Source organism: Trichomycterus rosablanca, chromosome 19 (genome assembly GCF_030014385.1).
Source record: "Trichomycterus rosablanca isolate fTriRos1 chromosome 19, fTriRos1.hap1, whole genome shotgun sequence".
Classification (NCBI taxonomy): domain Eukaryota; kingdom Metazoa; phylum Chordata; class Actinopteri; order Siluriformes; family Trichomycteridae; genus Trichomycterus; species Trichomycterus rosablanca.
Genome location: NC_086006.1, coordinates 1658129 through 1728880, shown reverse-complemented (window position 1 = coordinate 1728880; position 70752 = coordinate 1658129). Strand labels below are relative to the sequence as shown.

The window sequence follows — 70752 nt, the reverse complement described above, 5'->3', positions numbered from 1 at the left end:
TACGTGTGCAGACATTCGCTACATGAGCAACACTGGTCGTAAACTTACTTTCCCTTATTTTTAGAGTTATTTTGAGTTGGATGCAAGTCAGTGCTGAAGCACACCAAGGTTTCCATGTTAAGTCAGGCTGAGCAACATGATTTCATTTCATGTTCAACAATCTCAGACATAGCCAATCATGTCTGTGTAGATCAAATCAAATCACTTTTATTAACACGTGTGAAATGGGAGTGAGAATCTTAAGTGCAAGGTCCCTCACAGTTGTAAATACACATGAAATACAAAATATACACATTTACTTACGTACACTAGCACCATTCGTTAAATATATACAGGTTAAGCTATTAATGTACAGATGTACAGAAATGACAGCATGCTGTACTGTGAGTTTGTGATTAGGAAAATGGAATGGGGAATTTAAATGTTTATAGCAGGGTAGCTAGGGAGTAGAATAATTATTGTATAGTCCAAAATGTACAGGTATTATACAAAATATAAATTATATGTTATGTATATATATATATATATGCAGGTGTGGTGGATCCATGTTCGGCTAATAGCACCATTGAGATTCAAACCTGGTGATGGGCTATCATGATAAACCACTGAGCAACATGGTGTAATACTATTGTTGTCATAAGCTGTGCATTAAATTGCATGCTATAACATTACAATAAGATGTCATTCATTCATTCATTTGTTTCAGTTGTTACAAGTAGTAATTGTGTCTCAGAATGTGTACAAGTTTACTGTGGAGGATGTGATCTCTCATTCTAGTTTAGAAGTATCAACAAAAACATTTTGGGGTGTCCAGACTTTTGCATACGATTGAAAACAGCTAAAAAAAAATCCATTATGAAACGGCTGCACTAGTCTTCGTGTACGACTATGCTATTTAATTTTTGTGCATAAATACACGCTGGCACGTTTGGTGCATAAAGAAGGAAGAAACAAAAGCGGGCAGAATGGGGTCAGAGAGCGGGTTATGTAAGCCCCGCTGGATGAGTCATTTTGCTCATCAGTGAGAAGCACTGCAGCCTGATTTCTCCCGCTTTTTGTCAAAGAGCCTGAAGTAATCACAGGTTGAAGGGGGGCTGCTGCATGTGACCTGTTTTTTAAAAGCTCCTCGAACACTCAGCTACGACCAGAGATGCAACCTCACCAAGTTTTAAAAATGAACAATAATACAAAGCAACCAATCCACGGCAGCGCATCACACACTCGTCCATTCACACACTTATTCACACCTAAAGCCAATTCAGAGCAGCCAAACTATTTCTGTATGTTTTTAAAGGTGGACAAAAGTGGAGTTACGAATAGAACCCAGATCCCCTTTAGGCTTATCACTCCACTTGCTTGATTTAACACTTCAGCTGCTCGACAGTCTGTTGTAACATGTACAGAATGTGGTACTGTATTGTAGAAACTAGCATGAATGTCCCAAAAAGGTCAACCTGAAGGAAACCTATCTTGCTTCAAAAGTGTACCTGTGTGTATGTACCCCGAGTTACTCATGAACTGGAACCAACACAGTCCATACCATGACAGAAGTTGGATTTGAGTTTTGTATGGGTAAAAATTGGGATGTTCTGTTCTTTCTTTGGCCCAGAGAACACGTCTGTTGTTTGGTATTTTCCAAAAACAATTTGAACCTTGCATCAGTGCATCTCAGGTTGGCAGCGAGAAGGTCCTGGGTTTGATTCCCAGGTGGAGTGCTCCCTTTCCTTTAGGCACTCCGGTTTCCCTCCACAGTACAAAGACGTGCAAGTGAGGTGAACTGGAGACACTAAATTAACTGTCCTATCATGAACGTAACCAAAGTGTGTAAAACATGACGATAAAATCCTAATAAATAAATAACATCTCAGAGGGGCTCGAGACCAGATGAGTCGGCAGCGTTTCTGGATGTTGTTGATGTTCGGCTTCCACTTTGAGTACTGAGTGTGGGGTTATTCAGTATTGGTTTTATATCTGAACAATTTATAAATCTTAAATAAAAGAACTATAAAGCATGTTGTATCTAATGTGGTGTCATTAATGTTATTATTTAATGAAGTTAGAGACGTTTTTCTCTGTGTAAAATCACACCAACGTGGAACAGCGGCACTGTGGCTTCCTTGCTGCTCTCGGACTGCTTTTTGCCACACCATTAACCCAGTTTTTGGCATAAAGCAAAACATGAGCACCGCGTACGGCACCCAGTGTCGAGTTTGGCCTCCCTACAACAGCCTCCAGCTCCAACAGATGGTAAATACTCGGCTCTGCTTATAATTCCATGTGTCTTTGTTTCACTCATGACCCACTAGTCTATATTCACAGATTGCTTACAAAGTTACAGTGTCTCTAAAGCGCAAAACGATTTTACATTGTAGGTGCCATTAGACATATTTCAAGAGCACAGTGCGTGTACGGGAGTGCCATCATGTAATGGTTATAACAATTATAGAGTTACTTTAGTTTGGTAAATTAAGTCAAGAAACAAATTATACAAAAAAGTCTTAATCATTGCAAAGACTTGAGTTCGAATCCTAGCAGTGAGGAAGGAATTTACAGCACCTCCTAAGCTCTTTGTATTTATTAACATATAGTCACCACATTTTAAGACTTTAGACTTAAATTTTAGACTTAAATTTGTAAATTATGAAGACATTCCTAACACAAGTGGGTGTCGCATAGCAGCATCAGTCATGACCATTTCTCCCACCATTCAATAACATGCAAGAGGTTGATTTGGTGAGTGTGTGTTGCCGTGTTGCTGTTGTATTGGTCCCCTGCTCACTGTGTGTTCTCATCTTCTGCTCATCCTTCAGAATGGCATCTTACACACCATAACTTTTGGATTTCTGTATTTTACAAAAGAAAAATCAAGTATCAATGCGTGTTTTTAGGTTTCTTTTCTCTGTTGCATTTCCAGCTGGTAATGTTGGAACCCAAGTGGTGTTATCTGAATCAGAGGATTGATTGATACCCCATCAGCATTAAGCAGCTTACAGCAAGAGTCATCACTGTAGTGAACATCTCCAGGAGTGAGGCAGGCAGGGATGAGAGAAATAGTGAGAGTGAGAAAGATGAGAGAGTGAGAGAGTAAAGAGAGAAAATAGGAGCGAGAGAGAAGACGACACTCGACAGCACCAGTCTGCAGTACAACATACGTAGTAATGACTGGTTCCACTAAGAAACACTTGGTGCAAGGCTGGAATTCTCCTGAATTCAGTCAGACACGACCAGTTATGTCTGTATAGATGCCCGGCTGGCTGGTAGCACCGCTGAGATTCAAACCCGGATCTCATCGGTGGTGCGCTTGGGTGATGGACCACTCTGTCATTTGAGCAGCAGGTGTATTGTGTGTGTGTGCATGTGTGTGTCAATTCCCCTCGTAACTATTTAGTCCAGGTGTCTGGGCCACCCCCACTGATAATAGGTGTATAAAACCATTTATATATATATATATATATATATATATATCAAGCCCAAATGGACCTTACAAATGCTCATTTGACTAAATGGGCACAAATTCCCACAGAAAGCTTAGTGAAAGCATTTTTTCCAACTTAATTTCAGTTAACTGTAATGTGTAAGTAATCATAAGAACCTCACACTGGTAAGAACCTAAAGCTCTTAAATGATAGTAAATGTTTAAAATATGATATTATACAACATTAATTTTGAACAGTTTACTCAATCATGTGGTATTAATTTAACCAAAGCCAGGGACCCCATCATTTTATGGAGACCAGTCATTGCAGCAGGGACGACCTAGTCTGGTCAGGATTCATTGGAGAATTGACCTCTTGGATTAAAAAAACAAAAACAGTACTGTCTACGAGAAAGCCTAAACTGGAGTGTTTATCCAGCGGCAAAACACCGGTCAGAAGTGTGACAAAGGAGAAGTTTAAAACTTAGAAACACTGAATCCTGATCTTAACTCCTAGAACCTCCTCTAGAGGCTGGCCAAAATCTGGCATCACACAATGGGTCGAAAGCACATATTACAAACATGGTGGAGCTGCTCGGGTGACGCAGTGGTCTATCACACAAGCTCACCACCTCTGAGATCCGGGGTTGGAATCTCAGCAGTGCTATCAGCCAGCCTGGTGTCTACACAGACATAACAGGAGTATTCCAGCCCTGCGCCCAGTGATTCTCGGTGGAACCAGGCCTATTGTGACCCTGATCAGGATAAAGCGGCTGATGAATTGTGAAAAGCAGAATTTTTTACTTGTTTTTGGTTGTGTGTGTACACAGACCGAGAAAATTAGGCCAAGAACACGATGTCCCGTACGCATCCTTTTGTGCGACGTGATTGGTGGAGTGGTGCAGCGCTGGAGAAGATCGGTCTCAGGATTGAACTTGTGTGGAAGAATAAGAGCGAGTGAGCAGCACGCCTGATACTGAAACACGGGGAACATTATGTAACGTCTTTAATCCACATGCCGGGATGTGTGACTGCCAAAAGCAGGGGGAAGATGGAGATGTGAGAGGAAACGCTGACGATCGTATCTGCGCCCTGTCACTCCACTTATTAAGGCTGCGCAGCTGAGCAACACTAATTTGTCTAACAAGCCTCATAATGACACACAGGAACGAGGCTTAGCTGATCTGCTGCTGCTGTCTGACTGGCTCAACCAATAAAGCTTTAAAAGAGAAACTCAGGAATGAACTGAAATACAAAATTATGATTAAAAAAATACTGTAACATCATTCTGTTTAAATAAACATTCAGTTCTCAGCATGTAAAATCAAAAGAAATGTGAATTAATAGAAAAGAGTGCATCCCTAAAACAAGGCACACAAAAGTTTACGCTGGTGTTAGAAAACCACAAAAGGGAATTAAAAATAATCAAACTGACTATACACTGATCAGCCATAACATTAAAACCACCTACATCTACACTTACTGTCCATTTTATCAGCTCCACTTACCATATAGAAGCACTTTGTAGTTCTACAATTACTGACTGTAGTCCATCTGTTTCTCTGCATGCTTTGTTAGCCCCTTTGACGCTGTTCTTTAATGGTCAGGACCCCCACAGGACCCCCACAGAGCAGGTATTATTTAGGTGGTGGATCATTCTCAGCACTGCAGTGACACTGACATGGTGGTGGATCATATGAGTGTATCAGACACAGCAGCGCCGCTGGAGTTTTTAAACACCGTGTCCACTCACTGTCCACTCTATTAGACGCTCCTACCTAGTCGGTCCACCTTGTAGATGTAAAGTCAGAGACGATCGCTCATCTATTGCTGCTGTTTGAGTCGCTCATCTTCTAGACCTTCATCAGTGGTCACAGGATGCTGCCCACGGGGCGCTGTTGGATGGATATTTTTGGTTGGTGGACTATTCTCAGTCCAGCAGTGACAGTGAGGTGTTTAAAAACTCAAGCAGCGCTGCTGTGTCTGATCCACTCATACCAGCACAACACACACTAACACACCACCACCATGTCAGTGTCACTGCAGTGCTGAGAATCATCCACCACCTAAATAATACCTGCTCTGTGGGGGTCCTGTGGGGGTCCTGACCATTAAAGAACAGCATAAAAGGGGGCTAACAAAGCCTTTTACCACAAAGTTGGAGGCGGAGAATTTATATTTATATGTTTAATCTAATGCTAATTCTTCACCATCAAAGAGGTCCCTGTTGAGTCTGCTTCCTCTTAAGGTTTCTTCCTTGTATTTTAAGGGAGTTTTTTCATGCCACCGTCGTCATCAGCTGATCAACAGGATTTTTTTTGGTGTTTGGCCCTGGAGTCTGTAAAATTCTGTAAATATTCTGTACTGTAAAAAGCACTATAGAAATAAATTTGACTTGACTTAATTTATGGATGGATGGGTGGCACGATGGTGCAGCAGGTAAAGTGGGTGCTGATGACCAGGGTTGAAGCTTGCCTCGAGATGTTTGTTTGTACATGTGAGCATATATGGGATCTCTATTCTCTTAAAAATACCCAAGCTCTATTGGCTTGACTGAGGGCATTTCCGGACTCACTGCCAAATCAGATTGTTCCTAAAAATAAAACAAAAAATCTGGCAGCACATTTATTGTTCTATAATAGATTTCAACATGTATGATGTGGAGCAGAGAGCTGTATATCTGGTGAAGTAAATAAGGATGACCAGTAGGCCAGGGCTTGGACGTGTTGAAGGCTCTCTGATGTTAAAACAAACCGACAGGTTCAGTTTCTGCTCTCATGTAGGTTGTGATGAGGATCGACCGCGTTCTCTTCTCCGCCCTCGCTGAGGTTGCGCCATCGCCAGCAGTCGGACTGACACATTGCATGAACCTCAGCTCAGGCCAGTTCTCCGTTATCAGGTCAGGTTTTGCACCTCGCCCGATTTTACACATCGAAAAGATCTCACGAGAACAGGAACCTTTTTGTTTCTGCATTTTTCTGAACTCTAGTGACCAGAACGTACTGCAGTAGTGACATAGTTATCAAAAGGGCATGCTAAACTGAACCCAGTGGGCATGAACATGCCAGCATGACTTAAATCTGCTTAAGGCCCACAGTCCTCTGTGTGTGTGTGTTTGCTTGCTTAAAGGGTCTAATTTAAATTCGCCTTCCCCTGAGGATGTACTGACATCCTGCTCAGAGAAGGAGGATGATCAAGAGGCATGAATGATGCTCAAATTATCTACAAGCAATTATGCAAATTTGGAGATTTTCATGCTGTGCACGATGCACCGAACATATAGAGCACAGATAGATCGAGTGGCTTTGGTAAACATGGTAGTGGAGGGATGGATAGACAGACGGACAGATGGACTGATAGAGGAAGGAAGGTAGATTGTGAGGCAGTTAAATGTAATGAATGGAAGGAAGGAGGGAAGGGGGAAAAAAATCACCAAATTCTTGAAGTTCATGTAAGCTACACAATATGGCCAAAAGTATATAGACGCCTGAACATGTGCTCGTAAAGCATCTGTTCTTTGGAGAGAAGGGGAGTGAGAGCAAGGATGGTGGTGAAAGTGGACGAGTTTAATTACCTGGACTGGAGTGTACAGAGTAATGGAGAGTGCGGAGGGTGGATTGTACAGAGTAATGGAGGGTAGAGAGATGAAGAAAGGGCAGGTAGGATGTTTTGGAGACAGAGTTAGGAAGGACAGATTGAGATGGTCTGAGCATGTGCAGAACAGGAATGAGAGTTTTATAGTGATGAGGGTGCTAAAGAGGAGAGGAGGACAAAAAAAGAGGTTTATGGCTGCAGTGATGGAGGAGAACATGCAGGTGGCTGGAGTGGACGAACCATCCACTGTGGCGACCACTGATGGCAGAGGTCAAGAAAAGAAAAAGAGGAGTGGAGGAGCTTCTTTATATTAAACCTGATTTTTAATCCTCTGTGGATGAAGCTGGTGCAAGTGCAACATAAATCTGCTGTGTTTGAGGTGTAATGCTATTGAGGTTCAGGGTTTTTTCAGGGTACATTAAGCAATTTTGAGTTCTAAAGTTTATTTATTTAGTCTTTAAAATTTGAACAGCACAAATTAATTTTATTAATTTAGTTATTAATAAATCTGCGGCTGATGTGGCGCAGTTATTATTAATACAGAAAGTGAGCTGGTGCTGCCCCCTGGTGGATGTTTATGGAAAGATTGGAATCAAGAACGTGTAAACGACTTACTGGTGCACATTATCATTTATATTAAATACATATTTATTTATTTATGCTTTCATTTTTGAGGGAACATTTTGGGAAGGTCGCTTCCTGTTGCGCGAAGACGCGGTTTGAATTCGGTGTAGAGGAACTTCAGTGGTCTGCACAGAGCAATTCAAACGGCCTTCTTGTCCAACATAAGTGCTTGACCTCACAAATGCTCCTTCGATATATATGATCCAATGTTGTGGACAGGGAGACAGGGAGAACATGCAAACTCACTCACTTTCTTAACCGCTTTTCAATGGGCGCAAGGCACACAGTAACACCTGGACGGGGTGTCAGTCTATCGCAGGGCAGACACACATACGCACACACATTCACCTATAGGGCAAATCAGTGTCTCCAATAAACCTGACTGCATGTTTTTAAACGGTGGGAGAAAACCGGAGCACCTGCAGGTGTGTTAGTGTGTGTTGTGCTGGTATGAGTGGATCAGACACCCAGTAAGAGAGCCACAAATAAGAAAAGACGTCACACTGTCGTCGTCAGTAATGAGACAGATTCCATTTTCCTCCCCATCAAGAACGACAAACACTCATGACATTTGTTAAAAGAACCTTTTATTTATTTTCTCAGGTTTAATGAATATAAAAGTGGCACTTGTAAGAAAAATAAAGCAGAACACGTAAATAGAGTTACATATAAACTAACTATAATAGTCTCACTATTTCTTTAGATAAAGAGCGAGGACGCAGCCCCTTTCACTCATGTAGGACAAACTTGTGTCTACCGTGATTCTGAAACATCCGGCTCAAACGGCCACGAACGTCAGGACGAGATGTCAGGTAAAATTCTTCAAACTGTTCTGGCAGTCAACTGACCTCTGACAGTTCCTCAGGAAAAAAAGATCAACTTTTTTTATTAGGGAAATAAAGTCAAGAAAATATAAGCATGCGAAATAACTAATGATATTAAATACAAAGTTAATCTGAAGTGAAGTTTAACTCAAGAGGAAAAAAGGAAAAGAAAAAACTGGTCATTCATCACGCACTGCGTAATGATGGTCATTTTATATCAAGAGAAAATTGAAACTAAGCAAATGAAAAACAGAAGAGCCGGAATTAAACCCTAAACATTAAAACTTTGCCGTGGTGGAAAAGTCGAGCTACAAGGCGAGTTCATCGAAACAGACTAAACTGAGTCAAATCCCACAATAATGTTAACCAGACTGTCTCAAAACACCGTCACTACCCTCCCACCCTGAGCAGGCCACATGCAGACACAGCAATTATGTTCCCAAGATACTCAGATACTCCAAAAGCAGCAGTTTCTGAAACGCACTGTTAAAATATCAGTGCATGCCTGCTCAGGTAACATCACACGAGGTCAGACAGAAGCTCAAGAACTCATTACGAGGCTTTCAATCTCTACATTTCCTCATGAAGTGTGATGGGGAAACGGTGGAAGTGTAAATGAGTAACTGGCAGGCGTTACCCAGGGGGGAGAACACAGATCCAGACCAAACACGATCTGTGCTGTAAATTAGAGACGGGTTATAAAGGCCTAACAGCCTGATCTAACAACGAAGCAGACACGTGCTGATAATTACAGGTCAGGGTTCTGTCCTGATCACGTGCTTTATTTGGATGTCTAGGCATGCAGGACACGACTCTTCTGAAGGCAGTTTGAGGATTTGTTTATGATTATTACGTCTACGCTTTCTTCCACTAACTATCTTTTTAATTCTAGATTATTTTTGTTGAAAATTCACAGTCACAGCGTTTATTACAGAATATGAGAGTAAATCCACCACCGAATCCAGACCTGTCATTGATGAGATGCAACTGAATGGTTCCACAATTCCACTAAAACCAGAGATGACCAAAGTCCGCTGGACCCACGATGCTATGCATCACCTACTCTACCGGTCACGCCACCCACAGGAAACGTAGTACCATAGTACAAGCCCTAAATCCTGATCGGTGTCATTTCTATTGTAAATACTTACATAATCGTACTCGTGTACAATTGAACTGGACAGGCTAGTTCACAACATGCAGATTAAAAGAGTTTATCTGCTCTGTATTACAGCGTTTAAAATACGGATGCCCTGGTGGCGCTGCAGTAAAATACTGTAGCTATCGGTGCTACGTGCCGGTCAGGCGTCCACACAGAAGTGACTGGCTATGTCTAGGGGATGCATTTCACTTGTCAGAGCACTTTCAGTGCAGGTCCCAAGCCCAGATCAAATAAAGAGGAAGGGCATCAGACGTAAAGGCTGTGCCAAATCAGGTATGCAGACCAGAATGATCTGCTGTTGCGAATCCTTAATACAGGAGCAGCCGAAAGACAAATAATTCAAAGTTCGACTGCCATAATAGCCATAAATGCAGATCCAGAATAAAAAATTCGAGCAAATGATTCCTTAACAGCCACTGCCTCTTTTTAAACCGCAGCTCGTGCAACATCATTAAATTAGAACTGGTGTCACACTAGCCGGGTTCCCAATCAGAATCCTTTAATATCAACAATCGTTTTGCAAAACATCCTAAAGACATAATTTGGTGCGGAAGGGGGTCGATACCCAATACACGATGCGCTGCACTGCACAGGCTTTACCATTGCGCTGCAGATTACAGAGTGGATAAAACAAAGGTAAACCTATATAATTATGCTCTCATGGACTCCAGACTGCAGATTGCTGCGAGGTCATCGTCCGAGATTAAACCTGCCATATCTTGATTTTTCTAACAAATACGTCTTTAAAATGCAACGCTGCCTAATCGTATGCAAAGACCTTCCGCAACCGTGATATGAAAGTAGACACAATATAAGACGAGTGCTGCATTCTCAGCACAGAGAGATCCAAAAGGGTTTTAATTCTAGATCTATTTATGTGGTTTTATGTGATGGCAGCGTTTAGGAAAACTACCAAGCTGTGAACTAATCACATTACAGCATTACAGCAACATCTCTCTAACTCCGTCCTGTAAAAGCGTTAGAAATCTGCGTCGAGACAGAAATATAACATATATAAGCCGCGTACGTATACTGCATGTAGACGCCTTTCCAGAGGCTGTGCTTTAAAGCTAGGTGCCTCTCGACACCTCTAAAGTCATTTATTTTGTTATAAAAATATATCGAGTACACTGTTCCAGCAGCAGGACTTTCTACGAGTGTTACTGATCTAAAAACGAACAGTATAAAGATAGTGTGTGTGTAATAGATACCAGCTATCTGAAGTACAAGTTTAAGCAGAGGATCGACGAAATAAAAAATCCAAGACACATAGTGTGTGTGTGTGTGTGTGTGTGTGTGTGTGTGTGTGTGTGTGTGTGTGTGTGTGTGTGTGTGTGTGTGTCTAGTGTGGGATTGTGTTATTAGAGCAGCCGAATGCATCCTCGGTCCAAAGCTGGGACGTGCAAGACAGTCACAGATACTGAAATTAACTTTTATATAAAATACAAAGAAACCCACATTGTTTGCTGCTCATGTGAATCATTAATGAACAAAAACAAGTAAAAAAATCTGATTGTGATCGGTCTGCTTTTGAAATACCATTTTAAAAAGCTCTGCTAGGGACCAAAACTCATAAATACAAGATTCATTTGGTATAAAGTTGGGCTGCCAGCGTTTCTGTTACCCTATAATCACAAAATCGGCTTTTTGCAATACTGATACCACATGCTACTTCTTGTTTTCGTCCCAAAATGCTTCTTGGCAAAATTATTCCAGTTTGTTCATACACCAACACCTCCTTGTTTCTACACTCACTGTCCATGTTATCAGCTCCACTTACCATATAGAAACACGTTGTAGTTCTACAATTACTAACTGTAGTCCATCTGTTTCTCTGCATGCTTTGTTACCCCCCTTTCATGCTGTTCTTCAATGGTCAGGACCCTCACAGGACCACCACAGAGCAGGTATTATTTAGGTGGTGGATGATTCCCAGCACTGCAGTGACACTGACACGGTGGTGGTGTGTTAGTGTGTGTTGTGCTGCTATGAGTGGATCAGAGTTTTTAAACACCTCACTGTCACTGCTGGACTGAGAATAGTCCACCAACCAAATATATCCAGCCAACAGTGCCTAGTGGGCAGCGTCCTGTGACCACTGATGAAGGTCTAGAAGATGACCGACTCAAACAGCAGCAATAGATGAGCGATCGTCTCTGACTTTACATCTACAAGGTGGACCGACTAGGTAGGAGTGTCTAATAGAGTGGACAGTGAGTGGACACGGTGTTTAAAAACTCCAGCAGCGCTGCTGTGTCTGATCCACTCATACCAGCACAACACACACTAACACACCACCACCATGTCAGTGTCACTGCAGTGCTGAGAATGATCCACCACCTAAATAATACCTGCTCTGTGGTGGTCCTGACCATTGAAGAACAGCATGAAAGGGGGTAACAAAGCATGCAGAGAAACATATGGACTACAGTCAGTAATTGTAGAACTACAAAGTGCTTCTATATGGTAAGTGGAGCTGATAAAATGGACAGTGAGTGTAGAAACAAGCAGGTGGTTTTAATGTTATGGCTGAAAGTGGCTTCGGCAGCCGTGCTTTATACAACTCAATGGAATCATCAGACTGACCAACACCTCGTGCTACACGTCACACAATCACTTTTGTTCACGGCCGCATCGTTGTTCGAATACAGAATTTTCTTTATGGTTTTTACCTTTCACACCAAGTCCTGTAACTCTGTGAGGCTTTAAGCCTGAATATAGTCTTACGGGAGTGTAAATGCATCAAATAAGATAAACTACAGATGAATTGCAGCCCTTCTGTTGGATCAGGCAGGTTTACAGCCTGTGATTCCACGCTATACGCCTGTCGTTCTCATGTATGTATTAATAAATGTGTGCAGCCCAAGTGCTCATCAACCACTTCATCCTAGTCAGGGTCGTGATGGGTCCAGTTCCATCGGGAAACATGTACATGCTATTTTTTATTTATATATTTTTTTTAGTTATGCATTTTCTCCCCCTTTTCTTCCTTCTAACTGCCCCATTGCGTCACGCTTCCTCTCCACCAATGCCGATCCCCGCTCCGATTGAGGAGAACGAAGCTAACCCACGCCCCCTCCGACACGTGGGCAGCATGCCGTATGCGTCTTATCACCTACACTTCGACGAGTGCAGTGCAGCTCAGCGTTGTGTACGGAGAGACGCACCCTGACAGCACTCTTTTCTCATCTCTGTGCAGGCGCCATCAATCAGCCACCAGTCATGAGAGAGAGAGTCCCGCCCATATCTGAACAACAGTCCAATCGTTGTTCATGTGGCCGCTCAGCCTTAGACGGCAGGCAGAGCTGAGATTCGATACGATGTATTCGAGATCCCAGCTCTGGTTCCAGCGTGTGTTTTTACCGCTGCGCCACCTGAGCGGCCATGTGATTCTATTATTAATACATACATGATTGTGGGAAAATGCAGGTCCCATTTTTAAATGACTTTTAAGGTTTCAGGGTTCCAGCTATCGACCGAGTGAACCATGTAAAATTTAAGCTGGTATTAAAGAGTGCGGGTGGCTTTTATTCATTTAGGTATGGGATTAGTTGTTGAAACACTGCAGGAGTACTCCAGTTCTCCTGTGCAGCCTGAACTTTGAACATTTTCCTTTGTGATTTTAAAACCTAAATACGTCGTAGCCAATTACAAGTAAACAATATCAATATCAAACCACTTCAAAATCTACTGAAATGCATCATCGATGAACGACGAGCAGCGAGACTGACCGCACTGTTACAAGACTTGGTGTGAAAGACCAACACAGGACAAACCAACCACGGTCGAGCGCGGTTCTTTGGATCTTCTCATGACGCCTTTATGAAGTGGATTCGGGACTCCTGGAGCCGCTTCCTTTGGCTTTGATCTGTAACCAGGTCTCACCCAGCGCCTGGGCGAAGTGATCGTCCACCGAGCCGGTGATGGACACGGAGTTCGACGCTGCCTCAGGCTCCTGGTAGATGTTTCCCAGGCTGCGGCGGAAATGCTCCTCTATCACAGGGTCACACGCAGCGTTGGCTAAGAGAAGAACAGGCATTCGAACATGAGGCTACGTTAATGCACATGTAATTAAAAACTAAAGCTAAACATTCAGTTATGATTCTGAATCTGAGAAATATCAACACATTTGTGGGTATTTTTGCATCTCCCACTCGCCCACGTCCACAGGAAACGCTGGTGTGAATGTTTAAACAATAGTATAGCACAGAAATATGCTCAGAACTGGGGCTCTGATATTTTCGGCGTATCCCTCGCCCCTATATGCAGCAGTGTACAGTCTTACCGTTCGCTTTGCTCTTCATGCTGGTCACCCCGGAGCTGAAGCCGTTCGGGGACATGTGGCAGTTGGAAAGGTTGCACGTGCGGTTGCTTGCAGGAGCACAAGTGATCACCGATGGACGATTCTGACAGAAATAGTACAAGAATTTAATGTCAGCACGGTTTAGTGATGTTTCTTCATTTGCTTTCAAGTGAAGCTCGTTTAGTGTCTGTGTTCGGCTGTGTTACGGCTCGTTTAGTGTCTGTGTTCGGCTGTGTTACGGCTCGTTTAGTGTCTGTGTTATGGCATGTTTAGTGTCTGTGTTCGGCTGTGTTGCAGCACATTTAGTGTCTGTGTTACGGCTCGTTTAGTGTCTGTGTTCGGCTGTGTTGCAGCACATTTAGTGTCTGTGTTATAGCACGTTTAGTGTCTGTGTTATGGCATGTTTAGTGTCTGTGTTCGGCTGTGTTGCAGCACATTTAGTGTCTGTGTTCGGCTGTGTTACGGCATGTTTAGTGTCTTTGTTCCGGCTCGTTTAGTGTCTGTGTTCGGGCTGTGTTACGGCACATTTAGTGTCTGTGTTCGGCTGTGTTACGGCACATTTAGTGTCTGTGTTCGGCTGTGTTACGGCATGTTTAGTGTCTGTGTTCGGCTGTGTTACGGCATGTTTAGTGTCTGTGTTCGGCTGTGTTACGGCACATTTAGTGTCTGTGTTCGGCTGTGTTCCGGCTCGTTTAGTGTCTGTGTTCCGGCTTGTTTAGTGCCTGTGTTCGGCTGTGTTACGGCATGTTTAGTGTCTGTGTTCGGCTGTGTTACGGCATGTTTAGTGTCTGTGTTCGGCTGTGTTACGGCACATTTAGTGTCTGTGTTCGGCTGTGTTCCGGCTCGTTTAGTGTCTGTGTTCCGGCTTGTTTAGTGCCTGTGTTCGGCTGTGTTACGGCATGTTTAGTGCCTGTGTTCGGCTGTGTTACGGCATGTTTAGTGCCTGTGTTCGGCTGTGTTACGGCATGTTTAGTGTCTGTGTTCGGCTGTGTTACGGCATGTTTAGTGTCTGTGTTCGGCTGTGTTATGGCACATTTAGTGTCTGTGTTCGGCTGTGTTACGGCTCGTTTAGTGTCTGTGTTCCGGCTTGTTTAGTGCCTGTGTTCGGCTGTGTTACGGCATGTTTAGTGTCTGTGTTCGGCTGTGTTACGGCTCGTTTAGTGTTGAGGAATTCTAAATGCCAGTTTAATGCAGTGAAAACCTTGTTTGCCTTCTCCTACACACCTGCTGCCGTTCTGCAGTCCCAAGCGAAGGGAGCGCGGGAGACCTGGTGGCGTCCATGCTGTTTTTGGTCAAGGCGAGCGGCTGCTCCATGGCGTAAATGGAGAACGGAGGGTACAGCCGGCCGGTGTGAAGGCCACTGATGGCGGAGGGAGCGTGCTCGAAGGGGTTGTGGACGTGAATCCAGGGTTCCTGCCTGCTGTCTCCATCCACAGGATTTCCCCTTAAGATGGAAACGACAGGAAATGCAATCAGGCGGAGAAACACAAGAATGTTCAATAACGTTTAAAGTACCGAGAGCTGAAATTATTCTGAGACTGCTGGGAATTTTGTTTATAAGGCGGGGCGAGCTCAGGTACAGCAGACCTGCTCTTTCATCTACTGGTCTTTCCTCAGGAACTGCACTGGCCTTCATTATTACGTTTGTGCACATCCTTCCAAATTCAGTTCAATGAACAAATCTCAACTCAATTAAATAAAGCAACATTATGATTTAGGGAAGGCCCTTTCCTGTTCCAGCATGATTGTGTCCCTGTGCACGAAGCAAGCTCTATACAGACATGATTCGACAAGTTCAGTGGCCTGCACAGAGCTCAGAACTTAACACCTTCAGGATGAATTGACTTGCCGATTGCAAGCCAGGCCTTTTTATCTGACCTAAAAATGACCAAAAGACTAATTAAAGTTGCACAAATTTCCACAGACACACTCCAAAATGTCTTAAAAAGCAAAGCTCAAGCAAACCAATCCACTTAATGCAGTGCTGGCTTTATGGTTGTGTGTCAGATGGCCTTTCTGACACAACCCACCTAATTCTATATGAGCTTGGGATCTGCACTGACTGTTTATACTCGAGACAGGCTAGAAGCACACCTGAGATTAAAACCCTGGATCTCAGCAGTAATGGAAAAGCTTAATTTACAGCTCTGCCACCCAAGCATTTACTAAAATAATATCCTAAAAAATAATAAAAACAAGATTTAGGAATTTCTGCACTTTAGTAATTAGATGCAGATTTAGTGCCTTAAATGCGGAACGGAGTCTGGAACATTATAAACAGAGACCTCAGTAGTCTGTTAGAAAATAAAACTAAGTTTAGGTGAATGTGAAGTAATAAGATATCAATCTAACAAAATGTATCGCACTAAATATTTTAGTAATTATACACAACAGAACTAAATGTTTATCCAAAAAGCAGGTTCAGTGCAGTGAGTGTTTCATTCCCCAGCTGTGTTAATCTAATCTGTGATTAATTATTATATAATTCTTTATAACAGTGAAGCAAAGCACAAAGATTTAGAGATCTTCAAGGTTTTAGGCACAAAAAGCATGTCACTTTCTATCAGAAATGCTTTGGCTGTGTTTTTCGTACTATTAAAACTCCCCAAATGTGATGCTTTCTTAAAAACCGTCTTTGTTTTAAAAAAGAACATTTACCAAACTGCTTTACCACGGTGCTATAAGTGTGTGTGTGTTTTATTTGGCTCATTTAATTTTAACTGTTGGCTTGCTTGTTACAGTTCAGTGTTAAGACTACTAAGAAAAGACTCAGACCCGAGTGATGCCTTGTAAAGCGTAACGCTAAACACAAGCCTGGCTCTTAATAAAAGAAAACACAGCCTGAGGACCCACCCTGTGCCTGGTTACTACCCACTTTTGGGTCACATCCCACCAGCTAACCATAAAAAGAGGCAACTAATCACAGCGTGCACTTACAGATGAGATGAAAACAGGCAGCTCATTTTTGCCATTTGTTCATTTTCGTACTCATGGCCGCTCCCAACTTCCACGTCGTCAAACTTTCTTTTGATGGGACTGATCGGAGTCCCTGTCCTGCTGTTTCCAGTCGATGAGGACAAGCCGTGCATCCTGGAGTCCCCTGAATCATCTGAGACAATAACGAACACGCAAACTCATTATGAAGCACGAAACAAGTTCTCATAACTTCTTATTTACTTAAGTAATAAGAATCAGAAAAATGAGGTCAAATGGATTTACTTCACATTTGGTTGGAATACAAAAACATTTGAATAATAATGGAAAATAAAGTTATACTGTAAGCCTTGACTGTTTAATCAAAAATTAGACTCAGAATGGTCTTGTAATGTCTTATTACTTAATTAAATACCAGTGGGAAAGAAAGACACTCTTTCCAATATTAATAATCTAGTCTGTGAACATTTGTTTTGTTTGTTTGTTTATTAGGATTATATCTTCATGTTTTACACTTTGGTTACATTCCTGACAGGAACAGTAGTTACTCATTTAAACAATAGAACACGAGAGGGAGTGTGTAATTCGCGATAACACAAGACCTCGAGTGTTCTATTGCTTTTATACAACAGTTTTTACAAAATAAAGAAAGAAAATAAATCAAAGAAGCCCTGAATTTCATATTAAATATGCTTTAATATTGACAATACCTTCCGCCAAAAAGTAGTTCCACAACGAATATAAAGTTTAACACTACAAACCAGACATCCCAAGTTGCAAAAACTCATTTCAGGGAGGTAAGAAGAAAAAGAAGAAGAAGAAAGCAAGAACCTCCGAAGGGAAAAAAAGAAATAAAAAACCTCTCGCACACACCAAAGGCTATGGATGATAACAGAACTACTAGGAGCTGCTAACTGGCTTAACTAACTGTTCGCGTTACAAACACATTAATGTTCCCTACATAGTGCACTAGATTGTGTATCAGATCATGGATATATGTTCCCTACATAGTGCACTAGATAGTGAATTAGACAGTTGGTTATGTTCCCTACACAGTGCGCTAGATTGTAGATCAGATAACGGATTGAAAACGCGACCGGGAAAAAAAGTCGGTGTCGCCTGCGTGCGCGTTTGTGTGCATGAAGCTTGTCGTTACTGGCAACGCGTCAGCGGAGTAATACCATTGTGGTGTGAAAAGGCCGTGCTGTTATCACCAATATCAGCACGTTTAGAACGCTTCTCAACCAATCAGATTGTAAGGTCGGAACTACCTGTTGTATAACACAGTCATGGACAATTTTGTATCTCCAATTTACCTCACTTGCACGTCTTTGGACTGTGGGAGGAAACCAGAGCACCCGGAGTAAACCCACGCAGACACGGGGAGAACATGCAAACTCCACACAGAAAGGACCTGGGACCGCCCCACCTTGGGACCTTCTTGCTGTGAGGCGACAGCACAACCCACTTAGCCACCGTGCCACCTAACACCTCTGTTGTAAACCGGGCCTCGTTATCCAACATCAGTGTCTGACCTCACAGATTCTCTTTTGGCGGCACAAATTCCAACAGACACACTCCAAAATCGTCTGGAAAGCCTTTCACAAAGAGTAGAGGAATGTATAGTTGTAAAGATTGGCCAACTCCATAGAACAGGGATGTCCAGCAAGGTTGTAGTCAGGAATCCACTTACTTCAGACTGTATAGTGCACGGTCAGGGCGATCACAACACCTGACATGTTTGGATTTAAAAGTAAAAATGACTAGAACTAATTTTAGTGATAATAGAGGAGGTCATGGGATATTCATGTAATTTAAATGTACAAATATACTAAAATAATAGAATGGACTTGTACCCACACATAACATACAAACAATAAACAAATTAAAACACCTAATAAGTAGCTGTAAATAAAATCTAAGTTTCTCAAATGATCTAAAGAATGAAGTTTATTTTTAACAATAGGGAGAGACTCATTAAAAGGAAAATAACAACAAATACTAAATAAAAGTGTTCAGACTAAACACAAAAGTATTAAAACTAATATTACAGCATGTTTGTATTCTCTAACAGTTAATTCGAGCAGTTTTATTAGAGTTGTTTGTTCTACCAAGTATTGGTTGTTTACTACACACTGCTAGTTAGCCACTCGGATCAAACGTCAAGAAAGCAAAATAAATACGGCTTATACACGTCCATTAGACTCATATTTACCATCATATGAATCGTAGTGAAGTGTCCCGATGTTGTTGTTCATTTTATCCATAAATTGGTGGCTCAAAAGGTCCATCCTCGTTAGCAGCATTTAGCTCTAGAGCTAGCCAAGCTAGCTAGCTAACCAAACAGTAGCTAGCTAGCTTAGCGGTGAAGAAAAAAAGTGCGCTAGAGAGCTAAGCTAAACTTCCATTCGGTCTGTTCTCATATAAACACAAGAAAAGCTTTAATGTTGCTTTTAATGTTTCTTTTATCGACTTAGCGAACAACAATACGTGTAAAACAGCAACATTACAAGCCAGAACGAAACGATAAAAGAGCAGCAACGGAGCTGCACAGACCGTCTGTTAGCCGCTCACTAACACATCAAGGCTAACTGTGCTAACTAGCTAGCCGCTGGAGGCTAGGTTCTCAAATGGCATACTTGCACACTACGCGGTTTTTAAGTATGCATAAATATAAATTCTATATAAGTACTAACTATCTATATTACTACTTAGTACACACTTTTTTTCTTAGGTCAAGGTAGGGTAATACGATAATGGTTTATCTATTAGAAAGAATAGGATTAGAATTCAGAATCTTTCTCATGTTACAAAACATTCACATGATACAATAAAACTCTACATTTATTTACATACTTATACTGTATTGTAAATAAGACATCAATACAATTGATTAAATCATTCAAATTCTACATGAAACTAGCTAACTACATCTATTCATGTAAAACAAAATAGACACAATAGTCTAAGTCAAATAGTCTTTGAATCTTAATGATTTTTTTTTAAATGTTTTGTTACTAAACAGAACACTTTTTTCTTTCATAAATTAATTTGCTAGTTTTTAATCGGCTAAACAAAACATACAACCAAGAACTTTCTATTATCTACTGATTAATTTAGTCAAGTCAAGAGAGGTTTATTGTCATTTCAGCTATATACAAGTACATATTGAAACGAAACAACGTTCCTCCAGGTCCAAGGTGCAACATAGAACAAAAAGTGCAAGACAGTAGAGTACACAGTGCAGATAGACAACATTACAATAATACGAGAATGCTTAAAATAAATAAAGGAAGACAAGACTAGAGACAAGTGACAAGTGTTGGTTAGTACATGGTACTGAGTACATAATGGTGAGGTAGATTATACACAAGTTATGTGTATCAGTCAAGTTAAGTCAGACTCATTTATATAACGCTTCTTACTATGAACATTGTCTCACTTAAACAATTTACATTATTTAAGGATAATATTTGTCAAATAATTGAAAATGTCAAATAGTTTTGCAGAATGACATTGTAAGCAATCACTTGATGATCACATAAACAAAGAAAAGAAGAGAATCATCTTGGGTGTGGGGCATAAATGAGAGAATGTGTGAGAATTTGTGCCCATTCAGTCAAAAGAGGATTTGTATGACTGGGCACTGATGTTGGACTTAACAAACAAAGACAAAGCAGAAGGTGGGCATTTTTTTCAGCCTTCGATCATGTAAAGCTTGCTTAACTGTGGACACCGTTCCCAAATCCCTGTAATACATTTACATTTTCGGCATTTAGTAGACGCTTATATCCAAAGTGACTTACACTACTGTGACAGTATACAGTCTAAGCAATTGAGGGTTAAGGGCCTTGCTCAAGGGCAAGGCCTCAAGCCTGTGTAGTGGTTAGGCTTGAACCGGCAACCTTCTGATTACTGGACCAGTACCTTAACCACTAGGCTACAACTGCTTTTGTAATACCATTATTTTATTTACCTTCAGTAACCACTTTATCTCGATCATAGTTTTGGTGGTCAGGATTACACCCTGGATTGTGTTACATACAACACACATACAAATTAGTCCAACTGCTTTCATATCATATATTTCTGGAAAACAGGATTCAACAGGATTATTAAAATGATGTAATCAAAGCAAGTGCTTTATAACAAACACACAAGGCTAACTTGTTTACATTACTTTACCTTATCTGTATGGCCCTGGACACCTTCACTTCACTGCCATGTTTACTGTTTACAGATGAAAATACAGCAGACTCCCACACTAAATACTAAGCATATTATTATTCTATAGTTTCAGGTGAAACACACCTTGTAACAACCAAAGCTAAAATCCAACATTTATGCAACTATAATTCAGTTTTGTAGATATTAAATTCAATAATTATTAATAAAATCTGACCATCTAAAGGGACAGTGATAGCCAGGTGAGTAGAGCTTTGGACTATCAACTGGAAGATTGGTGGCACTTCCTATTTAAGTGCATTTGGTGGCAGTATTGTACCAAAACGTTGCTCTACAAAGCCAGTGCCTCAAACCCAGCTCAAATCTTATCTTATACACACACACAAGTGAAATTACCTAGTGTATACATTCATGATTACAGAGTCATTAGCTCTTTATAACATTGAATAACCTTCACTTTCACTTGGTGGAAAATTGAAGCAGCCTTTATTTAAGGAAGGCCGTTTTCTTCCAGTATAAACAAGCTCTATACAGACATGAAGAAAAGCTCGGCTTAAAGAAACTCCAGAGTCCTGCACAGAGCCCTGACCTCAAAACCACTCAACAGCTCTGGAATGAACCAGAACATCAACTGAAGTCATTCCTGACCAAGTGCTCTCACACATTCTCTCTTGATTCTCTTCTTATCCTGGCAATCAGGATTTATCCCCACCCCATCACTTTAACGACGCTCTGGAGGACTGAAAACGATGAATACAGCCTACAGCCGAACGTGCCGATCAATCACTGACTGACTACTTAGTGTTCCTTTTCTAACAGATAGTGATTTTCCTGGTAGATCCCACCCTCAAAATACACTTCATTTCAGGATGGATTTTCTACCATTCACATTTTCATTTTACATTTTCAGCATTTAGCAGACGCTTTTTATCCAAAGCGACTTACACAATGAGCAATTGAGGGTTAAGGGCCTTGCTCAGGGACCCAACAGTGGCAACTCTTTGTGGTGGCGGGGCTTGAACCGGCAACCTTCTGTTTACTAGTCCAGTACCTTAACCACTGAGCTATCACTGGCCCCCTATTCACTATAGTATTCGGTCCGGGTCTTTTCTGTGCAGTTTGCATGTTCTCCCCGTGTCTGTGTGGGTTTTCTCCGGGTGCTCCGGTTTCCTCCCACAGTCCAAAAACATGCAGTCAGGTTAATTGGAGACACTAAATTGTATTCTAGGTACCTGGCCGCTAGGATGCATAAACCAGTGCATTGTAGTGCCGGTCCCAAGCCCAGATAAATAGGGAGGGTCGACCCCTAACGGGAGCAGCTAAGGAAGTAGATAGATAGATTGTCATTTTAGCTACACACAAGTACATATTGTCCTGGTACAAATAAAACAAAATTTCTCCAAGACCAGGGTGCACCACACTAGGTCTAGGAACCAATCTCCACATGTCTGTGTGGGTTTCCTTCAGGAGTTTTCTCCCACAGTCTAAAGACAAGCAGTCAGGATGACTGGAGATACAAAAATTGCCCTGGGTCAATGTGTTTGTTTGCTCTGTGATGGACAGGCAACCTGTTCAGAGTGTTTCCTACCTTTCGCCCAGTAAATTGTACCCCTGCAACCCTAAGCAGGATGATTAGGAGGTAAAACAGAAGAAATGAATGTTTATTAGCTCCTTCATTTTCATGTACTGTTACAGGATTGTTTTGTTCATGATGTAGAGCCATGAATTAGATTTTAGAAAGGAGCGGGCATTTCTGCCAGCCTTTCTGTAACACCCTATCATTTACAGCTCGTCAATCACCCTGCTGTTGTACGCCGCAGACACTGCAAACACCCCGTCAGAATGAAGCACGTCTGTGTCTACAGCAGCTGCCGCCATTTTCTTTCCCACACATGCACTGGAAACCCCCCTGCCTGCTTTATTTATTTATTTATTTCATTTTTTTCTTTGCGCAGCAGCATGACAGAGCCGTGATGGTCGTGAGGCGGTGGATTGGGGGAGGGGGGATGGAAGGAAGGAGGCAGGGAGCTGAGCATCTCCCGCAGGCTCTAGAGCTCAATAACGGCGCCTGATTGGACGAGGGAGCGCAGCGACGTCGACGTCCCAGGCATCGAGAGAGCAGATGATGCAAACAGGCTAGGAGGGAACCCATTCCACTCCACTGAGGGATTAGCTCTGGAAAGTCTGCATTTCTGATCACGACAGCATCGCCTGAGCAGCACAAGAGCTCTGCAAATCTGCCTCTAATTCAGACTGACCCGTCAGATCCTGGTTTAGGACCGAATCAGCCATGAACTACCTGCGCCGCCGCCTCTCCGACAGCACCTTCATCTCCAACCTGCCCAATGGCTACTTATCAGACCTGCAGAAGCCCGATCCTGCCCAGCAGCCTCCGTCGCCCACGCCGGCACCTGAAGCTCCTCAGCCGGTCTCTCCCACCCCGGAACAGAAGCCCCAGCCCGCTCCTCCTCAACCCTCAGCTGCTGGTTTCTTCAGCTCCATAACCAACGTGGTGAAGCAGACGGCGGCCTCGGCGGGACTGGTGGATCAAACGACCGTGCCCGTTTCCAAGAAGAGCAAAATCCTGCTGGTCATCGACGAGCCGCAGCAAGAATGGTAGGTGTGGTGGTTTGGTTGCTCCTGTAGCCACTTTCATCATTCCGTCGATGCTCAGCCTGCAGACGTGTGTGTAAATGCATGCTGAAACTAGCTGGGATTATACGCACCCATTATTTAACCACTCGAGCCTGCTGGTGGTACATGCAGGCTTGCAGTGCATGCAGGGAGACTCATGGATCATTCCTTAATTATCTGTGTGTATTATACTGTATTATGTGGGTTGTGGGTGTACGTGCAGCTGTTTATATCCTAATTATAAGCAAAACTAATTCATAGGTTTATTAAAAACTCACCAGGATTAAACACTAAACAATAGAAATAATCATTAATATATTTATATATTTACTTTTTCCATAGAGGTATTTCCCATAGATAATTAAATCATGTCTGCGATTGTTTTATTATAGATGGAAAATCAATCCTTTATGTGTATTAATGTTTATATATTCATTCATTTATTCATTCATTGTCTTTTTACCACTGCTTTATCCTGGTCAGGGTCACGGTGGGTCTGATTCATTGGGTGAAAGACAGTAAGCACATCAGACAGGTTGCCAGTCCATCACATGCAGACACACACACACACACACACACACACACACTTAGAGTAATTTCTAGTCACTCCAGTGGACCTGACTGCACATCTTTGGACTTGTAGGAGGAAACCGGAGCACCCGGAGGAAACCTGACCGATTCTAGATGAGAAGCCAGGGGGTCGGATAGATGTGGGGCGGCACGGTGGCTCGGTGGGTAGCACTGTTGCCTCACAGCAACAAGGCCCTGGGTTCGATCCCCAGGCAGGGCGGTCCGGTCCGGGTCCTTTCTGTGTGGAGTTTGCATGTCTGTGTGTCTGTGTGTCTGTGTGGGTTTCCTCCCACAGTCCAGAAACATGCAGTCAGGTTAATTGGAGACACTGAATTGCCGTATAGGTGTGTGTGTGTGTGTGTGTGTGTGTGTGTGTGTGTGTGTGTGTGTGTGTGTGTGTGTGTGTGTGTGTGTGTGTGTGTGTGTGTGTGTGTGTGTGTGTGTGTGTGTGTGTGTGTGTGTGTGTGTGTGTGTGTGTGTGTGTGTGTGTGTGTGTGTGTGTGTATGTGTGTCTGCCCTGCGATGGACTGGTGCCCTGTCCAGGGTGTTACTGTGTGCCTTGCGCCCATTGAAAAGCTGGGATAGGCTCCAGCACCCTAATTGGATAAGCGGTTGAGAAAGTGAGTGAGTGAGGACAGATGTGACCGAGTTAGAAAGACCAGCTTCTGTTCCAAAACAGTAAAAGCTTTCAGGAAATGAACTGACTTGACTTCATGTCTGTACGTGCTCCGTTTTACAACCGTGCTTTTTAATCTGGCAGAGAAATTAGCAGAGTGAATCATTTAATCAGGGTAAAACAGAACGGTGTCAGGGTTGTGGAATCAGACACGGATCATGAGTGTGTCTGATAATCTAGCATGTATTTTAGCTGTGGGATTTTGACGGCGCTCTAGTCTGAGGTTGCGTGTGCGGTCCTGAGAGACGGCAGCGTATCTCACGTGCGTCATTAAAAGAAAGTCCTGCTGCTGCCTGGTACAGACATGTTTACACATCTCAGATCAGACGAGCTGCACAGTACAGGCTGCCAGTCTCACGCCACCCTACCGTCAAAGTAAGGTTCATTTTAGACAAGCTAAGAAAAACCCAGACCCGTGGAGCTCCTTCAGCACCAATCTCATCAAAGCAGATCTTTATGGACTTGGTCATTAGCTCTAGACGATTGAAAACGATTAACCAAACATTTCAATCAATTCTACACACAAAATCAATCACTGACTGACTACTTAGTGTTCCTTTTTTAAACAATAGTGATTTTCCCTGTAGATCCCACCCTCAAAAATACACTTCGTTTCATAGTCATCAACTATAGTCATCATATAATCAGCTGATCAGGGTCACAGTGGGTTCCTTTGATTATAGAAGAGTTTACAGCAACATAGCAAAACTACTGACGTTCCAAAAGATCCAACCCAACATTTTATGTATTATTCAATTTGTCATTCTGGAAAAGGAAAGGACCTTCCCTATACTGTTGCCACAATGCTGGAAGTGCAGTATATTTGTTTTATTGACTTTATACTAAATTTGACATCAGTGTGACTGAAACACGTGAACTCAACGATAAGAAACGTAATATAGTGAACATGTAGTGCAGTAAAGGAACTGGACTAGTAATCAAAAGGTTGCTGGTTCAAGCCCCACCACTGCCCTTAAGCAAGACCATTAACCCTTAATTGCTTAGATCGTACATTATCACAACTGTAAGTCGCTTTGGATTAGAGCGTCTGCTAAATGCAGAAAATGTGAATGTGATTTGCTTTAGAAGAGAAGCGTCCTCATCCTGCACCATCTCTTCTGCTGTTCCCGATGTTCTGGTATCTCCAAAAATATAAAGAAACCTGCTGGCGCCTCGATTCTGAACTCCTCGATTCGAAACTCGATGTTGCCACAGGTCAGCTGGGCGCCATCTAGCGGCATAATTGGCAGTGCCTGCTGGGAGGATGACTGGACTGTGTGGGTGGGGTCTTCAAACGCTGTGTAAGGACCCTGACTGGCAGATAAAGGTGCCTGTGCAGAGTGCATGGGTGGAAAAGGGTTCCGCTAAGGGCTGCGTGCGGCAGCAATATACCCTCCTGCACTACGATCAGGGAACCACCAGCAGCAGAGGACAAATTAACTACGCTAAACTGGGAGAAAATGCATCAATAAATAAATTGTAAACAATAAACAATGTGCTGCCAATTTTGTGAAACTGGTGAAAAGCTTTTCCTCTCTCTTCCAGCGTTACTGTACATCTGTGCACAAGGTCGTTTGGTTTGATGCTTTTGCACATCACTAAGCATTATGGGATGTATTGTAACCAGACCAGGCCAAGGAGAGTGAACTGTTAGAGCTGCAAAGACTGGGAGAACTCCATATTAACATTTTCCTATGTTGTTACAATCTTTCGTCCAGCTCAGCTAGCCCGGGGGTAGTTGTAGCCTAGTTGTTAAGGTACTGGACTAGTAATCAAAAGGTCGCTGGGTTAAGCCCCACCACTGTCAGAACAACCGAGCTCGGCCCGTCCTCACAGCCGTGACTGATTCAGCGTGCACATCTGATATCGGGTCTCATGTTTCACCAAATGGCTTCACCACAGTGCCAACACGTAGCTGTTTGTTTTGTTTATGAGTGACTCACACAGTGAATAATATTCATCTACATTCTGGACATGAAGCCGTCTGAGACTGAAGGGTTGCAGAGTTTGCAGGATTACTGGTTTTAACAGGTTTTTAACTGGTTTTAAAGTTTGGACACTCTGGTCAGATTCCATGTTTTGTTCATTTGCTCAGTATAATGAGGGGGGTCATGTACAGCAACCTGGCAGTGGTGGGGCTTAAACCAGCGACCTTTCAATTTTATTTATTTGCTAAATGAACACACTGGATAAAATACAACATTCATTTATTGATTGAAATATTAATTTACAGTTTATCTGTTTTATCCTGTTCATCAGCTTTATCCTGGTCAGGGTCAGGGTGGGTCTGATTTACTGGGCAAAGGGCAGAAAACATCCTGGACAAGTCACACACACACACACACACACACACACACCCTCTCTCTCTCTCTCTCTCTCTCTCTCTCTCTCTCTCTCTCTCAATTGGGGCTATATGTGGTATCTCCAGATGGGCTTGTGGGAGGAAACTGGAGTGCCTGATGAAAACCCACATGGTCACAAGGAGAACATGCAAACTTCACACAGGAAGGACCCCTAATGAAATATTAAAATTACAGTATACAGAAGACAGCTTTAATCAAAGCAGTGACAAGTGTGACCTAATACAAGTCGAGTGACTGAGGGTTGGGGGGTTATTATAAAATAAATTTGCTTTTAAGAACACCTTTATCTGTCATATATACATATACTCGTGTACAGTACAATGAAATTCATTTCCCAGCTTGTTTGGAAGCTGGGGTCAGAGCGCAGGGTCAGCCAGACGAAAGGGTTAGGGGCTTAAGGGTCCAACAGTGGCTGCATGACAGAGCTGGGATTCGAACTCTCAACCTTTCGATTGATAGCCCAAAGCTCTACCCACTAGGCTCCCACTGTTCTAACACTGGATTATGTTGGACTGAGCTTTTTAACCACATGGGTGCCAATAATTCTGGAGATGAGTGCATTCCTATTACATACTGTACAAACTCTGATTTATCTGATAACTAATAGGACTGGACTGATGGGAGCTGTGCTCATTTATTTTAGTCCTCTTAAAAGCTCGTTCAGAAGTAAGTGGACGGGGGGTGGGGGGGGTGGGAGCAGGCTGTGGCGTTACTGCTCATCAGTGTTACTGAGGGACACTTAAATTACCGGCTGTTCTCTGCCTTTATAACACGGTCGGAAGACAGTCGTACAGACACGAGCCCCCCATTAACAGTACACAACAAAACAACGACTGACTGGAGAGAGTCACTGCAGTAACCGCATCACCCACGCTAATGAGAACTGGGGTAAATGATCTAACCAACAAAAGCGCTCTTACACCCCACCGAGAGCCATTTTCAGCATCTTCAGATGTTTTTGTTGGGAACTAAAAGGCTGATCCTCAACCTAACGTTGTTGGGGTTTTTTTTGTTGGCCCCCCACGTCTCAGATTACAGACCGCAGATGGTGCTTCTATGGAACCATTAATGGAAACGAGAGCGTCTGTGAGTGGGTGTGTGTTACGGTCCATATATAGGAGAGCATGTGCTTGTGTTCATATAGAATGAAGTGATTCATATATCTCCTTGTTTCTACACTCACTGTCCATTTTATCAGCTCCACTTACCATATAGAAGCACTTTGTACTTCTACAATTGCTGACTGTAGTCCATCTGTTTCTCTGCATGCTTTGTTTCCCCCTTTTATGCTGTTCTTCAATGGTCAGGACCCCCACAGAGCAGGTATTATTTAGGTGGTGGATGATTCTCAGCACTGCAGTGACACTGACATGGTGGTGGTGTGTTAGTGTGTGTTGTGCTGGTATGAGTGGATCAGACACAGCAGCGCTGCTGGAGTTTTTAAACACCGTGTCCACTCACTGTCCACTCTATCAGACTCTCCTACCTAGTCGGTCCACCTTGTAGATGTAAAGTCAGAGACGATCGCTCATCTATTGCTGCTGTTTGAGTCGCTCATCTTCTAGACCTTCATCAGTGGTTACAGAACGCTGCCCACGGGGCGCTGTTGACTGGATATTTTTGGTTGGTGGACTATTCTCAGTCCAGCACTGACAGTGAGGTGTTTAAAAACTCCAGCAGCGCTGCTGTGTGTGATCCACTCATACCAGCACAACACACACTAACACACCACCACCATGTCAGTGTCACTGCAGTGCTGAGAATCATCCACCACCTAAATAATACCTGCTCTGTGGGGGTCCTGTGGGGGTCCTGACCATTGAAGCATGCAGAGAAACAGATGGACTACAGTCAGTAATTGTAGAACTACAAAGTGCTTCTATATGGTAAGCAGAGCTGATAAAATGGACAGTGTGTGTAGAAACAAGGAGGTGGTTCTCTCATCTCATCCCTCTCTGATGATTTAAAGCTCTTTATAATAAGCGCAGGCGTCCAGCCGCTCTGTGTAGCTTCCAAAACAGCAAAATGAATCGAGACACGAACTGTTTACTTTCCTCCCCCCTGATCACTCTGAATAACTGAATGAACGTCAAGCTCGAACCGGCGCTGATTTATCTTCTCCTTCATCCTGTAATTATGCATCAGCATCGTCTGTCTGAGAGGCTCCGAGCGCCGGATCGGGCAGGAAGTTTCAAAATGAATAATTCACTCTTCACTTCCTGCTATTCTGCAGGCAATTAGACAGATGACAGAGTCGCCGTGTAAACACGCGTCTCGTCTGTAATCGGGACGGATCTGATGTAAAGTATCAGACTTTTATGATCCCATCAAACATGTTTGTACTAGAGATGCGAATAATCCTGTTTTATTCTGTTACTGTATCAAAAACAACATAAATAAGATCAAATAAATCTGATTAATGATGCAGCAGGTAGTTCAGTGAATCAGAGCAACAGATGCAGAAGAAATCCTAATATACACTGTGTTTAAAAAGTATTAGGACAGTCAGTCACAGCCACAACAGTCGCTAACAGCTGTAATAAATCCGTCATATAAAGGAAATGTCAGGCTACCGACTTTGCAGCAACAGTTTAGGGAAGGGCCTTTCATGATCTAGCATAAAGCGAGCTCTATAGAGACATGAAGAAAAGCTTGGCCTGCTCCTCAGCCCCACTCAACAGCTCTGGAATGAATCCGAACTTAAATATCAGCACTATATAGGCACAAATTCCAATAGACATGCTTCAAAGTCTGGCTAAAAAGATCACAAAGAGGTCACAAGCTCACGGTCAGGTGTCCAAATACTTTTGGCCACATAGTGTTATCAACCCTTTAAATGAAGCTTGACTCTTTGGTGTCTGTGGATGCTGATGAGCCGAACATTAGGACCTGAACGACTGTGCAGCTCCTGAAACTTCCATGACATGAGTAATCTGGTACTGATCATGTTCGTGTCCTGCAGGGTGAAGGTGTTCAGAGGAAAGAAGCTGCAGGGTGACCACGAGATCCGGGTGGAGCAGGTGAGTGATGAAGAGCTGGAGTGTGACGTGTTGACGAGGTTGAGATTCATTCATGTGTGTGTTTATACTGTATATGTTCATTTATATTCCAGGCCGAGTTCGGTGACATTAACGTGGTGTCACACGCTAACGGTACCTGTAACGTGTCCATGCAAGTCCTCAGGAACGGGACCAAGGTCGTGAGGTGAGGGCCGCTGGTCATGAAACAAGAATAATTTAATAATAAGAATAACTACAATAATAATGATGATGATTATAATAAAAATAATAACTAATAAAATCAATCAATCATAATGATAACAATGTATTATATAATAATATAAGGAAAATAACACTCACTCACTTTCACTCACTAACATCTAACTCACTCGTAAGTGAGGAGGTTAGTAGAAATAAATAAAATTTGCCTCAGTTTTTAATTCCTACTGAAAGTAAAAATATATTCAAACAAAATCTACATGAGTTATGATTCTGTAGAAATAAATAAAATCAGAGTAAAACTAAACTCTAAAAGGTAAAACTAACCCGAATACTAAACTAAATCGTCTCCTCAGGTCCTTCAAGCCGGACTTTGTGCTGATCCGACAGCACGCCTTCAGCATGACGGAGAAATCAGACTTCCGTAACCTGATCATCGGCCTGCAGTACGCTGGAGTTCCCAGCATCAACTCACTGGAGTCCATCTATAACATGTGTGATAAACCCTGGGCGGTGAGTGTTATACAACTACTGACTGTATGTGTAGAGACACATCTCACTCAAATGGCTTTAACTGTCTACACTGTCTTCCATGTGTCTTTTCTCCCGTTACTTTAGTGTCCATTTCTATACACTTCCCACTGGTATATGTGGTGCTCTGTAATGGACTGGCACTGTGATTTGGGCGTGTTCCCACCTCTCACTGTCGAGACCCACCTTGACCCTGACCAGAATGAAGCCAGAATGAAGCTTTAGATATAAACGGATGAATAGATGACTGAACTGAGGATGGAATACCAGGATATAACAGGGTTTTATTTCTCTGTCTGCAGTTTGCTCAGCTGATCGGGACACACCGGAGACTCGGAGCAGAGAAGTTTCCTCTCATCGACCAAACCTATTACGCCAACTACAAAGAGATGGTGAGAGATTCGAACCCACGTGTCTGAGTCGGTGATGCGGGGCGTATCGGACTGAATCAGACAGTAGTGCTGAATAGTCTTCTTTTGTTGTGTGTTGTTCAGGTGACCATGCCCACCTTTCCTGTGGTGGTGAAAATCGGGCACGCTCACTCTGGTGCAGGCAAGGTGAGTTCTGCTAAAAATATTACAACAGTTAAATTGTTCAACCTACAGCATCGTTATTTATAATCTAACGTAATCATCTAATTAATAAATTACAGGATTATTACACTTACTAAACTGATAATAACAATTATTATTATATTTACTAATGTTATTATTGGATTTATAAGATTTTATATTTATTACTATTACTATAATTGTTATTATTATAACATTTATTTTTATTTAGTAGTATAATTAAATTGTTTTATTTATTATTATTATATTTACTATTATTATTATTATTATATTTACTATTATGATTATTATTATTATTATTATGTTTTTTATTATTAATATTGTTATTATTATTATTATATTTACTAATATTATTATTGGATTTATGAGATTTTATATTTATTATTATTACTATAATTGTTATTATTATTATATTTATTTTTATTTAGTAGTATAATTAAATTGTTTTAATTATTTATTATTATTATTATTATTATTATTATGTTTTTTATTATTAATATTATTATTATTATGTTTCTTCTTATTATAATTATTATTGTTATACCAATAATAAATTATAGCTACAGCATTTTGTTATTTCTACACTAGCACTCAGCACTAAACATAATGGATTAATATTAATGATTTTTTTCTTTATTAAAAAATGATAACGTTTATAGAACTTATTATAACGTTTATAGAATAAAGATTAACATGAATAAATAAATCGGTTCCTGGTGTGTGAAGGATGTGTGTGTGTGTGTGTGTTAGTAAAATGTTGTTCACGTGTTCTTCAGGTGAAAGTTGATAATCACACCAAGTTCCAGGATGTTGCCAGCGTGGTCGCTCTCACACACACCTACGCCACGTCTGAGTCCTTCATCGACTCCAAGTACGACATCAGAATCCAGAAGATCGGCGGCGATTACAAAGCCTACATGTGAGGCCATGAGAACCTGTGCACCACCAACACACCTACACTACCTGTCTGCATCAATGTCTGTATATATCCATCTGTGCGACTCTTTGAAGATGAATGAATTTTTGGCTGTTTTTAGGAGAACCTCCATTTCGGGTAACTGGAAGTCTAACACTGGCACTGCCATGCTGGAACAAGTGGCCATGACAGACAGGTAACAGAACCAGTGGTTGTTGTGGTGGTGGAGGGGGTGGGGGGGTGTTGTTAATATACTAAATATACCTGCAATGACAGGCTACAGTTAGTGATTGTATATGTGAAAATCTGGAGTTTTAACAAGTGGTCAGCTGTTTACCATAGCAGATTAATTAAGGTGGTGGTCATGAGCATTAACGTGGAGAACGTTTTAGGTACAAGCTGTGGGTGAACACGTGCAGTGAGCTCTACGGAGGACTCGATATCTGTGCAGTCAAAGCCATACACGGTAAAGACGGGAGGGACTACATCACTGAGGTACGTTCAACACACACAATTATAGCCAAAATAAATCATTCATTTGTTAGCACAATTGCACAGACGCTGGTGTGGGTGCAGCACAACTCCAGGGCTCTGTAGCTGTAATATTAAGGTGTGTCTGTTTTCAGGTGGTTGGCTCGTCCATGCCTCTGGTGGGAGATCATCAGGCCGAGGACCGGCAGCTCATAGCAGAGATGGTGATAACCAGAATGAACCAGGCCATGTCCCAAAACCCCAAGAGACCCACCACCATCCAGCCCTCACAGGTACGTCCTGATGTGCAGCTCATGAATGATTATTATAATTATTATCGTTAGTTCTGACCCTCTTCAGAGTGATCAGGAGTGGAGGAGGAGCAGTGGAGGTGAAATTGGATACGACTATGAAAACATACGACCTGGTGAGTCGTGTGTTTTCCTGAAAAAAGTTCAGTACCGTCGCTGCTCGTCCTAGGAGTGGGCGTCCCGCAAAGTTCACACCACCCGCACAAAGTGCAATACTTAAGAAAATCCCACTCAAGAAATGTCAGGTCTGACTTCAGACGAGTGGGTTTTATTTACTATTATTTATTTACTCTGCACACTCATCTATCAGTCTGATTCATGTCTGCTGGGTTGCGGTTCATATTTAAATGATCTATCTGTCTGTCTGTCTGTCTGTCTATCTGTCTGTCTGTCTGTCTGTCTGTCTGTCTGTCTGTCTATCTATCTATATGTCTGTCTGTCTGTCTGTCTGTCTATCTATATATCTGTCTGTCTGTCTGTCTATCTATGTCTGTCTGTCTGTCTATCTATATATATATCTGTCTGTCTGTCTGTCTATCTGTCTGTCTGTCTATCTATGTCTGTCTATTTATGTCTGTCTATCTATCTATCTGTTTGTCTGTCTGTCTGTCTGTCTAGCTGTCTGTCGGTCTGTGTGTGTCGGTCGGGCTGTCTATCTATCTATCTATCTATCTATCTATCTATCTATCTATCTATCTATCTATCTCTAATAATGTCTGTCTGTCTGTCTGTCTGTCTGTCTGTCTGTCTGTCTGTCTATCTATCTATCTATCTATCTATCTATCTATCTATCTATCTATCTATCTATCTATCTATCTATCTATCTATCTCTAATAATATCTACCTGTCTGTCTGTCTGTCACCCAGTTTAAGAAAAAGAAACGCTTTACTACACTGGAATTCCTTTAATCGCCTCATTTCTGTTTGTTCCCTGTTTGGTTTTTGTGCAGAACACGGTTCAGAAGGACGTTTCCGTGGATGGCAGGATGACCCCGTCCCAGAAGCCTCCTCCTCAGGGTTGTCTGCAGTACATCCTCGACTGTAACGGCGTCGCCGTGGGCACCAAGCCCGTCCAGGCCAACTGAGGCGGTGGAGAGAGAGAGAGAAACGGAAACCTGTTCACTCAGCACCGGCCGGGCTCAGAACGCGGGCCTGTGGGGGGGTGGGATGATGGGAGAGCCAGCCTGGACTGTGTTTGTTCCCCTGTGCGGTGTCAGTCTGTCGCTTTAGCTGTGCGCTCGTGAGGGTGGCTTGTGTTTCTCGGGCTGTTTAGTTCAGTGGTGCTTTTTCGAATTGATTTTTTATGAGCAGATTGTGCCTACGAGGCTCGGTGTCGCTTCTCTTCCCCGCGTAGTGTTCCTGTGTGTTCCCGTCTGTCTTCATCTCAGTGAAACGCGCTCAAACTGGGGTCTGATGTTCGTGTTAAATATATATGCGTGTGTGTGTGTGTGTGTGTGTGTATGATTGTAAATGTATTGACGTAGCGTTCGTACATTTTTTATTTCTGCATGAGCACTTCGGAGGAGGCTGTGACTAAAGTATTCTGGGTAATTTTTAACACAATAGTGACATTGTCTGATACCGTGAATGTGTAATAAACATCGTCCACCGTGGTGAATACATGTTAGTTACGACGTAGCGTTTAGATTCGAGTAGTTTAGCCCGTCACGCTTTTCCGAGACTTTTGTATGGTTTTACCAGAGGTGTTTTTAACGTGACGTTCAGTTCTAACAGATATAACGTATATGAAGAATTCCTAGGATAAGCGCTAGACTGTTAAAGATTTTTTAAACAGTATACAGTGTTTAGTTTAGTCTCGCTTCTAGGGAGTTACAGATCAACAATAAATCACGGTAAACCAAAGGATCTATTATTTATTTACTATAGAGGTTATAATTAGCATATAGAGCTAGGATGTTTGGCTGTGATTGCACTAGAGTGGTAGTTTAGTTTAAATTAATCTATTCTAATGAGGAATTATAGAAATATAGAATTATAGAGTTATATATTGTACTATAGTGTTTAAAAAACAAAAACAAATATGAACTATATAACGTTGATAGAATAATAGAATTGTAGAGTTACTTCAAAATGAGCTGGATTTCTGCATTAATGGCTGAAAAATCTTGTCTGATCACCATATGTATATACAGTATATATATATACATACATTTATTTATTTATTTGGATTTTAACGTCATGTTTTACACCCTATATATTCATGAAAAGAACGGTAGTTACTCATTACACAGTTCACACAGGTTTATATCGAACACAGTCATGGACAATCTTGTATCTCCAGTTCACCTCACTGGCACGTCATTGGACTGTGAGAGGAAACCAGAGTAAATATTTTTATGCTTAGGTCTGTATTGTCAGTCGTTTATTTATTTAGGAGGGAGATGAGGCCTGTGGGAAGAAACTGCTCTTGAATCTGGAAGTTTTAGTGTGGATTGACCTGTAGCGCCTGCCGGAGGAGAGGGGATGAATGAAGCTATATGGCCAGGGTGTGAGGAGTCAGTAATAATTTTCTGACTCTGAATCCGGTTTAAAAAAAGAAAAGCTGTGGTCTAGAATTACTCGATTGCATCTTAATATTGTGCACGTCTAAGCTTGTAGAAGCTACGACTAAGCGTACTGCCGCTAAAGAAAATTCTGGTGCCTTGTTTCTGGTGTCTTGATTTTGTCATTTTTTTACCACTGCAAATACGGTCTAAATATCTGGCAAACACAATGGAAGGGAATTAAATACAAAAACAACAAAGAACAAAAAGATCTATTGTTATAGTTCTTGAGCTTAAACATCCCTTAAATCTTTGTATACAGCAAGTGAAGTTTTTAAAATGAATAATATAATAATTTGTATCTGTACATCTTGGGTGAAGATCAGATGAAGCTGTGTAAGTAATTCATGTAGAAATCCAGGTGATTTGGACTGTACTGTTTAAAAGAACAAATATATACGAGTCTCTGTGATCTGAGTTGATATTTTAGCGATATAAGATGTAATAAAGGGTGAAGTATTACGTTGTAAGCCATATCAGCACGAGACGATGTTTGGATTTCCTTCGTTTCACACGTTTGTCACTGTGACGGAGTTTAAAGCTGACGAGGAGAGAGCGGGTTCGTCTTACTGCCATGTTTTTAAAGCTAGTTCGCCTTATTTACTATTTTCTATCAGTTGGTGCTGTGAGCGCTTTACGTTTCGAGTCATTTCACCACGCAGACACAGACGGAACAGATCTCTGTGTTTTATATGAAAATATGAATATGAATTCTTTCTTTTCCTTTATTGGTTGTTTTCCGGTACGAGTCGCACTGCATGTGAGGTGAAAAATGTGTGCTGTGAAATGAAACTGTGTGTAAACGTGGACAGTGACACTATGTGTATTTTGACGAACGGCTCGCTTTAGCAGGACACTAACGTTCGTATCTTTGGTTCATACTAACGCCGTGGTCTCTGTAACTAGTGTGAAAAGTAAGCATGAGATTATTTTACTGAAAGTGTATATTTCTATCCTGTTCCACGATTGTGAGTGTTCTGTACTTGTGCAAATTCAAATCTGTTAAAAAGCTTCATCTTTACTCTTTAAAGCTACACATATAACACAACCGGACTATAGGGATCAAAAACAAGTCTTAATACAAACAACGTTAGTACAAATATAAATAAATACCTGTTTTTAACTTTCAGTTCATTATATTAATCAGAACAGGCATCTACGACTCAGTTAGGATAAAGACATCATGCTGAGATGATAGCAGGGTGCTCTACACCTCTACACCTTTAGTAAAACAGACCCCTGAGAATTAAAGATGTTAAAACAACACAAGAGCTAAAAAAACACAAACAAACAAGACGAATGCCGATGCATTTTTGTAAGAGCTTCCTTTCTCACAGGCAATAAAGCTTACATCGCAATATACAACCCAACCGTGTCAGAGAATCAGTTCTTTCACATCATCCGTACAAACACGTCTGAAATAAATGCGTATTTTTATGTGCACTTTAAACACTTTATACTGTATGTTTGCCACAGAAAAAAAACATGCTAGCACGTCAGAGCTGACATTGATGATTGGCTGGTCTGAGGATAATGGAGATCAGTGTGCGACTCTCCGTGCACTATATGGATCTCCATATAAGATCGGCTCTGCCATGCATCCACTGTTGGGCCCTTGAGCAGAGCCCTTAACCCTCTCAACCTCCACCTCCTTGTTTCTACACTCACTGTCCATTATATCAGCTCCACTTACCATATAGAAGCACTTTGTAGTTCTACAATTACTGACTGTAGTTCATCTGTTTCTCTGCATGCTTTGTTAGGACCACCACAGAGCATGTATTATTTAGGTGGTGGATGATTCTCAGCACTGCAGTGACACTGACATGGTGGTGGTGTGTTAGTGTGTGTTGTGCTGGTATGAGTGGATCAGACACAGCAGCGCTGCTGGAGTGTTTAAACACCTCACTGCCACTGCTGGACTGAGAATAGTCCACCAACCAAATATATCCAGCCAACAGCGCCCCGTGGGCGGCGTCCTGTGACCACTGATGAAGGTCTAGAAGATGAGCGACTCAAACAGCAGCAATAGATGAGCAATCGTCTCTGACTTTACATCTACAAGGTGGTCCAACTAGGTAGGAGTGTCTAACAGAGTGGACAGTGAGTGGACACGGTGTTTAAAAACTCCAGCAGTGCTGCTGTGTCTGATCCACTCATACCAGCACAACACACACTAACACACCACCACCATGTCAGTGTCACTGCAGTGCTGAGAATGATCCACCACCTAAATAATACCTGCTCTGTGGTGGTCCTGTGGGGGTCCTGACCATTGAAGAACAGCATGAAAGAGGGGTAACAAAGCATGTAGAGAAACAGATGGACTACAGTCAGTAATTGTAGAACTACAAAGTGCTTGTATATGGTAAGTGGAGCTGATAAAATGGACAGTGAGTGTAGAAACAAGGAGGTGGTTTTAATGTTATGGCTGATCGGTGTAAATCCCCAAGTAAGAATGTAAGAATGTTAGATGCTTTGTGTCCTTGTCGTTTATGGACATCAGTTCATCTTTACGACCGCTGACACTTTCCATCAAAGCAGAAAGTTTCGACCATAAAGCTCACAGTGCAGGTTGAGGTTAATAAATCAGAGACCTTTGAGATCATCTCGCTCAGTGACGCTATTAAACCTCGGTTGAGACTGTAAATCATTTACAGTGGACCTCTGATACCCGCTGTTATTCACTCGTCCGCCCGGCCGAGCGCCCCGCTGAACCATGACTGCAGATGGTCGGCACGCTGGAGCCCTGAGCTCCAGTCTCGGTCTCCCTCAGCTCAGACTGGACGGGGAAGAGGAGTGGACGGTCGACTGGACGTGGCCTCCTACACCGGACGACTTCTCTGGGATGTATAGTGAGGACTTCGAGTTCGGATTGGAACCGAGCGGTGAGGAGGCGCAGCATGATCGCAGCACAACAGAAAGTACGTCGACATGATTCACTACGAGTTCATTCTACAGATAATTCTACAGATAATTCTATTCTTTAGGCTTTTGTCACTGCATATTTCTGTCACTTAATTATTTTAAATCATAAAGGATTTACATTGTTATTAAAAAGTAATAACTGTATTTATTTTTAAGGAATCTCACGTGCGTATCTCTAAAGTAAAAACAGCTTCACCCACTCACTCACCCACTTTCTTAACTGCTTATCCAATCAGGGTCGCTGGGGGGGCTGGAGCCTATCCCAGCTTTTCAATGGGCACAAGGCACACAGTAACACCCTGGACGGGGCGCAGACACGCATACACACACACTCATTCACCTACAGGGCAATTCAGTGTCTCAAATTATCCTGACTGCATGTTTTTGGACTGTGGGAGGAAACCGGAGCTCCTGGAGGAAACCCATGCAGACACGGGGAGAACATGCAAACTCCACACAGGAAGGACCCGGACCGCCCCGCCTGGGGATCGAACCCAGGACCTTCTTGCTGTGAGGCGACAGTGCTACCCACCGAGCCACCGCGCCACCCTAAAGAAAAGCTTTAGCGTATTTAATTGCTGACGTATGAATAAATTTTACTAATGCTAAAGTCCAACACTATAAAGTTTCTACAGGAACACTATGCACCGACCCAAGGAAGTTCCACATGAGCTGCGAGGAAAGATGTTAAAGCTTGGCTTGGCATGGCATGGCAAAAGCTCTAGGACTCCACAGCACCACTGTGAAATCTGTGTGAACTCTCTTCTAACGCTTCTGAAGCCTTGGTGTCCACAAGGTCACCAAAAAATCCCCCTAAAAAGTCTCTACGGGTGCCTATACGGACGACGATTGGCTTGTATGAGGGAAGAAGAGTCATGGAGGTTCCTCATATCCGCTGCAGTTATGACCTCTGCTGGCTGATTGATGCCACTGCACGTGGTGCTGACGGGGGATAATAGAGATCAGTGCCTGACTCTCTGTGCACTATACAGATCTCCATATGAACTCGTATTAAGGTTAAGGTACTGGACTACATTACGTACTGTGACAGTACAGTGTGACTGACAGTATACTGTCTAAGCAATTGAGGTTTAAGGGCCTTGCTTAAGGGCCCAACAGTGACAATCTGGCAGTGGTAGGGCTTGAACCAGCGACCGTTCGATTACTAATCCAGTACCTTAACCGCTAGGCTACAACTGCCTAGTAATCATAAAGTGGTTCAAGCCCCACCATAGCCAAGTTCCACTGTTGGGCCCTTGAGCAAGGCCCTTAACTCTCAATTGATTAGACAATATACTGTCACAGTATGTAAGTCGCTTTGGATATAAGCATCTGCTAAATGCCGTAAATGTAAATGAATTCAGCATGTGCAGGTGAAAAGAAGCTACTGCACACGTGTCGGAGGGGGCGTGTGTTAGTCACGACCCTCATCGGTCAGGAGTGGACGTCTGCCTCAATAAATAATTAAATATATAATGTATTAAATAAAGCTAAAAATAAATAAAATGTAGATTTTTATCTGGAATTCATCTTAACGTGTACATTCTAAGTTTTAGTCTTAGATTAGAACTGATTTGTGTCGGTACTTGTTTGTGTCGGGTTTCTGTTATTTTGTCCGTCTCCTGTACCCTTGGTGTCTCCGCTCTTCCCTCAGACCCCAGGCACGCGAGCCCGAGCGCGTCCACGCCGCATCATTCGGGGAGCAGTTTCTCCTACGCCAGACTCCACAACGACGTGTCCGGTGCTCTGCTGAACATGGAGTGTAAAATATGTGGAGATAAAGCGTCCGGTTACCACTACGGCGTCCACGCCTGTGAGGGATGTAAGGTCAGACCTCTCACCCACCACTACACTCTGTACACTACAGGGGCAAAAGTATTGGGACACACCTTCCTGATAATTCTCAGTGACCAGTCATACACACACACAAGTGCTGTTTTAATTGTATGGGCACAAATTCCCACCAACATACTTAAAAACGTTGTGAGAAGCTTCTCAGGAGAGCGGCTGTTGAAACTGGACGTCCAGCAAGCTCATGTTCGTGTGTCCGAATACTTTTGACCATACAGTGTATTTAAATGCACTTTAATGGCATGACTGAGTGAGTATTGTAATTTGTAGTTGAATATGTTCTCCTGCAGGGTTTCTTCAGGCGGACGGTGAGATTAAATCTGACCTATAAACACTGTAACCTGAACTGTCGCGTCCACAAGAGGAGCAGAAATAAGTGTCAGTTCTGTCGCTTCAGGAAGTGCGTTCTCACAGGCATGTCCCATACAGGTGTGTACAAACCTCACCTAACACAGGCGTCCGTTTAATTATGAACACTGCTAATACTCAGCATTCATTCATTCATACATATACTCATTTATTCATACATTCATTCATTCATAGTCATTCATTCATTCATACAACTGTTTACTGATATTGATTCATTGTCATACATTTATTCATTCATTCATTCATATTGATTGATTCATACATTCATTCCTTTATACATTCATATATTTGTTCATTGATATTCATTCATTCAGTCATTCAGTTACTTATTTATTCATTCATTTATACAATTATTCATTTATTTTGATTGTCTTTTGTTCATTCATTCATTCATATCGATTGAGCCATACATACATTCAATCATTTATTTATTCAATCATACATTTATACATTTGTTCATTCATAGTCATTCATTCATTCATACAATTGTTTACTGATATTGATTCATTCAGTCATACATTTATTCATTCATTCATATTGATTGATTCATACATTCATTCCTTTATACATTCATATATTTGTTCATTGATATTAATTAATTAATTCATTCATTCACTCATTTATTCATTCATTTAGTCATTTATTTATTCATTCTTACATACATTGGTACATTGATATTCATTAATTCATTCATACAATAAGTCACAGTCATACATCTGTTCATTGATATTCATTAATTCATTCATTTAGTCATTTATTCAGTAATTTATTCATTCATTCATACAATACATCATACATTTATACATTTGTTCATTGATATTGATTAATTAATTAATTTATATTGATTGATTCATACATTCATTCCTTTATACATTCATACATTTGTTCATTGATATCGATTCATTCGTTTAGTCATTCATACATTCGTTTATTGATATTCATTCATATATTCATTCATTCAGTCATTCAGTTATTTATTTATTAATTCATTCATTTCGATTGAGTCATACATACATTCAATCATTCATTTATTCATTCATACGTTCATTCATCCATTCATTAATTCATTCATTTATTCATACAATAAGTCATTCATTCATATTGATAGATTAATTGATTCATTCATTCATGCATTCTTCACTGTGGGCCATTTCAAAAATGGCTCTTGGGCTGAAGTTTGGACAATCACGGTGTCAAGAATACTTCAGTTCATTAATACATCCACACATTCATTCATTCATTCATTTATATATTAATCATGTGGTTTTCCATCATACGTTCGTTATGTATTAATCCGCCACTGACCGGTGAAAAGAAAAGCCTGACAGGCTCACACGGGCCGAAGGGAACGTGCTGGTGCAAACAAACAAAAAAAGCAGTGGTGGCAGCTAATCAGAGGGTTGTGGGTTTGAATCCTGGCTTTGCTGAATCGTGCTGGATACAAACTGTGAAATAGCCAAGTAAAAAACGTAGGTGACATCACCGCTCACTTTCTCCTCGCAGCTATCCGTTTTGGACGAACGCCTCTGGCGGAGCGGGAGAGGATGATAGCCGAGTTCCACACGGCGGCGGGCGAGCCGGCGCTGGAGTCGGTGAACCGGCAGACCCTCGCCAGGCATCTGTACGATTCCTACCTCAAACACTTCCCCATGACGAAGAGCAGGGCCAGGGCAATTCTAACAGGGAGGGACGGAGAACACACGGTAAGAGCACGACCCCAAATTCATCATCAGGACTCGAGATCTAGGACCAGAACCTCACCTGGTGTTGGTCCATAAGTTCAACTAAATCAAAACGGTAGCAAGTTCCACCCTTGGTAATAATCAATATTACTCCTTCCTTCAGCCTTTAGTAATCCACGACATGAAGTCTCTGAGAGTGGGGCACGAGGTGATGAAGTTCAAGCAGCCCAGCGTGCCAGGATCAGCCCCGCCCGGCGAGCTGGAGCTCTCCTTCTTCCGCCGCGTTCAGTACCGCTCGGCCGAGTCCGTCCGCAGGCTCACCGAGTTCGCCAAGAGCATCCCGGGGTTCACGGCTCTGGAGCTGAGCGACCAGATCACCATGCTGAAGTACAGCGCCCTGGAGGTGCACTTCGTCCACCTGGGCCACCTCACCAACAAAGACGGGGCGCTTATAGCCGAGGGTCAGGTCTTCATGACCCGCGAGTTCCTCAAGAGCCTGCGCAAACCCTTCTGCGACATTATGGAGCCCAAGTTCGAGTTCCTGGGCAGGTTTAACATTCTGGAGCTGGAGGACTGTGACCTGGCGCTGTTCATGGCCGCCGTCATCCTGTGTGGAGGTAATAAAGACGTTCCTCTTACGCTAAATTGATGAGGTTTGTGAAGATCTGATTCTTTAGTTATTCAGTCCATCACCTCAGATTTGTGGCTCATAAGGTACAAGGTCAGGGTTCATCACAGTTCGCCTCACTTGCACGTCTTTGGACTGTAGGAGGAAACCGGAGCACCCGGAGGAAACCCACACAGACACGGGGAGAACATGCGAACTCCACACAGACAGGACCCGGACCGTTCCGGGACCGCTCCAACTTCTTGCTGCGAGGCCATAGTGCTACCCACCGAGGTCACCACCCCTGGCCAGTGGTCAGTTTTTTGCTTCGTGGGCAAAAGATGGCATGGAGATGATTGGCTTATGTCCAAATAAAATGGGAGGGGTGTCGAAACAGCGTAGCCATTGGGAGGCACATTTCTCAGTGCCCTCTTGGCGCTGGTCACAAGCCCAGATAGAAATAGGAGGGTGGCGTCCGGCTGGTACGACATATTAAATAATATAAAAACATAACTTAAAACATGTGCATTTCCTGATGCTCTGGCTGTTTTAGTTTATTTATGTTCATTATTTATTCATTAAAAATATGAATGGATTGTAGTTTCATTAAATGAATTTCATTACATGGACCTCCATGCTCTTGGCAGATCGTCCCGGTCTGGTGAACTCCAAGGCCGTGGAGGAGCTGCAGGACGAGGTTCTGAAGGCCCTGGAGCTTCAGCTGAAGGTCCTCCACCCGGGGTCGCCCCAGCTCTTCGCCAGGCTGCTGCAGAAGATGACAGACCTGCGGTCGCTGGTGGCCGAACACGTGCGCGTCATCCAGACGCTGAATAAGAACGAACTGGAGATGTGTCTTCACCCGCTCCTGCAGGAGATCATGACGGACCTCTACTAACCCCCCCGCCCCCCCCAGGAAATAAAGAGGCATATTGTCTTGTGATTAAAACCAAAACGGTTTATCTGTGAAATCAAGCATTTTTAATGAATTGACAAAGTATTTGGACAGCATTTAACTATGATCACCATCATACGATTCATACACTATTCATTACTCAGCTGTAGCCTTAAGCTTAAGGTACTGGACTAGTAATCAGAGGGTCGCTGGTTCAAGCCCCTGTTGGGCCCTTGAGCGAGGCCCTCAACCCTCAATTGTTTAGACAGTAGAAGGCCACAGTACTGTGAGGCACATTGAATAAAAGCATCTGCTAAATGCTGCAAATGTAAATATTTATTCATCTATTTTAGTGACTTGATATTCTGGGGATAAAACCTGTTTCACTGGAGCTGTGCAGCACCGACCAGGCATAACATTATGACCACTGACGGGTGAAGAGAATAACACAGATTATCTCATCACCACAAGTGAACATTTGATCCTCAAAGTCGATGTTAGAAGCAGGAAAAATGGGCGAGCGTGAGGATCTGAGCGAGTCTGACGAGGGCCAGATTGTGACGGCTAGACGACCGAGTCAGAGCGTCTCCAAACCTGCAGCTCTTGTGGGGTGTCTCCCGGTCTGCAGTGGTACAAGGAAGGAACGGTGGTAAACCGGTGACATGGGCGGCCGAGGCTCAGTGATGCACGTGGGGAGCGAAGGCTGGCCCGTGTGGTCCGATCCAGCAGACGAGCTCCTGTAGCTCAAACTGCTGAAGACGTTAATTCTGGTTCTGATAGAAATACACCCAACACAATATTAGGAGGGTGGTCATAATGTTATGCCTAATCGGTGTATATAGTGGCTCTATTGCGAAGCCTCTGCGAGATTATTTACTCCTATCGGTTTAGAACCACTGAATAAATTGGACAGACCAAAACTCACCTAAATAGGAGACCAAGTGGATCAGTGTCAGGTTATTCTCATTAAAGAAATTCATTCAAACTCACAGAAATAACGCAGGAATTAATGGATTTAACTTAAATTTTATTAAAATAACCATTATGGAACAACAGTACGTACTAAAGTCTGCAATAAAATCTTCAGAAGTGAGCCGACCATCACTAAAGAGTCGAGGCGGTTTTGATATGTCGAGCGCTATTACAAAATGAACCTTAAAGAAAGAGGTCATTATTAAAATTAAAATCTAATTCACACGTTTTCCACTTTAACGTAATATAAATGTACTTGACTGGGGTCGGAGGTCTGAATCTTGCTTTTAGCACTAGAGCTACATGGCTGGATTAGAGAATCAGAGCTGCTCCTGCATTTAGGCATCGCAACAGTGGATCCTTCCGGTCCGGATACCTGATTCAGCACAGCTTTAACAACGGACTCCAGTTTTTACATCCTGATGCAACCCTGCTTATTTATTAAAGTCAGGAGCAGCTTGTCTGTTCGGCCTCCCCCCATCAGACATAGCCAATCACGTCTGTTGAAGCCCGGTCGGCCAATAGCGCCGCTGAAATTCAAAACATATATATCAGACCCCAAATACGTCAGACTATCTAAAATACGATATGAATTAGATTTTCTTTTTTGAAAGGCAGCTGAACACTCGAGTGTTTCGGGACGTACGTTACACATTTATCCAACCGTGAAACCGTGAAAATCGACTGAACGGTTATAAAAGTTCACACGCAAGACAAAGCAAAGTGATTGATAAGGTCTTTTTCTGTTTCCGAACATTCGATGGTCACAGCCGCACCTCTCCGCATCGACTGTCCTGAAATCACACAGGCTGCAAAAACAAAAAAGCTGCTCAGTTCCTTCCGTTCGGCAGAGCTACACGTCACGTCCACAACAGTCTCAGTTTCACTGTAACAATTTCTTACTGTAAATTTGTGAGTTTGTGAACGCGCCTGTGCGTCGCCTGACGTCGTTGATACGATCCGCTCGGGAAACGCGACTACACGAGGCGCAGGTCACCTCTAACGCTCGAGTGCATCCGAGTCTTTAAAAAAAACCTGACACGCGAGAGATTTCCCATCAGCCTCGGCTGAGCGGGTCAGAAGACGGGCAGCTTGGTGAAGGTTAAAGTGCAGGTGTTGATGTCCTCGGTGTGGGTGGCTCGGTGCAGCGACGGCTCCGAGGCGCTGCGGTTGATCTTGGGGAGCGAGTGCTGCAGCAGCTCGATGGACGACAGGATCTGAGGGAATCAAAACACCATCACTCTCAGTGATCTGAGATCTGTTCTACACCCAGCGTTCAGAAACACAATATCTGTAGAACAGAAGATAAACGTCTATGTAACGATCACTGCGGTACCTGTGGGAACAGAGGCCGTTCATCTTCGGATTTCTTAATGCAGTCGGCGACCAGGCGCTTCATGGCTTTGGGGCAGCTCTTATAGAGCTTGGTGAGATCTGGGGTCAGGTAACCGCTGCCAACCATGAAGATGATCTGCACACAGAACCCACAAAACACAAACATGAACACGAGTGGGTCAGATTAATGGCCCTTCAATACAACAATATAATGCAATATAGTATTGGTACAGGGTTTAGTATTTAATATAGTATTGATACAGGGTTTAGCATTTAATATAGTATTGGTACAGGGTTTAGTATTTAATATAGTATTGGTACAGTGTTTATTAAATGCTAAACCCTGAATCAATACTATAATAATTACTAAACACAGTACCAATACTATATTAAATGCTAAACCCTGTATCAATACTATAATAAATACTATAGTATTGGAACTGTGTTTAGTATTCAATGTAGTATTGGTACTGTGTTTAGTGTTTAATATAAGAACAATACTTTAGTATTCAATATAGTATGAGTACAGTGTTTGGTATTTCTAAATAGTTTTGGTACTTTTTTGGTAGTATTTAAGTGTTGGTACATGGTTTGGTATTTATTGTAATATTGGTACAGCGTTTGGTATTTATTACAGTACTAGTACTGGGTTTAGTGTTTAATATAGTATTGGTAATTCGGTATTCAATATATTATAGACAGTGTGTTTAAGTATTTAATATAGTATTGGTACAGTGTTTGGTATTTACATATAGTTTAGGTACTTACATAAATGTTTAGTCTTTAATAAAGTGTTGGTTAAGTGTTTGGTATTTCTATATAGTTTGGCGCTGTGTTTAGTCGTCAATAAAGATTTGGTACTTTGGTGTTCAATGTAGTATTGGTTTGTTTGGTATTTATATAGTATTAGTACTGTTTAGTATTTATTGTAGTATTGGTAAAATGTTTAGAATTTAATATAGTACTGGTACAGTGTTTGGTATGTAATGTAGTATTGATACTGTGTTTAGAGTTTAATATAGTATTGATACTTTAGTATTCAATAAAGTATGGGTACATTGGTATTTATAAATAGTTTCGGTACTCTAGTATTTAATAGTGTTAGTACATAGTTGCAATATAGTATTGGTACTGTGTTTATTATAGTATTGGTACTGTGTTTATTATAGTATTGGTACTGTGTTTCGTATTTGTTAAGTGTTGGGTACTTCGGTATTTATTACAGTATTGTTAGAGTGTTTGGTATTTATTATAGTATTGGTTTAGGCATTAAGCCAGATGAAATGAACTGCACACACTCAGACGGCAGCAGTGAGGAAGCAGGTCGGCGTGACTGAGTAGAATTTAGCGCTCAGCTTAGATTACAACATACATTCAGCTGGGTCAAAGTTCAAGCACAAGGCCACGACATGCGTTTTCTTTCTTTATATTTACACACACACACACACACACACACACACACACACACACACACACACACACACACACACACACACACACACACACACACACACACACACACACACACACACACACACACACCTGGTCTCTGATAGCTATGTTGGAATAAGGAAGCTCTCCGGTCATCAGTTCGTACAGGACGATGCCGTACGAGTAAACGTCTGACTGGAAACTGTACGGATTGTTGTCCTGCATTCGCATCACCTCAGGAGCCTGTGTGGGAGAATATGAATACAAACAATAATCAAACCAACACAACATTATTTATTATTAAAAATTCATTTCAAGTGGAACAGAAATCTGTACAGCATGTGATTACACAATTACTCTAGTTCAGAGAACTTTAAAGGCCTCCTTAATCACCGGCTCTGAACTGATTTTTAACGCTATCGAAACACTCACTCTAAGCATACGACCACAGTAAATGTTACTGAATGCTGACTAACCATCCATAATATGGATCCTGAGGGGTGCTCAACCTGGTGAGAGCCGCTCCACCGGGCCTTCACCGTGGCCAGGCCGAAATCCCCGATTTTCACCGTCAGGCCCTCGTGCAGGAAGATGTCTGTGTTCGAGTTAAAGCTGTACACGGTTCAAAATGAAAGCATGTTTATGTTTATAAAATCATTTCTTTAATTAGGAAACTCATTTATGGTGTAAAACTTTCATGACCGTGACCAAACAAAGTTCGAGGCCTCGCTCAGGGTCCCGATATTTTGGCAGTTTGGAGGTGGTGAGGACTAAACCGGCGTCTGATCACTAGTCCATCAATGTACAAAACAATACGCAATTCAGTATTGGAATATAAACCCGGTAATTCTGATGACCTGGAAAATAACCTCATGAACACTTGATGTAAATGACTGAGCCAAGGATTAAACCCAGGCCTATATGAACCTTGCTGGTGACGGGCACCAAATCTGCCAACTGTGCCACCCTGGATTGTTTGTGTTATCCTGTTTTCTTGTGCTTGTAACAGATCAGTCTGTGCCCGACATCCCTGCTCACTTTAGAACTTAAACACTCTCGTAAAGCTGCTTTTTCAGCCGGCTAAATGAACCATATCAGTCAGTGAGAAGGATACTGTTTGACTTCATGTCTCGGTGGATGATGTTCTTGGCGTGCAAGTAGCTAAATAAAGAGACACAAACATAATCACGTCAGCACTGTTCCAGAAACGAGCGCGTTAACGAGCAAGACAGACATCATAAGCCTGAATCGAGCGTCTGAGTGAAACTCACTCCATGCCCTGGGCCGTCTGCCTGGCGATGTCGATCAGCTGGAACATCTGGAAGTTGGTCTCCAGCACGTGGAGGTGTTTGTAGAGGCTGCTGCCCTCGCACCACTGCGTCACGATGGCCAGGTTATCTCTCGTCATGTAGCCCATGAACAGCAGGATGTTCACGTGTCTGGTCTTGCTGTGGATTCAGAGAGCAAAGGTCAAACACACAATCAGTACAGTGTGGCTACTGGCAGGCAAAGACAAAGACCCCCCCGTGGTGTCGTTTCAGAAACTCGGCCTCACCGTAGGACCGCGACTTCGTTGCGGAAAGCCTGGAACTGCTCCGGCGTGGGATCCGTCACTTTTAAAACCTTCACCGCCACGTCACCTGCAGGTCGGTCAAAAGAGAGAGCTTTTGGTAGAACGTCCAGACAGCAGTCGTGTTTAACATAGACTCACGGCTGTATCGCTCACCGTGCCATTTCCCTTTGTACACGGTTCCGAAGGAGCCCGAGCCGATTCTGGAGTGCAGCATGACCTCGCTGGCTTCGATCTCCCAGTAGTAGCTCGAGTCTCTCTTATCTCTCGGCCTCTGGAAGACGACCGGCAGCGTATTTCAGCAAAATGAAGAGAAATTGTTAACTGCTTACAATCATACATCTAAAGGTCAGTGTTATATTACATGGCTGAGTGTGTCGCGCATTTAGGAAACACTTGTTTGTTTATTTATTAGGATTTGAAGGTGATGTTTTCCACTTTAGTTCCATTAATGACAGGACAGGTAGCTACAGATTACTCATGGTTCATTAGTTCACCTAACGTACATGTCTTTGGACTGTGGGACGTAAGGAGAACATGCAAACCCCACACAGAAAGGATCCTGACGCCACTCCACCCGAGCTGGGATTTCGAACACATCGTATCGAATGTCAGCTCTGCCATCCGGCTGGGCTGGGCGGCTACATGAACAACGATCGGCTGTTGCTCGTACAGGGAGGGAGTCGGACGGGGGTTCCTTATGCCTGATGCAATTACGACCACTGCTGGCTGATTGTTGGGGGATCATGCTGATCAGGGTGTGTCTCTCCGTACACAAAGCTGATCCGCGGCTCTCCTCAGTCAGCAGTGGAGGGGAGGCGTAATGCAATCAGGGTAATTGGATATGACTAGATTAGGGAGGATAATAATCAGACCGTAATGGACAGAAGTATAATATAGATTTTTAGAGCAACCAAGTAAACATTGGGATGGAATATAAATAAAATAAACATATTCTATAGGGTGCATGTTTCTGTCAGCGCGGGGGCTTACAATTTTGTTTTTCTCCTGAGAAGTGAAGGACGACGCCCTCTCTTTCGGAGCTGGAGGGGGAGTTTTGGGCTGGTTCCAGCCAGTCGGACTTTGGTTCGGAGAACTACCTGCTGCATAAGAGCACAAAACGATCAAAAACAATATAATAAATAATTTTTTTTCCAAAAGAAGTGAAATCCATACGTGCATTTTATATTCTGGATTGTGGTTTCTCTCCTACCTGAGCCTTGACCGTGTCCATGACGTATCGCATCCTGCACACGGTAAAGAAAGAAATCGGTAATAAATACACTGATTTTAATTTCATAATGTTCATTACGTCTTATATTATTTACACACACGATATGGACAAAAGTATTGGGACACCCCTTCTAATCATTTAATCTATGTGTTTCAGCCACATCAATTGCTAACCGATGTAATAAATCAGTTAAATAAAGGAAATGATATGCTTTCAACTTTGAAGAACAGTTTAGGGAAGGCCCTTTCCTTTTCCAGCATAAAAGAAGCTCTATAAAGACATGAAGGAGCTTGATTTAAAGAAACTCCTGACCTCAGCCTGATTCAACAGCTCTGGAATGAACCGGAACTGAAACCGAACTCTTTCGTCTTTTGACATACTTATAATCAATATAGTGGTACTGATTTAAATAGATCACATAGAGGTCACTCTATTCTAACAGCATTTGTTTTTAAAATGGGACGTCCAACAAGCTCATGGTCAGGTGTCCGAATACTTTTGGACATGTAGTGTAGTAATAATACAATGCAATATCTACACATGCTGTGATCTTTTACAGCCTTTTTCCCCCACTATCAAGGTGGCAGTGCTGGTTATGGAGCACAAGTTCTCAGGGGGGGGTGTAAACTGGAGCGCTGCCGAGTTGGAACCTAACAAGTAAACACGGTGATGTGCCAAAGGTGCAGCATTGCACTACAGCCCTATTGGATCAGGTGACTTAGAGGCCATTGAATCCTCCATGGCTGGCGTACGGAGCCCATCTGTGGTGGAGCTCGTCGGCATGGCTTGGTTATTGAACCATGGCCTTCTGCCTTGCCAGATGTGGCCAGTAAAGGGGGCATGGAGGCGCAGATGATTAATGCTTCACCTCCTCTTTGTTGCCAGCTTGTTAAGGACTAATCAGCTCCAGGTGGAAGTGTTTCTATTCATCACGGTTCCTTCCTCACAGTGCCATGCTGGAATTCTCTTGAAACCGTGATTTCAGGCTCAGTCTAGGCTGGTTTTTTGATGGTGCATGTTGCTAGCACACTTTTATTTCTTCCTTCTGGGAACTAGGCCGACGTTGCAGTGTTTTTGAGCGTCACTAGGGATGAGGGAGCTGCCCTAGAGGTGGCAAGATGGCCCTGTTCCAGGTTGCAGCCAAAAAAGCAGCTTGTCATGTTGTGACAACCAGTTTTTATGTCTGCGCTGTCCCTTTTCTATCCACTTCCCCCGTTTCAGTCATTCATTTTGGCCACAGCTATTATTTCCCCATTGATCCCTTTTTTTGTGGCTTTTTAGCCACAGTATTGCTCTACGATGCTTAGGCATCCTGCACATTGGGTTCATTTTCACATTTTTCAAACCCCGGGGTGTGACCCACCCCATTAGATACCTGTACATGTAATGGCTTTGCTCCAGCAACAGCACCGGCACTGCGGCAGTGGAAAATAGAAAAGAGCTGCATAACGTCTGGTGAATCGAGGCCGAATCTGAAAGAACTACTTCAACTACAATCTAGCTAGAAGTGTTGAAGAGGCAAACAATACCTACTCTTCTCCTCAGACAAAACCGCCGACACCAGGAACTAGGAGAGGTGTTCAGGCAATCTAGCTACTCCACACAATGGCACATTGGCAGGAAAGTGAAGAGAAAAAAGGGGGAAATGAAGAGTGAGAGAGTGAAAAGAGAAATGCACAGTGCACTCAGTGAATTATTTAGAACCAGGACTGCAACAGAACACAATTTAGAATTGATATTAATACACTAACTGGTTTAACTGAGTATCACCGAGCCGTTAATGATCAAAATCTAACAAAACAGGTTGCAAGAGCAGTTTTTACCCCGGATGCGCATCCTGACGCAACCCTACTTATTTTTTCCAGGCTTGGGACCTGCACTAAGAGCGCACTGACCAGACAAGTGCACCCCCCAAAGTCTAGGCCCCCACAGACCCAGCCAATTGTGTCTGTATAGCACTGCTGATTCCTTCTTTTTTTCTATTTTATTTCTGCATTTTCTCTCAATCTAGCGTAGTCAGTTTGTCCTCCGCTGCTGGTGGATCCCTGATTGCAGTCGAGGTGGGTATATTGCTGCTCACGCCTCCTCCGACCCGCGCGCTGCCCTTAGCGGAACCCTTTTCCTCTCTATCTGCCAATCAGGGTCCTTACACAGCGTTCGAAGACCCCGCCCGCCCACATAGTCCGGTCATCCCACCCTAGCGGAACCGTGACTGCTGCAGGCACCGATTTTAACAGCGGTGAAAAGTGTGAAGAACAACATGAGGAGAAAGTTCCCAGCATGCAGTAGTTAGGAAGCATGAGGGGGCAGAGGCACGCCTGGGATCCCTGGTGCGTTCCCCCGCGTGGCTATTTGAAGAGCTTCTTAAAAAAGACACGAGGTGAGGACGGAGGACTTGGCGGCGGCTGCGTTACCTCGATCAGGCTGCTGTCGACGGGCAGGGCCGCGCTGACCATGTGCACGTTGGGGGTGGAGGTGGAGCGCTGCCTCTGAGAGAGCGCGCCGCCCGAGGGTGGGTACGCCGCGCCGTCGTTGAACGCGTGGGTCGAGTATCTGTGCTGCGAGCTGGAGAGGAAACGGAAAACGTCACCCGAGCGAGTTTTCTTTACACAATTTGTGGTCTTATATAAAATAAAACTGAGCCACTGATCCAGTAGTGTTTACTGAGCATCGATTCTGAACTCAATCCTGCACCGAGCTTCATAACAGAAAAAGCCAGACGTTCACCTGCTGGGTATCCTGCACATGGACTCCCTCATTCTCCTGGCGGTGTACGGAGGCAGCGTGGCACTTTCACCCGGGGTTGGAAATAACCTGTTAAAACTAGAAGATTCCAAATACGATGAGGATGATGATATACAACCACGTACACACTCATATCACTTGTTTACTTCGGTGGTGAAGAGGAGACAAACTGGGCTCACATGAGCTGCCTGATGTTGCTCCAGTCCAGACACATGGTGGGAACCTTGGTGCTGCAGTGCTCGTGGAACTTATACCCGCAGGTCTGGCAGCGGAAGCCGTTCAGGAGGAACTTCTGGCACATGTCACAGTAGGCCAACTTCAGAAATGTCTTCCGGACCTAAAAGCAAACACGGTGAATAAGTCCAGGGCTTTAAAATAAAACTCTGTTATCAATAAGATACAACAGTGAGGGGCGTGTGGGTGGTGCAGAGGTCTATGTAACTCCACAGCCGAATCTAGGAGGGGCTGGTTGGGTTCGAAGCCCTGCGATAGATCGATGCCCTGTCCGGGGTGTCCAACAGTGGCTGCATGGCAGAGCCTAGTTCTCATTCCAAATCTAATTCTAGTATTATTCACTATACACAACGCACCACATGCAGACCCCATCGTTACAGCAGAAACTTAGACTTACAAAGTTGTGTGTGGTCAGAGGCACATGGTCTAGCACCTCCACCCGCAGTTCCTCCCCGATGAGCAGGGCCGAGTCCGTGTTCCAGTCCATCCGAGACGTTTTACTGCAAAAAAAGACAGAAGTAAACACTAAACTCCATTACAAACTCTCCAACACGCAATAAAACCACGAATCTGTGAGCTGTTAAGTCTCCTTAACATGTATTTAACTGGCAAACGTATAAAGAAGTGATTTTATCAGTTTGGCTGAGCAAAATAGTAAAATAAATCAATAAAGGTTGGGATTAAGATTGACTGATTGCTTTATTTCTGCCTAAAAAAGAAAGTGCAGTGCATCACACGAACACGTCCACGTCAAAAATAAGAGTCAAAAGGTCAAATAATGTTCAAGTTACACCGTTTTCAAACACTCCACAATAAGCAGATGAATTAGGAACATGTGAGGGGATCTGTGATTGAGACTTATCAAAGAAAAGACGGGTCATGGCTCACCAGGTGAAGCAAAACTTCATGACAGAATCATCCATCATTTCTTAACACGATATTTTAAATCTTTCACCGTCAACTGCACATAATATTGTGAAAAGATTCAGGGAGCCCAGAGAAGTCTTGATCTGTGTGACCTCAGAAGGCACTGCATGACAAACCGTCACGCTCCAGTGATAAATATAGACACATGGTTTCAGGAGTACTTCGGAAACCTGGTATCAATTAACACAGTCTACCGCGGCGTCAAGGAATGCAACCTGGCCGAAACAGCCCGGTCCCAGCCTGTTCTTATCTGCACTGTGTATTGTTTTGCACTTGTGTTCGGTTTTGCCCCCTGGACCTGGAGGAATTGTATAGAACTGGAATGACAATAAAACTTCTCCTGAGCTATAGGAGAAAAAGCATCCGGTGTAAAAACTATGCCAAGTTTTGTATGGGGACCAGATCCGCTGTGGCCACGCCTTAATAAGAGAGCAGCCAAAAGGAGAAATAAAAAAATAAAAACAGATTTTACAAAACGTCCCAACTTTTCTATGCGGCAGGTGTGATTGTTTGGTCTGTGTATGTGCACCTACTGTACATAATATTGAGAAAAGATTTAGGGAGCCCGGAGAATTCTTGGTCTATGCTGCCATTGTTGACTTTGCGCTGCAATGAGTGTTTTTAACAATCTAAAAAAATGATCAGCGTTAATTTTCAGCGTTAGCATTTCACTCTGGCTGGTTTCTGGTTACTTCTATCGAGCAGCGCTGGCACAGAACAGATGGGTTGCGTCACATCTCAGCTGAGCGGTTTCCTCAGCGGAAGCCGCAGTTCGTGTCGGGTTTTTATTAGGGGTTACTCGGGGTCAGATTATGGGAGCGTACTCGCGCTGTAGCTTTACCGCGATACTTCGGTAGTAAACATCAGAACCGCTTAAACAGAACATCGAGAAATATAAATAAATGATATGAATTAAACCAGTCCGACACCATCTAGCACCAGCGCTTGTACCTCCGTTGGACGGCGTTGTGTTTGTAGACGGCGCAGCACTCGGGCTGAAGTCCTCGAACCTTCAGCGCCTTGATGAGGCAGCCGTGGAGAGTCATACCAGGCCGCGCATTCACCTACACACAGACAGCAGAAGGTGATTGGTTACCTAATTCCATTATTATTATTGAATTTTTTAACCACACAGAGCGCCAATCCATCGCAGGGCTTCGAATGTTCCCCCTCCCTTCAGACAAAGCCAACCATGTCTGTGTAGATGCCCGGCAGGCTGATAGTCAAGTCAAGCCAAGCCAAATGTATTTGTATGTGCATTTTTACAATAAACATCGTCTCAAAGCAACTTTACAGCATCCAGGACTGACAGACCTTAAAAAAAACCCTGATAGCACCACTGAGATTCGAACCCAGATCTCACTGGCGGTGGGTTAGCATACTAGACCGCTTCGGCACCCAAGTGCACCCTGCTTAGATCATGTACTGTTTTCATTGTGCAGTCAATCTAGCCTTATTTATCTGGACACTGATAAGACACCATGTAGATTCAATTACAAACCATGATTCAGGAGAACATGCCAAATGACTGACCTGCGACTACACAGCCCTACACACAAGGGTTCGTGGTAATGAATAGCCATTTCCAATTCCTTATTAATACAATTCCTCTGCTGACCCTCCCCCACCCTGCGTCAACTCGAGCCCAGTGTTTCCTGACGGAGCCAGACCCGCTGCGACCCTGACCGTGCTGAATCATGAGGAAAATGAAAACTCACCACGGTGCGCTGCTTGTTGGGCAGGTACACGCGGATGGTTTTGGAGTCGGGGATCTTGGAGTCTTCCGACGACGAGCGCCGCTGATAGGGAAACTCCTGCGCGGCGGTGGGGGAGATGCAGGGACTCTCCAGCGCGGACTCCTTCATCCCCAGCCCGTTGCTTAGGGTCTTCCAAGCTCCCTGGAGGTGCTCCATTGGAAAAGTGGACGAATCTGTGGAGCAGGACAGTGAGGAGGTGACCAGGACAGAACTGAAGCTACGTTCAGACAGTTCACTAAATTACTCTTATATTTTATTTTGATTAAAGATCTGAAACCATTTAATGTGACAAATACAGAAAACTTTATTGCAGCGCATGTGCAACATGTTAGTACGTTTAAATAAAATGACGACGCAGGTTTGTCATTTCTGCTCTGGTTAGTGAGCAGGGGATTTTGGAGCCGCCTTACAGGTTTTAAAAAGCCCCTTATAATGCAACATCATATTTCCCAAGGTCATTTTTCTGATTTCTAGTTTTTTTTAGACACAACAAGGAACCTATCAGGCTGTTATGCAAGAACTGCCCTCTTCTTTGTGGTCAGGGTCACTGTAATGACGACCTTGGAGCTGTTAAATACAGCTTTTTTAAGCGTTTCTTAAAAAAGAATCGGACAGGAATTTGAACAACCTGGTGTTCTGTACTGGTACGAACTGCCTAGCTGAGTCCACTTTATGATTCAGTACTGAGCAGTTGCATCAGCCTGGGTTTGTTCGTCCCCACACACAGAGGAACGGATCTGTAACCTGTCGGCATTCTAAGAATTATCTACCAGCATATAATGTTTATTTATTTATTTACTGAGTTGTTTCGTGCCGTGTTTACACAGTGGTTATATTCACAACAGGAAGTGTAATTCATTATCATCCGATATATAAATCTATAATCCTTGTCAAGCATCGTTCTAGTGTGATACACACCTGCATTCACTTCTTATACACACCTTCATACAATTTTAATGCACACCTCTATTCAATTCTTATACACACCTCTATTCAATTCTAATAAGACTTCTAATACACACCTATATGTAATTCTGATAGATTTCTGATACACACCTCTATATCATTCTGATACACACCTCTATATCATTCTGATACACACCTCTATATCATTCTGATACACACCTCTATATCATTCTGATACACACCTCTATATCATTCTGATACACACCTCTATATAATTCTGATACACACCTCTATATCATTCTGATACACACTTCTATATCATTCTGATACACACCTCTATATCATTCTGATACACACCTCTATATCATTCTGATACACACTTCTATATCATTCTGATACACACCTCTATATCATTCTGATACACACCTCTATATCATTCTGATACACACCTCTATATCATTCTGACACACACCTCTATATAATTCTGATATAATTCTAATATAATTCTGACACACACCTTTATATAATTCTGATATAATTCTAATATAATTCTGACACACACCTTTATATAATTCTAATATAATTCTAATATAATTCTGACACACACCTTTATATAATTCTGATATAATTCTAATATAATTCTAATACACACCTTTATATAATTCTGATATAATTCTGATACACACCTTTATATAATTCTGATATAATTCTAATATAATTCTAATATAATTCTGACACACACCTTTATATAATTCTGATATAATTCTAATATAATTCTGACACACACCTTTATATAATTCTGATATAATTCTGATATAATTCTGATACACACCTTTATATAATTCTGATATAATTCTAATATAATTCTAATATAATTCTGACACACACCTTTATATAATTCTGATATAATTCTAATATAATTCTGACACACACCTTTATATAATTCTGATATAATTCTGATACACACCTTTATATAATTCTGATATAATTCTAATATAATTCTAATACACACCTTTATATAATTCTGATATAATTCTGATACACACCTTTATATAATTCTGATATAATTCTAATATAATTCTAATACACACCTTTATATAATTCTGATATAATTCTGATACACACCTTTATATAATTCTGATATAATTCTAATATAATTCTAATATAATTCTGACACACACCTTTATATAATTCTGATATAATTCTAATATAATTCTGACACACACCTTTATATAATTCTGATATAATTCTGATACACACCTTTATATAATTCTGATATAATTCTAATATAATTCTAATACACACCTTTATATAATTCTGATATAATTCTGATACACACCTTTATATAATTCTGATATAATTCTAATATAATTCTGACACACACCTTTATATAATTCTGATATAATTCTAATATAATTCTGACACACACCTTTATATAATTCTGATATAATTCTGACACACACCTTTATATAATTCTGATATAATTCTAATATAATTCTGACACACACCTTTATATAATTCTGATATAATTCTAATATAATTCTGACACACACCTTTATATAATTCTGATATAATTCTGATACACACCTCTATATCATTCTAAAACTTAAATGTTTACACATTTGGGAGCAGGGCTCACTGAGCTAACTTAAGTACGCAGTAATTTATTGTATATTTATAAGGTATAATGTTTGTTGAAGGTTGTAAGAGTGTTAATGAGGGAATGATAACTGTCCTCACAGCCGCTTTTACCTGCTGACGTCCTTCATCAAATTAAGACGGTTAGCTCGTTAGCATGCTAAGCTAACGCCAAATATCTACGGTATTAACTTTTTAAGACCCGAAAAAAACCCACATTCGACAATTCTGTTCTTGAGCGGAGACGCTTAAACGTTTAATATCGGTGTATAAAGTGTTCAGTAAACACAACAGGAGAGATTTAAACGGTTTAAACTGAGAGTAAAGAATTAAAACTTACCAGTAAAAGTTTGAAAACTTCAGATCCGCCATAGTAGCTCAGTCAGCTCAGCGGTGACGTCATCAGCCGATTCAAATAGAGCCCAGCGGAGCTGTGAATAAGTTTACACCCCCCCCCCCCCCCCCCCCCCAAACCACTTTATATTTCACTGTTTCTAATCACAACTTTCACTCGTTAACATAATTTTCTTAGCAGTTCATCTATTAGATTTACTTTTACTAAACGCTTATTGTGGTCATGGTCGCGGTAACACAAGGCATCAAATCAAGGCAGACAGTCATTCTAATCCTTCATGTTCCATCAGTTAAACATTCACTTACATTCTGAATGGTGTTGGGTGTTGGGAGCAAACCAGAGAACCTGGAAAAACCCCAAACCGCTATAGGAGACTCCTCAAAAACAATGACAAGGCTCGAACCCAGGTGCCCAGGGCTTATGTTGGTATGTAACACCCACTCTACCCGATGTAGTGCATTATCACCTCAAATTACTCACTTTCTTAACCGCTTATCCAATTAGGGTCGCGGGCGGGGTGCTGGAGCCTATCCCAGCTTTTCAATGGGCGCAAGGCACACAGTAACACCCTGGACGGGGCGCCAGTCCATCGCAGGACAGACACACATACACACACACACACACACACACACACACACTCACTTTCTTAACCGCTTATCCAGTCAGGCTTGTGGGGGGTGCTGGAGCCTATCCCAGCTTTTCAATGGGTGCAAGGCACACAGTAACACCCTGGATGGGCAGCCCACACCCATTCACCTATAGGGCAATTCAGTGTCTCCAATTAACCTGACTGCATGTTAACCTGACTCCGGGAGCTCCCGGGGGAAACCCACGTAGACACGGGGAGAACATGCAAACTCCACACAGAAAGGACCCGGCCCGCTCGGCCTGGGGATCGAACCCAGGACCTTCTTGCTGTGAGACGACAGTGCTACCCACCGAGCCACCTTGCCATACCATCTCAATTAAAAAATAATAAAATCCCTTCTGGCACCCATCCAGGGTGATGCTCAACCAGCACATAGAATAGAATAGAATTGAATAGAAACTTTATGTGTGGTACTTCTCAACATAAATAAATCATATAAAAATAAATACAACAGCACCAAAAAAAAAAAAAACAACACATGACAACACACAGACATAAAACATGCAGTCCATAATAGCAGCATATAAGATTTGAGGTGCAAAGTGGCAAAAATTAGTTCTTAGGGGTTTGGGCAGGGGTGTACAGAGGGAGTACAGAGGGAGTATTTATTTATTAGGATCTTAATGGTTATATTGAACACAGTCATGGACAATCTAGTATCTCCAGTTCACCTCACTTGCACGTCTTTGGACTGTGGGAGGAAACCGGAGCACTTTTACGTAAACACGTAGACACAGGGAGAACATGCAAACTCCACACAGAAAGGACCCGGACCACCCCAGCTGGGGATCGAACCCAGGACCTTCCTGCTGTGAGGCGACAGTGCTACCCACTCTGGGGAAGAAGCCGTTCCTCAGCCAGGTGTGATGCTCGGATGTCCACAAACTATTACTGTGGTAGACTCTCCACAGAACAAACTAAAGCCAGCCAAAGATTAAATTCTTGTTTTTGTAATGTGCTTTAATAGACGTGAATCCCTGCAGTCGTGTTCCAAGATCTCTCAACAGTAGAGTGGAAGCTGGTATTGCAGCAAAAGGGGGGACTAACCCCCCAATAATGGGACGCTTAACCGACTGTCCACAAACTTTTGACCATGTCGTCGACACGTAGAGTGTCAGTGCTGGGAGAACACGTGATCTGATTGGTCAGTTCGAGTGGGCGGTGGTCTGGTTCCAGCGAATAAGTCAGTCGGAACGGACATGCGCAGATGGATCCGGTGTCAGGCGAAACGTCACGCTGAGGAGACGTGCGCATGCGCAAAGGGCATGTGGCGCAGAGGGCAGAGTGGGCGGAGTCAAACACAGCGAGTCATCTAAGCTTCAGGAGCGAAGCCTCAAAGGTGAGCATAAACTCTCATTAAACTCGCTTATTCATCCCGATTACTATCGTATCAGCTTTAAATGAATTGTTTCAACGAAATACGTCGTTAAACGTGCAAAATTCGGTAACAGGAACACGCATGAAAGTAAAGCACGTTGCTGGTAATGAGTGTGGTTAGCATGTGTGCTAACTGTGGCCTAGCGTTAGCACGAGCTGTAGCGCGTGGCCGCGCGCGCGATTATTCTCCGTGTTTACATTAGCGCGCGCCGAGGTCTTTATTCAACACTAAATATGTGCACTTTTACACAAAATGCGCTTAATTTATGCGAATAAAACCAACGTTTCGGTTTCGTGTGCATTTTAATTGACACAGTGTCACCGTGCACGAGTGGACGAAGGCCTACCTGCATGCACACTGTAGCACGAGCAAATCTAACAACAATTAACATGATTAAAAATACTAAATCGACAGTTTTCTTTATTTTTAAGCTGATATTACTTGCTGCAAAGCAGCACCAACATAATACACGCCCAACAGCGTTGTTTTAGCAAATTGTAGTACTTGAATTTGAGCAGTAATGCATGACTACACAAAGTAATGATTAACACGGGTCAGTGCGTGAGTAACATTTGGAAGCACACTATGCAAAATGGGATGCAAATTTATTTCAACCGACAACCTTATGGCGTCCTATTACAGTATTAAAACAGCACAGAGCTTCATTTTAACACGTCTTTATGATTTATTTAATAAGACTTGGTGAACATTGCAGTAATTCAGAACTAGTTCAGCATTCAGAACGTAGATTTATTATCTGACAATCATTAACTCCATAAATATAGATGCATTGGTTGTGTTAAAGCTTTCCTGTCAGCATGATCAGTCTTATTCTATCTATATACTGATACACAACGCAAAATCCAAATCCTTTCTGTTAAAAATAGATTAAAGAATACACACACATCCACATGTGCAAAATGCTGTGACCACCTTCCGTTTATAATTTCGATGTGTAATAGTTCCGTCGTTCATAAGTTTTAGTAAGATAAGCACATAATACAATTCTTTCTGTACGGCTTGAATAGGAAGAAACGCGCGCATGCGCACTGTGAGAGAGTCGCCCCTGAGTAGTCCTGTTATGGATTCACTGAATCAAGCATCATTATTTGTTCAAAATAAATAAAAAATGACCCTTTTAAATGAATAATCATTAATATCCCTATTGAGCACTTACTCATTACATGAAAAAAAACAAAGGAATGTATAATAACACAGATTAATGTAGATAATTAATTTATTACTACAGATTTTTTGAGGTAATTGAACATTTTATATTAAAAATTATATCTATTTATTTATATAAGTGTAATGTCATATAAAAAATACACAAAAATAACTGCTTTACAAAATATATGAAGTCTATTTACGGGTCACCACACGGATCATTTTGGTCTGGCACAGTTTCTACACCGGATACCCTCCTCCTTAATTCATCAGGGCTTGGGACCGGCACTGAGAGCGCACTGACAAGTCAAGTAGCCAAATAGCCAATCGTGTCTGTGACCGCACTGCTGGGATTCAACCCCAAATCTCAGCTGTAGTGGGCTACTCTACTTTACCAGCACAAAATAACACAAAACAAAGGATTTATTTATTTAGGTTTCTGAGGATTTAGTTGCTGAATTTGATCCGTTCGTATGTAAGCTGATCCGTGTAGCTGGACGTCTAGTTTTAGTTGTAGGAATTCAGTGTGGCTAATTCAGTAGGAACCAATTTAGCCGGTCCAGCCACATGTTCTTGTCACTCCGCTCTGATTTACATCGTGCTAAAAGCGGTGCTTGTACGGCTAGTCCCAAGCCCTTAGTGCTACACATATGTATATATATATTGTATTTGTGCAAAAATTCCATTTTGGCCTTTTCTAGATCATGGATATGAATACCAGTGAGTGTTTTGGATGCGGCCGCTCTGGGCACTGGGTGAAGAACTGTCCCAACGCGGGCCGCGGGCGTGGCAGGGGCAGAGGTCGAGGAAAGGGTGAGTACACGAGCACGAGCCCTTCAGGTTGCTGCTGATGTCTCAGCTACGTGATGTTGACTCTGGGTTTGACTCTGCACAGATCTCTTCTGCTACCGGTGTGGAGAGCAGGGTCACATCGCCCGGGACTGTGAACAGACCGAGGATGGTGAGACACCCCACATACGTTCACACTTTCCCTGTGTTTGTCCGTGCTATGAAGTCGTTCATGCGTCTGGTCTGTTACAGCGTGCTACAACTGCCACAGGAGCGGCCACATCTCCCGGGACTGTAAGGAACCCAAGAAGGAGCGCGAGCAGTGCTGCTACAACTGCGGTAAAGCCGGGCACGTGGCTCGAGACTGCGACCACGGCACCGAACAGAAGTGTTACTCCTGCGGCGGGTTCGGACACATCCAGAAACTGTGCGACAAAGTCAAATGCTACCGGTACGTCCTTCTACTGCTCAGTGTGAGAACGGTAAACAAACCTAGTGACCCGCCCTGCCCCCCAGTACCCCCCCCCGATCAGCTGCCTCAGTACAGAGGATTCTAATCAGGCAGATTATTTAGACACTCTACTTTCAGCTTACTGTCCCCGACGAGCCCCAATTTACAAATAAACGACACCGGTGCACCTTTATACAGATTACACGTCACTGAGAATTTATTTACATGTGAAAGGAACTCCGTTGGTTGCTCCGCGTTATATCCGTCCGCCACGTTTGTAGTTCTCTGTGAGGGAAGTCGTGCCGCACTGCATGCTGGGATTGCCCCCAGCGCTGAGGAGGCGTCGCACGATCATCACTCAGGATTAAGGCGCCTCATCTAAGAATTTAGACACGCCCTGTTCTCGGGAGTGTAGGATGACCTAGAGATCACTATGGTCAAAAGTGTTTGGACACCCCTTTTAGTTAATTCAGCCTGAACAGTTGCTAACAGGTGTAATAAATCGATCGTATAAAGGAAATATGCTTCCAACTTTGCATAAACAGTTTAGGGAAGGCCCTTTCATGTTTTGGCATGGATAAAAGCCTAGTTTAAAGAAACCCCAGTGGCCTGCAGAGATACTTCGAAGTCTTGTGAGAAGCAGATCACTTTTAATACAGTTGCTTTCGAAATGGGACGCCCAGCAGGGTCATGGTCAGGCGTCCGGATACTTTTGGTCATAAACAGCACTTCTGCTTTCAAGTTTCAGAGTTTTATTTGTCACATACAGGTCACACGTGGTATAACTAGGAGTGAAGTGCTTGTTCATAACTGCTCGCTTGTGTCTTTCAGGTGCGGCGAGATCGGCCACGTGGCGGTGCAGTGCAGCAAAGCCAGCGAGGTGAACTGCTACAACTGCGGCAAGACGGGTCACCTGGCGCGGGAGTGCACCATCGAGGCCTCGGCGTAAGCGCCGCTCCCGTTCGCCCGCCCCTCCTTTCTCACATTGATGGTTGGCTGTATCATTTTCTCGGAATCCTCTTCATCGGCCGGCGCCCCGTCCCGATCCGGCGAGCCGCTCCACACGCTCACACCAATAACGAAAACAAGGGGGCTGGAAAAAAAATTGTGGGTTGTTTTTCTGCGTTCGGGTTAAAAGGCGCGTTTCATTTTGGGTCGAGGGGTCTGTATAGTGCTTCGTTTAACCTCCCCCTGAAGATCGGCGACGGCGTGCTCGTGTAGGACCTCGACGCTCAGAGCCTCCGCAGGCCATCAGGAAGCCTCGATTTATTTTTTTTGATTGTTTGTTTGACTGTTTTTCGAATAAAGTTGGGAAAATACGACTCGGCTTAAGAGAGAGTACGACTGGATAACCATTCGCGCGCGCGCACACACAGGGATTCATCTTAACCTTAATCCGGCCCCGCCCAGATCAAGAAAACGTTCCGTAATAACGCCGACGACGCAGAATTTAGAAATAATGAGAAATCCTTCGTTCTTTTGGTCTTTTTTTGGTTTCGTTTTTTCAATTTTGACTTGTTTTGTACAGTCGTCAGTTTGTGAGTTGCGCAAACGTCGCTCGTTATCGCCTAAATTCCCACAATAAAAAAGAATAACAATAATTTCTATCTTATATAAATGATCAAGACCAGTAAGCTTGTGGATTTCTGGCTGATTTGCTAAAGCAGAACGTTTCTCACAGAGGAAAAAAAAAAAAGAACCTAAAAAATCAGATGTTATTTTTGTACGATATCACTCGGACTGTAAGATTATCATTTCGCTTGTACTCGGTTTTTAAGTCGGAAGGAAGTTCGGATGCAAACGTGAGTCCTGTAACATAGAAAATGTAATTTTAAACTATCAATAAAGCTGGAGGAGGATCGAGAGCCTGACTGTGTTCGTGTCTCTTTCTTATTTTTATTCGTTTTATTCAATTTGCTTGAATCGCGGTGGCTCTGGCTCTGGCAGTTACGCCAAGTTCACACTACACGACTGGATCTCTTGCAGTCGGGAGTCTTTCAAGTCGGTGTGGCTCTCACACTACACGATTGACCGGCGAGAGGGGGATTCACACGACACCATCCATCACCGGGAGCAATCGCAGGCGAGCTTCTCTGCTCTCCCAAATTACGTTTAGTCACGAAAACACGCGCGAGAAGTGACGAGGGGTTTAGTGACACCACGTCCAAAAATGCGCGTCAACAGTGAGCGAGAGATCTAAGCTGTTCTCTGATGTGCAGCGTAAAAGCGAAGAGGAAAAATAAATTAATCTGAGTGGATTGGGCTGCGTGTCCAGCAGGGGGCGTCTGTTCTGTTCTATAGTGAGTTGGAGGTTAATAAATAGTTTCGCAATGCAGCGTTGGTATGATGGTCGTGTGTGTGCTGATGTATTCTGATATAAACTATATTATGCCCCTGCCCTTCACCTCACACCGTATCTTGCGTTCTCATTGGCTGTTCCACATAGCACTTATTGCCAGTTGGGCAACTCGTATCCAGATATTGGACATGCTAGATATCTCTCTTCAGTCGCCGAGCGCTCGGATCGATAATCAGAAGGATGCCGGTTCAAGCCCTACCCCAGCCAAGTTGCCACTGTTGGGCCCCCCGAGCAAGGCCCTCAACCCTCAATTGCTCACACTGTATTCAGTTATGATTGTAAATCGCTTTAGATAAAAGCAAATGCAAACGTGAGTAATCATGTCTGTATGTAGACGCCTGACTGGTCGATAGCACCAGCTTTTCTGACCAACCATTTGAGTACTGTATGAATCCTTTGACAGAATGGGCACACATTTCCATATAGCTGGAACGGTCACACGGAGGTCGCTCTATTTTAGTACAGTTTGTTTCGGACTGGGACGTCCAGCATGCTCATGGTCAGGTCGCCTCCTAAAACATGCCAGTAGGTAGATTTGCTGTTTTCAGGACAACGATGAATATGTCCCGCCCTGTCCTTCAGGATCAGGATAACATGGTTATTCAAGATCATTGAATGCAGCTTTTATGTGACCCTGAAGAGCAAAGGATGATGGGAAATGCGGTCCAGTCTCAGATTCACATTTCTTTGATCTTGATGTTGTGCTGCCTGTGCAGCGTGTCGATGATCTGCGGCAGGATGTCCATGTCCAGCAGGGGTCTCTCCAGCTCCCCGTTGGCGTGACCCATACCCCTTACCCTCGCCCTGTGTTTGGGTTTGAGCGAGCGCAGAGATTCGGCCTCGAAGCCGGCGTGCTTCTCTCCGATGCCCAGAGTAAACGATAATCCTTTAGCCAGGCGCAGACACCAAACCAGCAGCGCCACGAGGACGCTCAGCATGAACCCCGCTGCCAGGTTATAACCGGTACCCGGACACGGGTTCCTCACGCAGCCCGAGAGCTCGGCCTCGCTCAGACTCGCCACCGTCCTGCGCGCCAAGGCCGCCGGACTGGCACACGTGGGCTGCGCTCTGACCGCGGCCCCGTTCCTCCGGAGCCAGAGCCTCAGGTACTGAATGTTACAGCCGCAGTGAAACGGATTCGCCGACAGATCCAGCAGACGGAGGGACTGCAGCGTGTCCAAGTGACCCGGCGGCACCGTGCTCAGACGGTTGTTCTGTAGATGGAGCTCCGTGGTCTGAACCGGGAAGTCTGGGATCCTCCGGAGACCCTGTGAGCTGCAGTTGATCCGTCCATCTGAGAACGGAGCGGTGCACCTACAGGAGGCCGAGACCGCCGGCGCCAACGCCGAGGTCAGAAGAAGAAGCAGAAGCACGGCGGAAGCGGGACTGAAGGTCGTTCCAAACGTGTGGAAGGTGTAGATCGAACAGAGCATGATGGGGGGGGGGGGGGGGGGGGGGGGGGGGGGGGTTACATTCCTAACGCCAGCCTGCACGGACGGAGTCAGATTCATTTAAAAACAGCATTGTTTACAAACGCTAATACAAGCTTTTACATTTTAACTTCAATTATCTTCATTTTACATTTTTACCGTTTTACATTCTCAAATTTTTTTATCTTAACTTTACATTGTTTTAATTTTACATCATCTTAATTTTACATTATCTTTAAATTATCTTAATTTTACATTATCTTTAAATTATCTTAATTTTACATGATCCTAATTTTACATTATCTTAACTTTACATTATCTTAATTTTACATTATCTTAAAATTATCTTAATTTTACATAAATCCTAATTTTACTTTATCTTCACTTTACATTAGCTTAACTTTACATTATCTCAATTTTAAATAAATCTTAATTTTACATTATCTTTATTTTCAATAATTTTTAACTTTACATTATCTTAAATTTAGTCTTAATTTTATATTATCTTAATTTTACATTATCTTAACTTTACATAAATTCTAATTTTACATTATCCTAACTTTACATTATCCTAATTTTACATTATCTTAATAACACTCTTGAATAAACTGGAACATCATCATCAGTGCCCAGCCATACAAACTCTATTCTGAATGAATGGGCACAAATTCCCACAGATATACTTACAAAGCTTATGAGAAATACTGAACATATCGTGTATTTATAATCACTGCTTATTATTCTACTGCTAAATATCATCTGCTAAATTAAAAATCCGTTAGCAATAGAGATCATTCAGTTACAAATGTGAAACATAATGCAATCAATAAAAGGAAGAAAATGCTTTACTCACCGTTCAGAATCATTTCCATCTCATAAATCATCAGTATAAATCATCAGTATAAATCATCAGTTTTAAATCATCAGTATAAATGTATTAATCAAACATCAGGTTCTTTATCCAGCTGAACCGTTGACGTTTGTGCTCACGACGTTCTTCATGTCATTATCAGGAACATCGTGTACCGCTCACCGCTCACTCAGGACTGGAGTGATAGTGGGGCTGAACTTAACACGCCCTCGTCAACGTCTTCACGGCTTCTACGTGAGCGAGTCTCGTGCTTAAGCTTCACGAGTCCTTTATCACAGGTGCTGCAGGACCCACAGCCACCCTGACCAGAATACAGTGAATACTGAAAGTTATTGATTTAAAGTAGCTCACTACTGCTGAGACCTGGGGATCCAGGGTTTGAATCGAGCCATTAGGAGGTGCACTTGACTTGTCGGTGCGCTCTCAGTGCAGGTCCCAAGCCCAGATAGAAACAGGAGGGTTGTGTCAGGAGGGGCATCCGGGGGTAAAAACTGTGCCAAGTCTGGCATGCTCAGCCCTACTCGACAGCTCTGGAATGAACTGGAACATCTACTGAGACTTTCTTAACTGACATCAGCGCCCAGTCATACAGATACTGTCAGCTTTTGACTGAATGGGCACAAATTCCCACATCCAGACATCTTGTGGGAAGCCTTCTCACGCAGAGCTTGTCCGACAAGCTCATGGTCAGGTGTCTAAATACTTTTGGCCCTGTCCTCACTCAGTCGACGTAGGTGTTGCACACTTTGGCTGCAGGGAGGTTTGAACTGGGTGCATTAAGACCAGTACTGGGGTGCAGGGCCGGGTCTCTGTGGGCTGCAGATAAGCTTATCTGATTGTACTGGTTTTTGTAAGAGTGAAACATATCTGACGTTGTGCTACAGTCTGTGTACGTGTGGTTCATGATGTTAGGATTCCAATTTTTTCTTCTTCTAAATGAATGACTAAATCAGTTATTCAGTCAATAAATAAAAAAGTAAATAAAGAAATAAATGAATGAATAAATAAGTAGATAAATAAATAAAAAAGTAAATAAAGAAATAAATGAATAAATAAGTTAGTCAATAAATAAATAAGTAAATAAATAAATACATAAATAAGTAAATAAATAAATGAGTAAATAAATAAATAATTAAATAAATAAATAAGTAAATAAATAAATAAGCAAATAAATAAATGTATAAGTCAGTCAATAAATAAATAAGTCCATATACACAAAACTTAGTCAATAAATAAATAAATAAATAAGTTAGTCAATAAATAAATCAATCAATAAGTTAGTCAATAAATAAATAATTAAGTAAATAAATAAATAAGTCAGTCAATAAATAAATAAATAAATGAGTAAATAAATAAATAAATAAAGAATTAATTAAATAAATAAATAAATAAATAAATAAGTAAATAAATAAATGTCAATAAAAATGAATAAGTCAGTCAATAAATAAATAAATTAGTCAATAAATAAATAAGTCAATAAATAAATGAATGAATGTAAATTAATAAATAAGTCAATAAATAAGTCAATAAATAAATGAATGAATAAGTTAATTAATAAATAAGTCAATAAATAAATAAATAAATAAGTCCATACACACAAAACATAAGTAAAGAAATAAATAAACGTCAGTCAGTCAATAAAGAAATAAATAAATTAATCAATCAATCAATAAAGCAGCCTAAATGCTTTATTCTGTGGTGTAGAAAGTTCTAAAATGTTTCTAAGACGTTTATTTTGTAACGTGGCCTCCTGCTTTTTCCTTGGCGGTACCCACAACACTCTGGCTCGTCTGTCTGTATCCATTAAAAGCTAAACAGACCAGCGATCTCCGGGCGAAGGCTGGGAAGGAAACGTTGACGTTATCCCGAGAGGAACGTGGTCCAGATTGCTGAATGTGATCCAAGAACAACAACAAAGAAAAAAAAAAACATCTGGCATGAAATGGAAGCCGCTGGAACCTGGTGGGTGCATGGAGGGAGGGGGGGGGGGGGGGGGGGGGGTCTATTTGGCGGGGTGAATTCGAAGCCTGTGGCTAGTCATGTTTCAGCGGCTTTAATTTCATAACAGACGTGTTTTGAAGGTTCTTGGTTTACATCCCACTGTTTCCTCTCAGCACAGTGACAGTTTACAGCGAGTCTGTTCTGTTTACTTTGGGTTTATGGAACTTCAGTCCTCAGCTGAAACCTTGTGTTGTATGAAGTAAAACAGAAAGAGTCGTTACTGAGTTTAACTTGGTTTTATTTCTCAACATTGTCACAGTTGGACATGAATCAGGTCTGAAGCTTTTACAAACAGACTGCATATCAGAACGAAAGCTTTCCTCTCTCTCTAAACACTTCCTGTACATGTAGAGATTT

General features: G+C 42.5%; 6 protein-coding genes across 9 annotated transcripts; 3 read left to right on the top strand and 3 right to left on the bottom strand.

The window, feature by feature from the left end:
- Window positions 1-12117: 12117 nt before the first annotated feature.
- vgll4a (vestigial-like family member 4a) lies at window positions 12118-19302 on the bottom strand. The gene is made up of 5 exons (XM_063015484.1): window positions 19072-19302; window positions 16860-17031; window positions 15147-15366; window positions 13905-14025; window positions 12118-13639 (listed from the first exon to the last, which is right to left on the bottom strand). Exons 1-5 carry the CDS (start codon window positions 19160-19162, stop codon window positions 13440-13442), a joined length of 804 nt encoding a protein of 267 aa, XP_062871554.1. The 5' UTR covers window positions 19163-19302; the 3' UTR covers window positions 12118-13439.
- A 3850-nt stretch (window positions 19303-23152) lies between these two features.
- On the top strand, window positions 23153-35232 carry syn2a (synapsin IIa). The gene is made up of 11 exons (XM_063016156.1): window positions 23153-23657; window positions 30247-30304; window positions 30397-30488; window positions 30859-31015; window positions 31336-31425; window positions 31528-31590; window positions 32382-32524; window positions 32643-32717; window positions 32914-33016; window positions 33148-33285; window positions 34254-35232. Exons 1-11 carry the CDS (start codon window positions 23332-23334, stop codon window positions 34386-34388), a joined length of 1380 nt encoding a protein of 459 aa, XP_062872226.1. The 5' UTR covers window positions 23153-23331; the 3' UTR covers window positions 34389-35232.
- Window positions 35233-38567: 3335 nt separating this feature from the next.
- On the top strand, window positions 38568-44523 carry LOC134333976 (peroxisome proliferator-activated receptor gamma-like). Its single transcript, XM_063016153.1, has 6 exons — window positions 38568-38791; window positions 40450-40622; window positions 40937-41075; window positions 42519-42718; window positions 42861-43314; window positions 43952-44523. The coding sequence occupies exons 1-6, from the start codon at window positions 38587-38589 to the stop codon at window positions 44197-44199; spliced, it is 1419 nt and encodes a 472-aa protein (XP_062872223.1). The 5' UTR covers window positions 38568-38586; the 3' UTR covers window positions 44200-44523.
- Window positions 44524-45202: 679 nt separating this feature from the next.
- raf1a (Raf-1 proto-oncogene, serine/threonine kinase a) lies at window positions 45203-59373 on the bottom strand. 4 transcript variants are annotated; one of them, XM_063016148.1, is made up of 18 exons: window positions 59286-59373; window positions 56363-56574; window positions 55596-55708; window positions 54115-54217; window positions 53663-53820; window positions 53466-53561; window positions 53153-53303; window positions 52272-52331; window positions 50718-50751; window positions 50498-50607; window positions 49661-49778; window positions 49490-49574; window positions 49206-49382; window positions 49049-49095; window positions 48411-48529; window positions 48046-48177; window positions 46505-46639; window positions 45203-46385 (listed from the first exon to the last, which is right to left on the bottom strand). In XM_063016148.1, exons 2-18 carry the CDS (start codon window positions 56555-56557, stop codon window positions 46245-46247), a joined length of 1974 nt encoding a protein of 657 aa, XP_062872218.1. In that variant the 5' UTR covers window positions 56558-56574; window positions 59286-59373; the 3' UTR covers window positions 45203-46244. The 4 variants fall into 4 exon arrangements, with proteins under 4 accessions (XP_062872218.1, XP_062872219.1, XP_062872220.1 ...); XM_063016149.1 differs by having other exon boundaries at window positions 50498-50604; XM_063016150.1 differs by lacking the exon at window positions 52272-52331.
- A 1829-nt stretch (window positions 59374-61202) lies between these two features.
- Window positions 61203-64775, top strand: cnbpa (CCHC-type zinc finger, nucleic acid binding protein a). Its single transcript, XM_063014993.1, has 5 exons — window positions 61203-61288; window positions 63196-63307; window positions 63390-63455; window positions 63536-63734; window positions 64566-64775. Exons 2-5 carry the CDS (start codon window positions 63199-63201, stop codon window positions 64681-64683), a joined length of 492 nt encoding a protein of 163 aa, XP_062871063.1. The 5' UTR covers window positions 61203-61288; window positions 63196-63198; the 3' UTR covers window positions 64684-64775.
- On the bottom strand, window positions 64470-67526 carry gp9 (glycoprotein IX platelet). The gene has a single exon (XM_063016002.1). The coding sequence runs from the start codon at window positions 67524-67526 to the stop codon at window positions 66771-66773; it is 756 nt and encodes a 251-aa protein (XP_062872072.1). The 3' UTR covers window positions 64470-66770.
- Window positions 67527-70752: the final 3226 nt, after the last annotated feature.

Excerpts from the sequence above, each read along its gene's own strand:
- LOC134333976 (XM_063016153.1), top strand. The coding sequence starts at position 38,587 with ATGACTGCAGATGGTCGGCACGCTGGAGCCCTGAGCTCCAGTCTCGGT. Across the intron at positions 40,623-40,936 it reads ACGCCTGTGAGGGATGTAAG|GGTTTCTTCAGGCGGACGGT; the intron begins GTCAGACCTCTC and ends GTTCTCCTGCAG. Across the intron at positions 43,315-43,951 it reads CGCCGTCATCCTGTGTGGAG|ATCGTCCCGGTCTGGTGAAC; the intron begins GTAATAAAGACG and ends TGCTCTTGGCAG.
- cnbpa (XM_063014993.1), top strand. The coding sequence starts at position 63,199 with ATGGATATGAATACCAGTGAGTGTTTTGGATGCGGCCGCTCTGGGCAC. Across the intron at positions 63,308-63,389 it reads GGGCAGAGGTCGAGGAAAGG|ATCTCTTCTGCTACCGGTGT; the intron begins GTGAGTACACGA and ends GACTCTGCACAG. Across the intron at positions 63,456-63,535 it reads CTGTGAACAGACCGAGGATG|CGTGCTACAACTGCCACAGG; the intron begins GTGAGACACCCC and ends GGTCTGTTACAG.
- syn2a (XM_063016156.1), top strand. The coding sequence starts at position 23,332 with ATGAACTACCTGCGCCGCCGCCTCTCCGACAGCACCTTCATCTCCAAC. Across the intron at positions 31,426-31,527 it reads ACGCCAACTACAAAGAGATG|GTGACCATGCCCACCTTTCC; the intron begins GTGAGAGATTCG and ends TGTGTTGTTCAG. Across the intron at positions 32,525-32,642 it reads GGCGATTACAAAGCCTACAT|GAGAACCTCCATTTCGGGTA; the intron begins GTGAGGCCATGA and ends GGCTGTTTTTAG.
- vgll4a (XM_063015484.1), bottom strand. The coding sequence starts at position 19,162 with ATGCTGCTAACGAGGATGGACCTTTTGAGCCACCAATTTATGGATAAA. Across the intron at positions 15,367-16,859 it reads TGCCTGTTTTCATCTCATCT|GGGAAATCCTGTGGATGGAG; the intron begins GTAAGTGCACGC and ends TTCCATCTTAAG. Across the intron at positions 14,026-15,146 it reads GGACTGCAGAACGGCAGCAG|AATCGTCCATCGGTGATCAC; the intron begins GTGTGTAGGAGA and ends TATTTCTGTCAG.
- raf1a (XM_063016148.1), bottom strand. The coding sequence starts at position 56,557 with ATGGAGCACCTCCAGGGAGCTTGGAAGACCCTAAGCAACGGGCTGGGG. Across the intron at positions 48,530-49,048 it reads CCGAGACATGAAGTCAAACA|ACATCTTCCTGCACGAGGGC; the intron begins GTATCCTTCTCA and ends ACTCGAACACAG. Across the intron at positions 46,640-48,045 it reads ACATAGCTATCAGAGACCAG|ATCATCTTCATGGTTGGCAG; the intron begins GTGTGTGTGTGT and ends TTCTGTGTGCAG.
- gp9 (XM_063016002.1), bottom strand. The coding sequence starts at position 67,526 with ATGCTCTGTTCGATCTACACCTTCCACACGTTTGGAACGACCTTCAGT.